The sequence below is a fragment of the Primulina tabacum genome, chromosome 1 (genome assembly GCF_025594145.1).
Source record: "Primulina tabacum isolate GXHZ01 chromosome 1, ASM2559414v2, whole genome shotgun sequence".
In the NCBI taxonomy this organism is placed as follows: domain Eukaryota; kingdom Viridiplantae; phylum Streptophyta; class Magnoliopsida; order Lamiales; family Gesneriaceae; genus Primulina; species Primulina tabacum.
The window spans coordinates 47644561-47716649 of NC_134550.1; the positions used below are offsets into that span (position 1 = coordinate 47644561).

The following is a 72089-nucleotide window of genomic DNA, read 5'->3' on the forward strand; positions in this document are numbered from 1 at the left end:
TGAACTGATCAAGTCAGTTTAAAACACAGTTAAGCAGTTAATACACAAGATATGTTTATGGATGTTCGGAGACTTCAACTGCTACTACGTCACCCCTTCTACCACCTCGGGTAGGATCCACTAGAAGACTTTGATTTATACAATACCTTGTACAAACCCATCCAGCTTAGGACTTACCCACTACTTAACTGAATTCTTAGTCTAGATTTAATGCATCACCTTCCAGCCAACACTTGTTTAACGTCTGTGTATCAAAGACTACATACACTAGTTTTATGTATTTGTGCAAGATTGTATTTGAGTGGTGGTGAATGTGTGTGTGTGTGAGAACTGATATCTGAAAACAACCCGAAAGGTGTTCTCACACACTAAGGAAAATAAGCTTCTACACTAAGCTGATATAACTTTGGAGTGTTCCGTCGACTGGGCTGATTGCAAGAAGCGTGGCCTTTCTTTTTTCTCTTGTTTTTCACCTCTCGTTCATGAGTCTGCACTGATCTTCATCTTCTATTTATAGGCGCGAAGCTTGATCGTACAGTGAGACTCAATTATTGTATCCGTTGCATTTTGAATTTGTTCCTCGAAATGTGTCTTGTACTTTCCGACAGTCATTCTGGAACGTTTAGGCTTTAAACATTGATGCAACATCTATTATTGTCCTTTGACTGGACAATTGCTTTTGTACCTTTGTGCACAGCTGGATTCCATAGAATAAGCTTGTAGTGTTCTGCAACTGATTGATTCGAATTGATGATCTGAACTGGTCATCTGAACTGCTCTTCAGTTGGGCTGGTGAAATCAGTTGACTCGTCAGTTGAACTGATTTCACTCTTTCAATTGAACTGATCAACTGGACTTTTCATCAGTTGAACTCTTCATCAGTTGGCCTGGCTTCTGAAGGTCTTCTGCTGAACCACCTTTCAGCTGGACAATCAGTTGAACTGTTTTACGATTCATCAGTTGAACTGGTTCAGTTCGATTAATCAGTTGGTACTTTCAGTTTGCGTTCTTCGATATATTCAGTTTTGGTTCGATAACTGATCAGTTCGAATCCTTATCAGTTTCAATTTCTGCGCACATAGATAAAATCAGTATAAACAAAATAACAAATTTTGTTAACATCAAAATCAAGATTGCGAACATGAAATATTCCAACAAAAGTATGATCAAGATCTTTATCTATGTTGATTGCATTAGTCTACAAATAAAGTAAAACGAAACCATGAAATATAAATTATATTAAAATAAAAACTATTTATTATAACTGAATCTATAAATTCCTTAACAAACTGTTGTCTTTCAGACATCTACTCTAACAAGATGAGATGATAAATGATGCACGATATAGTGATGATAAATTAATATAATATAATAATAACTCTAATCTTTTGCAGAACTTTAGTAAAATATTGGAAGAAATAAAAATGTATAATAAAGTAATGCATTATCATTTACACCAAACATAAAATCATATTATTAGATTGATATGTGTTGTATAGATTTTGAAGAGGTACACTAAAATTTATATCAATGAGCTTGATTATTCAACTTATATTATTTTTTTTTAAAAAAAAACATAGAAACTTTTCTATTTAAATAATATATAGAAGTTACAAAAATTTCACTTTTGAGAAATTAACGGTCGCTAATTAGCGACGGTATAAGTAAATATGTCGCTAATTAGCGACGATTTGTGTTTAAACCGTGGCTAATTAGCAACGGTATGTGAAACCGTTGCAAATTAGCGACGGTCTATCCCACAAAAACCGTCGCTAATTAGAATGTAGTTCCATAATAGCGAAGTCATTCGCATCAATTACTTCACAAAATACAAAACCTGTGAAGTTATACAACACATTTACTTCGTCATTCAATGTAAACTATGCAGTTATATATAAGCTATTACTTCTGCACTTTACGAAATAGACGAGGTAGAAGACGTTGTTTTACTTCAGCATCAATCTAATTTCGACCAAAAACTTCGCTAATTTCTTGGATACGACTTCGGTGATAATGCGAAGTAAAATGATTATCTATTACTTCACGTGCGTCTACTTCGGCAATTATATACCTATATGTGAAGTAAATCAAGGAAATTCTACTAGTGCGAGGTTCTCATAATTGCTCGATTTTAAATTGAGAATTCAATTTCAATTCATAAGATAAATAAAGCTGGGAAATTGGGGCGGAAAGAATAGTCATGGAACTCGGAAAATACACAAAAGCCCAACCACAAAGACTGTGTCACAATCAGCAATATTTTTTGGGTTCTTTCAACCATTGATTCATGCATTTAAGCCTCGTCAAAATAGAGATTAAGTGACAGATTTTCCAACTATAAACACGTATCCTTAATTTCATAGTTTTAAGGCCCAGTTTGGTAGGTAGTACTAAAGTTGGATACACTGTTAATAATTTGTTTGCTTCGGTTTTGGAACTTGTTACTGACTATTAGTTGGACAGCATTCACTATTTACGTGGGAGTGTAAATCCAGTCTTTTAATGTGGATAAAAACTATCCGACAAGCCCAGAAAGTGAAAATGACCGAAATACCCCTGACTTAAAAACTTGTTTCGGTTTTGGTTTCTGGACTGGCACTTCGATATCTTGGCACTGTGGGCTCTATCATTTACTGGAGAATTCACCAAAGCTGAAGATCTTCTCAAGGGCCTGAATTCGAGGTGCGGAGATCTTATTGTTCTCTCCCATGGTTTTTGTTGCACATAAATCTAGTATCTGTTTTGATGTGCACTTCTCTGTGTAGGATTTCTGTGATGAGCGAGAAGAAACGACAACTAATGCTGAGGGGACTCTCGGTTCGTTTCTCTTTTTTTTTTTTGTCGTCCAATTCTGCACTGCCCTGAAAATTGCAATCAGTAGTTGTTTCTTGCTAACTATCTTTTTCAATCCGACATTGACTTGATGAACGATTGTTTAGGTATCAATCTTCAGGGATGAAGAAAGGTGAGAGGGTTTGCAATTGCTCTGTGAGTCATCGGTAAGACACGATGTTGGTTTGGGGATGAAATCACTTTTGGTTTAGAAATGCAATATTAAAATGAAGGGTATTTTGGTCACTAATGCATTTATCATGATTTTATCCATCTCACTTATTTCACACCACACATGATATTATATATCTTTCAAATTATTAATCTTATCATATCAAGCATTTATCAATCAAATTATTAATCATTCAATTATCACATCCTACATACCAAGCGAACCCTTTCAAAGTAAAATTCGAATTCAAAAATAAATCAAATAGAAAAAATGGGGAGCATGATAGTTAACTCCACCCTTTCAAAGCTCCATGCACGCAATGGGATGTTTGTTGCTACTTCACCTAGACTCAATTTCCAGGTAATTCATCCACTAATTTTGAGTTATTGATGTTCGATATCTCATCTCACGTTGGTTCTGTTAAGTTATTGAAAATTGTATATATGAACTTGACAACCTTCCTCCTTAAGTCAGAATTTTGGAGTTAGGCTCAAGTACATTACTGTAACAATTGGTAATGATAATACAACATACCGTTAAATATATATATATATATATATATTATTTTTTGGTTTTGCAAATCAAGTTTTAATTCAATACACATCTTGTACTTCAATAATTAATAAAATGACAAAATACAACAATCTCATTTGTGGTGTAGTAACATAAACCTCTCCCAATTAAAGAGAGAGGTTCGTTTTTTTAATCACAAGAGGGTAGAGGAGCTGTTTCTGCAGGGAAGGCGAAGGTTTGCGATGGCTACGTATGATGAGGCTGCGGAGAAGGGCGGCGATACGGCCGAGAAAGGTGGTCAACAAGCAAAAACTCAGACTCTCTCCGGCCACAATCGATAGTGTAAGTGGGTGATAAATTTCACTTTATAATACGGGTTTTTTTTATAGTGGTATTTATCGTGACTAATATAAAAGCAATTCAAAGTTTAACGTGCAAGAAAACGTATGTGTTGGTATTTTGCTACGCAACGTATGACTCAAACCGTGGTACTTTTTGGAAGAAAACAAAAAAGCAACAATCAGTAAAGAATTTATTCATTAGAGGTTGTAAATAAAATAAAATAAAATATATTTACATTTCAAATCAATTATATATGTGTTCATTCATATTTTTCTAATTGTTAGCAATATTTTAAAATATTAATCCATTACAACTTTAAAAAAATTACGTCAAAACATTAAATAAAAAATATAGAAAACGTCAAAGAAACCCCACCAAAAAATCGTTTATTAAAAAGAAAACGTTTTGGAGTCTTGTAAGTGAAGTTAATGTGGTGAGTTGAACTGGTGACAAAATTAATGATCAGGTGACTGAGAAGACGAAGGACGTCGCCGGAAAAGTGTCGGAAACCGTCCAAGAAGCGGCGGGAAAAGTGAAGCAAACCGAGCAGGACGCGTGGGGCACCGTCAAAAACACCACCCAGAAGATCAAAGACACGGTGGTCGCCAAGGCGGAGGCAACCGCCGAAGAATCAAGAATGCAAATATTCCATATTTCCTACCCATTTTGAAAACTCGATAATTTGACCATACATTATTATTAGAATTGAATTTTTGTAATTGGTAATGAATGTTCTACCTAGAATATCAAATAGTCAATTTGTTTTATGTTACATCTTTGAATCGATTAGCAACAAATTAATTTATTTAAGGATTAAAATCATCAATTGGTTTATACAGCATTTTCTCAGATAATTTACAAAATAATTCATGTGATAAATAGAATTGATAAAAAAATTTCGTGTCACCCTTCTGACAATACCCTAAAAATGAATCTAGAAGTAACATTAATTTTCATATATGGTGAAATCCTGAACAACTGTGGGCCCACATATATATATAAAGTCAACCTTTAGATATACTTTTAACGCATTAACCAAAGTATAATTGTTTATGTAACATTGAGATACTATATTTAACTAGGGGTGATACAAAATGAATATGTCTCTTGTGATATGGTCACATAAATATTTATCTGTGAGACGAGTCAATCATACCGATATTCATAATAAAAAGTAATACTTTTAGAATAAAAGTAATATTTTTTCATGGATGACCCAAATAAGATATTCGTCTCACAAAATACGATACATGAGACCGTCTTACACAAATTTTTGCCATATAAATATATATCATACCGAATATTATGATATTAAAAAATATTTATCGATTTTGTATCGAAAATTTCAGTATACCGAGATTCTGTATATCAAAATTTTTATTATATATAATTAGCATATCAAGTATACTAAAATATTATGATATATTGATATTTTCTGATGTGATTAATGATTCAAACAAGAAGAAAATTAAAAAAAGAGTCAATTACGACATCATTTTTCTGAATAATAATAGTAAGCAATTATCTATTCCATATGATGCTTGAAGAAAAAAAAATAGTTCTTCTGTATAAATTATTTTCTGGTGTTAAATAAGTACTGTGTGAAAACTTTTTAATCTTTATTAAAATTAAATTTTTTGAGATCCATGATTTCGTAAAATTATTTAATAAATAACTTTTTGAATGTGTAATTTTTCTATATTTCATCATATCCAATACGTGATGTCAATTTATCAGTGTTCACTAATATATATATATATATCACGGGTTATTCACATGGTAATTAAATTATTTGTTGATAAAAGCTATGTGGAATAATTTTAGTTGGTAAAAATAAAATAAATTGTCGAGAGTAAAATATATATATAAATTTTTTATATAATGATTTTTTTATGAAAAGACACGAGATGATCAGAGAACAGTTTTCAATGTTTTTCTATAAAATAAAAAATCGAATTGTCACTTACGTGGTTAGAAAGATTTTTTGAAACTGTGGATCTCAAATAAAATTAGATATGGGGATTTGTATCGTTTCATACGGTTTTTAGAGTTGCAAAAAAATTACAAAAGTAAAACATTTATTGAGCAATATTGATGCTAGTTTCTTCAATAAAAAGAACTTAATTTAATATAATGCGATCAAAATTAAGCATAATACAAATAATTAGCATATATTAATAAGTTTCTCATTATAATATGTATAAAAAACATAAAATCTAACTTGAGTCAAAGTCTGAAAGATCGAATAAATGAATTGGGTCAAAATTGGACAAATTTATTTTTATTTGACATTTAATACAATTATAAAATTAATGATTTTTTATTTATTTGTCTAATAAATGTCCCGTGAAATATTACATAAATATCAATATAATTCTAAAGAAATAAATAAATAAATAAGCGTTACAGACAATTTAATTTGGAAAAAACTTGTGTGAGACGGTCTCATGGGTCGTATTTTGTGAGACAGATATCTTATATGGGTCATTCATGAAAAAATATTACTTTTTATGTTAAGATTATTACTTTTTATTGTGATTATAGGTAGGATTGACCCGTCTCACAAATAAGGATTCGTGAGATCGTCTCACAAGAGACATACTCATTTAATTTTTATGCATAATATAATAAGGTACGGTTTAGAATTATTATCCAATCACGCTTTTTAAATAAATTACAGTTCGATTAAGAGGGTTTGAAAAATATCACAAAAATTATTCTAAAATCGTGTTATTGAACAATTTTGTGAGATAAAGCCGATCTTAACCAAATTTAAAAAAAAATTATTTTTTATTTTAAAATATTATTATAATTAAAAATATAATCAAATCGACTTATATTGTGAAGTCGTTTATTGTTAAATATTTGTTCAACTGCATGTGAGAATTCAGATGCGTAATTTTCTTTTGAAAATCGAAGCTCATTTGTTCTGAAGCCCCAACACCTCATCCTGTTCACGTGAACGCATGTCGATCCCCGCGACAAATTCCATGACCGCCAATAACATTTTTACGCAGAGACCATAGACAAAGCTAGCTTATAGAGTAAAATTTTATGCTGATTCCCCACCAAAAAACTTTATAGTGATCGAGTTTTGGATTTTACCGCAGAATGTAGCAGCCGCAGCCAACGAGCTTCGCCCGCCGTTATGTCCACGAATGGGGACAAGACGAAGGAGCCACTGCCCTCACAATCGGTCCCATCTCTCTCTCTCTCTCTATTCATGCTTTCCATGTGTTCATATATTGAGACTCTTTATTTTGAAGCGATATATATGCTGGCTAGCGTACGCATTATGTACAAATATAGGTACCGCGTACGAGACTTCTTCCTTCTGTAGCTGACGGTACATTGCTTGTTTTGTACTTATATACGTGTGTGTGTGTGTATATATATATATATATATGTATGTTATGTCATGCATTTGGATACCTTCAGAATGGACAATTTAGCTGTGGTTTTCAAAAGACTGAGGCACCGCTGGAGTGCACCATTCAGGAGTGTACGTATGGATACTGGCGTACAATCCGGGGTTTGAGCGGTAAAAAAAGCAGCGGCACGAGCTTTTATTTCTTTGTTGTTTTCTGCATTTTCCTCGCTTCTAAAAATTTTCAAACTCCATTTTCATCTTTCTTAATTAAGAGCGCAACTCCACCAACAAACGATTTGAACCCATCTACAAACGACAAAAGAAGAAGAAATTAATTGAAGGAGATTGAAACTCTCGAGAACTGACCAGACCATCATGTGGGTTCTTGGTTTCAGAGGGTTTAAATTTGGTGCTGCTGTTCTACATCAATCTTCACTTCATGTTTCTCATCTTTTTTGGCTTCTATATATTTCCTCGTCTCCGTCGGAATATTTTCTTTTTTCCCGTAAATTCTCCCAACTTTAAAATGATATTGCTATGAAATCCCTAGTTTATGTGAGTTTCTCTCTTCAGTAGGGAAAAAATCCTGTATATTTGGTAAAGTGTAGATTGATAAAATGGGTCGTTTTCCTTTCGTTTTCTATTATCTATTTTCAGTATCGTATCTGATGGTGTGTGTGGTTTGGAGGAGTCCCAGATGCTTTATGTTGCAGGATTTAATTTGAAGCGGGCCCTTTGTATCTTGTTTCCTCGATCAGTTACAGAAACACTCTTCCTGCTTTATCCGTAAAAACGTATATTTTCCTGTCCACCTTTTTTCTCAAATATCTCAAAATTTATCCGAAGCTAGCTAGAATGATTAGAAATGAGTGTGTTCCTACTGGTGAACGAGATGATTTGCATGCAAATGCTGGAAATGTTGAGGTGAAAATAGAAATGATGGAGGTGGGTGATCTGGATATTGCAAACCCTAGCTGTGGTTTTGAAGCCATGGAAGAAGAACACCAGCAAGTAGTTGTGATGGAGACTGTTGGTGAAAAAGATTTATGGCTTGATAGAGATCAAGATAATTTTCTTGATGTGAATGAAGATTCCGTTTTCTATGGCGACTTCCCACCTCTACCTGATTTCCCTTGCATGTCGTCCTCCTCATCGTCGTCCTCTGTGTCGCCGGCCGCGAATCCCACCGCCGCCACTTCCTCCTCCTCCCGTGCATCCTCCTCTCCGACCGCCGAGGAAGATACGGGACAAAGGAATTTTCAGCAAATTAAAGGGGGTGATCAGGTGAAAGCCGGGCGTGCGGCTTTGTCTTCGACAGCCTCCATGGAGATCACGCCGCCGTCTGAATATGTTGGTGTAGGCAATGTTGACTGCATTGATGTGATGGAAACCTTTGGTTACATGGATTTATTAGACAATAATGATATTTGGGACCCATCTTCAGTTTTCCAAAGTGAGAACCCTCAAGAATTCACGGAAGATCAGGCGGCAGCCATGGTGCCGCTGCCGCAGGACCAAAAAATGCTGATTGAGGAAGAAAATGATGATGGATTAAGTTTTATACATGGGAACAGCGAGCTTGCTATGCTGTTTTTCGAGTGGTTGAAGCAAAACAAGGATAACATTTCTGCTGAAGATATGAGGAACATAAAGCTGAAGCGTTCCACCATTGAAAGCGCTTCTAAGCGTTTGGGCAGCACAAAAGAAGGGAAAAAGCAGCTTCTGAAACTGATACTCGAGTGGGTCGAGCAGTTCCAGCTTCAGAAAAATCGGACAAGGGAAAGTGGCCATCAATCTACATTTCCCTCCCAAGAAACTGCCCAGAACCTGGTATTTAATCCAAACTCGTACTCTTATCCAAATATGAACTACAATCCTCCGTACCCTCATCCTACAACCTGCTTTCCTACCAACCCCTGGATGCCGCCTCAAGTCGCCGGGGCTGCCACCATGGTGGCGCAATCGCCTGCTATGGAAGGGTATAGTGGCGGTGACCCTTATACGAACTATAATCATGCCGCTCCTTTAAATTATCAAGTAGCAAATGGCATTCCATATCTAGCTTCAGCTGAATACTCGTCCATGGAACAAGCTCAATCTTGGGCTCCAATGGCGCCATTCACCATGCCCCCACCGTCTCAGTTTAGTCCTTTCCCTGATAATGGTAACCTTTTTCCTCAGCCATATAATTTATATGGGAACCCGTATCTGCTCTTTGATAAAAACGGGGAGAGATTGGTGAAATTGGGATCATTGGCGACTAAAGAAGCCAGGAAAAAGAGGATGGCTCGCCAGAGATCCCTTTATTCATACCACAATCGGCGCAACAGTAACCCAAATCAGAATCATGAGCAAATAAATGATCAGCATGTTGTGGCTGATGACTGCGAAAATGGCAGTCAAGAAAGACCCGCCGAAGATTGTATGTACTGGTCGTCGGTTGCTTCTTCGGCTAATTCTTCGGTGGTGGCCACGGTTCCACCGGTTGATGTATCACAGCAACCAAACTATCCGCGACACGGTGCCTCTGATCGACGGCAGCAACAGGTTCTTATATCTGCCTCTTTAGATCATCATTTGGGTTCAAAATTGATGTTGCAAGTTAAAAATCTCGTTTAATTTGATTCACTGTTGGTTTTATGATCTGAAGGGATGGAAGACGGAGAAGAACTTGAAGTTTTTACTGCAGAAAGTGTTGAAGCAAAGTGATGTCGGTAATCTTGGAAGGATTGTATTGCCAAAAGTAATGAATTTTTTATATATATATATTTTGTTGTATTCAACAAATTATATAGTTAATTTGGTTCATAGTTTTTTAGAATTTAGACTTGTAAAACTTTGATGAAAGTTTAAATGTGGTAAAATTAATTATCAGAAAGAAGCCGAAAGCCATCTTCCAGAACTAGATTCAAGAGACGGAATTCCCATTGCCATGGAAGATATTGGAACTTCTCGCGTTTGGAATATGCGATATAGGTATGTATGTATATATCTTACTATTATAATGACATGCGATTCCCTTTAAAAATTTGTGAACTATTCATGTGATTTTGTTCCGATCACCTTTTATCCAGTTAACGATGATTTAATTTATGGGTACCAGGTTTTGGCCAAATAACAAAAGCAGAATGTACCTTCTGGAGAACACGGGTAATTTAAGCATTTTCGAATGTCATCTACACTTGGATAAAATCTGAGTCTATGTTACTCGATGATCAAAGAAAACCGGAACAATTTATTCGTAATATTTGTATGTTTCATGTTTTTTTAGGTGAATTTGTGAGGATGAATGGACTTCAAGAGGGAGATTTTATAGTGATTTACTCCGACATGAAATGTGGCAAATTTGTGAGACTTTCTTCCTTGTAATATCACATTTATCGTTGTTAAAGGATACTGATCTGGTGCAATATTGTATAGATGATCCGAGGAGTAAAAGTGCGACAACCCGGGACGAAATTGGAGGGCAAGAAGCTGGCGACAAGGAAGAATGCTCGAGGCTTACCGATTTCCAGAACCAGCCCTAATTCACTAGCACCTATCAAGCAATCCGTTTGATGTAAAGAAACGAGCCCGAGTAACCCGAAAAGCCTCGGTGCGATGTACATTTGTTGAAGAACACTCCGTTGTGCTTGGTTTTTTGGTGTCTCGTAGCTTGGTTTAATCTTTGGACGTCAAATGCCAAATTAATTAAACCGTGTGCTCGAATGTAGTTAAAGAAGGTGTTCTAACGTTTGGATGCTACCTTTTTGGTGTTTTTTTTAATTTGTTGTATTATTCCATACTAGCTATTATCAATTCATAATGTGGTCATTATTAATTATTTCTAATATTTTTATGGTGTTAATAATTTGATTGGAAGCCCGGTTCCAAATTAATCCTTATTCGAAAGTTGCAATAAATTTAGTTGCTGAAAACATTCCTAGATACAAATCTTATGCGGGTCGAATCAAATTTATTTACAAATGTGGGTTAGATTCTTGGCTACAGAGAGCGATTTTTTCTTCGTAGATCGAATTAGACTGAAATCGATTCAATCACTTGTACAGTAATTCAAATTTGACCCCCTGTGAATTAAAGAAAGGAGGAGATCAACCAAAAAAAGAAATGTTAGGATTATTATTTTATCTTTATGAGATTTGATCGAATCTCGTACTTATCGGAACCTCTTATTTATCGATGAGAATATATCCACATTACCTAGCCGCATTAGGGCCTGGGCTTGCCAACCACCTGATCCAGATGTAACAATTTTAGAGTGCATCAATAGTATCTTCATTTTTTGATCTAAAAGAAGCATGAAATTTAGACTAAGAAAACCTGGTAGGATTCCGAGCCCTTCTCTTTGTGCTCTTTGTTATAAGGTGTGTTTCCTTGATCTCACGTGGCATATCAGATGGTATAGACGTGGATCTGAGTGAAACGTAAATGGACGGCCGGATTATCTGACGAATAGGTTCCCGAGGTAATCGTACGTGTCCCGAGAAAATCTGGTCCCTTTGTTTGATGTTAATCGAACGGCTGTCATGAGCTTCCCTGCAGTATAAATAGAAGAACAATTTTCCTCATTTTCACATTTAATCTCTCCGAGTTGTTAATCTGTCAAAAATTTGAGAGCTTTCCTCACCAGCGCGACTCACTCCCAATCACTAAACCTCCGACCCCCCGCCCCCTCCCTCGGTAAGTTCATTCACTTTGAGTAAGTCTAAGTTTTAAGATCTCTTCCCCGATGAGTGATGCGCAAGAATTAGTGAATTACCTAGATGAGACCCTGTACGAAGCGGATGAGCCCGGACCCTCTAGAATCGAGCAGGGCCTTCCGAGCCCTTAGAAACCCATAGAGAGGAGAGTCCCGAACCCTATCCCCCTGAGACCCGACAGAAAAATCGAAAAGATTGAGGCAATTGAAAGTCGATGAAGCCCGATTGAGAGAAGAAGGTCGACCCCTGATATGAGTTCTTTGCTTCCCAGTTAGATCCCGACCTCGTGCCAGCTATTAAAGAGGGGGTCCGGCATTCCCCTTAGGTATAAAGTACGTATCCTTGTTCGGACAGATCGAGCCCATCTACCTCCGAGGAATACCACACTTTTTATGTAGACCAGGCAGAAATAGGTATTAGTTTCCATGTGCCTAAATTTATCCAAACCACCTGTAAATACTTCCAGATATGTCCAAGCCAGCTGAGCTCGAACTATTTTAGCTCCCTCATAGCTTTGAGAGTTTTCTTTTCAATTTTTCAAGTTCCCGTAGGTATTGGGAACCTTCTTTAAGTTTATTTAGATAAAGAAGGCTGCCCGAGTTGTTTTTGCTTGCCATACACCCTAAGTACAAATTTTTTAAAGAGAAGCCAGACTCTCATAAGGGATGGAACAATAGGTATTTTTTTGTTAAGTCCTCCAAACCATGGCCCTGTGACATGGACTGGATCATGAACTTCACCCTCCTCACGGAATTAGCCGATTTGACCCATGACTTCACAAATTTTTTAGCAACCATGAGCATTAAATGTTTTAACATTGAGAGTCTGGTGGAGGATGACTTACTATGTAATACAATTTTTCCCGGGAAAAAAAGTGGGGCTGAGGACATAGGTAGGTCCTCCGACTCCTTTATTTTTGTTATCTTTTTTTTTGAGCAATTACCCTCATTTATTTTGTATGCAGACGATCGTATGATGAAGAGCGAAATGAAGGCTAAAATGACCAAGTTGAATAGGAAGAGGGCCGAGCCCTCTAATGAGGATACTGCGATCGAGCCCACCCCTCAACCGTCCAAGAAGCTGTCCAAGAAGAAAGAGGGGTCGGACTCGAGCCCCCAACCTTTGAGCCATAAGGGTCCCAACCGTCTGTCCTTTCTTAGGATAAGGGCAAAACGGGTGAGGCTTCTTCTCGGCCCGAGCTAGTGATACTGGAAGGGTCTGGGCATCCCCGTAGTCCAGACGTATCATTTTTGGTCCAAACCTGATGCGCCTGGGGCTCTGGGTCTTGTCTAGAACTTAGTCTTGTCCGTGGACTTGGGGATCCTTGACTCGGCCTCGGACTCCCTGGTGGAAGAATCAATGGCCCTCGGGCTTATGCAAGTAACTTGGTGTTGCGTGTTTTCTTAAATGCTCGCAAGTGCACGACGTCAAGTTATAGTAAAATGAATTTTTAAGTACGAGTGTCGATCCCACGAGGAGTGTAAACTAAAATTATATCAATGTTTGTAATTAAAATAGTCTCAACTTTATTTAGAAAAATCAAAAGAATGTTTGGTTTATGTACATGACTTGATTGCAAGAAATTAATTAAACTAATCACTGAATGGAGAAATATCAATGAGAGAAAATATCTAGAGGAATAATTTCACTAAGTTTCTACAATAATTCTTCTGGTTGTATTTAAATTCCTGAATTCCTATTATTTAATGACCAAGAACACTTACGTATTTTATTTCTCCTTTCCCAAGCGACGAATAAATTGTACCAATCAAACTTCGATTCAGTTATTCCTAATAAAATCTACGTTTAACTGGTAAAGGCAAACAATGTTCTTACCTAAGCCTCGCTAAAGTTATATGCCTTCCGAATGATATAAACATTCAACGATGCATCTCTAATGATCTATAATCCTAGTCCCTCTCCCGAGTTGTAGAATTAATCAGACTAGCATACAATTTATGGCCAGTAAATTGCAGTGAAATAATAAATTGAGAACGCAATTAAAAAAAATGGAATTCAATCATAAAAATATCCACGTTAAATCATCGTATAGACAAAGCTACGTCAACCTCTAGAATGAAATTTAGTTCATCACGAAATCCACGAGAACACAAGACATATTCATAGTTCTAGACATCGCTACACTATAAAATAAAGAAGCGAAGGAAAAGATAACAAATCCGAAGTGTCGTCTCCGTCCCCAGATCCGTCGTTCTTCGTATTTGTGATTGTTCTTCGCGCTCCGAATCTTCGTCTCGTATTTGCTTGTGCGTTTCCTCTCCCTAGGCGGCTGTTTTCTCGTGTGTTTCTCCAAATGACAGCTCTCCCGTTTTTCTGACCTAACTCGCGCATTATATACGATTCTGGACACTCGGCGCGCGCGGTGGCGCATGATCTCGCGCGGCTGCGCGTGATGTTCTGTCGTGTGGCTTGCTGCTGCGCGCGCACGGTCGCGCGAGTTGTGGTGCTGCCGCGCGTGCCTCTCGGGACTTTATGTTCTTCGGTGCGCGCGCGGTCGCGTATGATGTCGCGCGGTGGCGCGCGAGCTACTGGTTCTCGCATGTATTGGTGTGCGCGCGCCTGCGCATGATGTGGCGCGGCCGCGCGCAAGTCTCTGGCCGATTCTGTCATGTAAGTGCGCACGGCTGTGCGTGATCGCGAAAGGTTCTGTCCGACAGTGTGTTGGTTGTGCACTTGTTTTCTTGGCTCACTTGGCTTCGTGTCCGCTTTTTCTCCATTCCTGAAAAGACAATCAAAACAAACCAAAAACGTATAATTCTGTTCGAAATAAGCATAATTCAAGATGGAATTTAATATAAATTTAGTGCAAATCTTGCACTTATCAAACCCTCCAAACTTGAACTTTTGCTAGTCCCGAGCAAAATAGAATAAAAGCTAATAAATAAGGAAAAAATTACGCACACTACCAAAGTCATGGATATGCGAAAAGTGATATTGACCTCCGACTTATCTACTTTCATATAATTCACGATTTCCCAAGAGTCACGTGTGTGTGTAATATGTCAATGTTCGTTTACCCCATCGAATGCTCAAATAGAGTCGTAATGCCCATTCGCCTTACAGAGTCAAGAAATCATCAGTTCAGTTCAACTCACACTCCATTAAAATATAAATTCACATTCACAGATCACATAGGACTTTATCGGTGATTATTTGGCTCGAAAGATGGTCAACACAATAATGCCAAAGATGAAATCACACAATGAGATGTTTGCACGCAAGTGATTAAAGTCTATACTCATTGACAATGTTTTTCAGGTATCCATAGGCTTGACTTAAACAACTTTTCTCCACTAGTATATTGGATAAATGTGACAAGGTTAATAGGTCTTATAGGCTTGTAACGTTAGGCCACGGCTCACGGCTACAATAAAGGATATGGAAATCAAAATTTGAGAGAAATAATCAAATCTTCATCATTTTCACTATCATTTCATTCACCATCACTTTATTGCTTTCTTCTCATTCATATCCTTCATCTCCCATATATTTTCTTTTTCACCACTTTTGATTCACACATTTTTTTTTCTCTTTTCAACTCCATTTAGCACATTTAACTTTTTCTTTTCTTTTCAAGGAGTATTTGAATCATTACAACACCCATGAACTTATTTCTCTCAAAATTAGGTAAGACAATAAGTGTATAAGCTTCATTAGGTAGTCGTTGTGGGATGTAGAATAGATACAAGTGGGGGCTAATTGTATGTCATTGACATACACCACTTGATTTTTAATAGGCTCAAAATGGGACACTAGGGATATTTCATGTTCATTTGGTAGGCTCGAAAGCTCATAAAAGGCTCCAAAGATCGCCTAAATCATTCCTATGTCACATATTATCCGTATTTCGCCTCGAAAAGTGTTCAAGCAAGTTCTAGATTTCCGTCAATCCATTAGTCAACTCATACAAACCAGTCACATGCAATTTTCAATAAAAATGATATATGAAATAGGTGCACGAAGAAAATTTAAACATCTCAATTAATTTGAAGCTCAAAGGGCTACAATTGACAATAAGCAAAGAACACAGGCCCAAGGATATTGTGAAAAATTGCCCAGCTCATTCCTATGATTGAAAAAGTGTCAATCAATGTCATGCAAGAATTACCAAGAATCAGATCTCCCTCATCTGTTTAGCATCACAGGCATGCAACTTGTCTCTAAGCAACGATAGTATCAACAAACACGACAGTGCAAAATAATTGTGACTCCTAAGTTATCATGAACACATATATATTTCAGGATCGCAATTTATTTTTCATCATCGGTCACACATTTTACTTATCTATGACTCTACCTAACAAATCTAGCATGCGATAAATAAAAAAATCAAACTAACTACTGAGCAATAAAACAAAAAATTTGCAGAAAAATTCTAACAAGCAATTTTACCTCCCCCCAAACTTAAAGTATGCATTGTCCTCAATGTATAAAAATAAAGAACATGACAACACATACCTCGCTCCCGAGTGTCAGAACTCGGGGCTCGAGTCATCGTTCCCGGTATCTTCAGCATCATCGTCCATGGGTTGTGGCGGTGATAGATTTGGTGGTGGGTACTATGGTGGCCACGCTGGATATGATGGAAAGGGAGTATCCTCGGGTCCAGTAGGTAGAAAACGCTGGGCGAGCACCGATGTGAAGTTCATCATATAAGACATGAAAGTATTAATAGTGTGTCGGTGCTCGGCCAGCTCTTGGCGCTGAGCCCGCATCTCATGTTCCATTCGGAACATCCTGTCTCGCAAACTGGATCGAGGGATCGATGGTGGTGGCGGCGGCTGGCGTTCTCTGGCTCTCTGATTATAAGCTTCCCTAGCCTCTTGTCTTTCCAATTCGCTTTCAAAGCGCAGGCGGTGTGGAGTATATACCGTGATTGGGCCCTTTGCTTTCAAAACATGTTCATCTGCGCCCCATTGCACACCGACATGAAGACATAGGGCAGTGATAGTATGTGCACAAGGGAGGCTGACGGTAATGAGTCCCGTACCAGCACGCATGATAAAACTGTGAATGAGCTTCCCAAGATCGACGGTCTTCCCAGTCATTATGGCGTAAATCAACGCCACTTTATCCTTTGTATTTCTGTCTGATGTGAGGAGGGCATGATTCGTGATAGAATAAAAGATGCCCAACTGCGTGGGTCACTGCGTAAGTCAGATTTCTTCAAAGTGACTGGGTAGCCTTGATTCAAGCGCCACTCTGCACCCTCGATGCATAAGCTCCTGATAATCGCATCGTAATCCACATTGCCAGTAATCAAAGCAGTATATTTGTCATTTTCAAAACTCGGCATGATTGTAAATAGCATTAATGGTTGCCGAATCGAAATAGACCAGTTGCCCTCTTACCAAAACTCCGTATTCCTCGTGCTTGATTCTCAGATTAGCATAGAATTCTCGGACTACGGTTATAACTGCATCTGGCGGTTACTGTGCTATATCTACCCACCCCCTTCGCTCAACCTCTTCAATTATTGCACATTCAGGGTACGTCAGATCTAGCCCTCTTTCTTGAATAATTGACCTAGACATGGTGCTCTCGTAAACTCGGAATGCTTCCTCGTTCCAAAATTTATGAGCATCGTAGGAACGAGAAGAGGAAGCCCCATCCTTCGATCTTTTTCTAGGCGGCATGATTATCAACAGTATTCACACTTACAATCAACAAATATAGAAACAATTCCACCAACAATTGCTTGATCTCTTAAAATTATCTCCAAACGATAAACGTAAAGGAAATGGTAACCTTGAGTGTAGAAGATTAACCGTAGATGACTCTCGGCGGTAGGAGGTGGCGGCGGCGGCTGTTGGTGGTGGGAGAAGATGAGTTGTGTGAAGGTTGTTTGTGAGAGAAGGAGTTGGATTGAAGGAGTTATGGAGTAGTTTTGAGGATGGAGGTTTGTGGGTTGAGTGAATTTGGAGAGGATTTGTGAAGGGGAAGAATTTTGGAGAGGATTTGTTGGGGATGGCGGCTGTTTCTCAGTGAGGAGTTGTGTGTGTGTGAAATTGTGAGATAGGGTTTTAAAGGGGGAGCTGCACGCGGTGCGCGCGGTCGCGCGAGAAGTGGCGCGGCCGCACGCAAGTCTCTAGTTTCCTGCCAATAATTGAGCGCGCGTGGTCGCGCGTAAAGTGGCGCGGCCGCGCGCGCGCCTCTGGTTTCCACGATAATGAGGTGCGCGCTATCGCGCGAGAATTGGCGCGGCGGCGCGCGTGCTTCTGTGCTTGCCCACTGGTCCTGAGCACGCTGCTGCGCGAGATGCGTCTGTCCACCTTTTTTTTTTTCACACCTGCAAAAATTAAAGCAATTCAAATCAATACGCAAATGAAAATAATTAAAAGCAACAAATAAAACATTAAAATGAAATAAAGTAAACAAAATGAATGCGAAAAATCATTGTGGGTTGCCTCCCACACAGCACTTGGTTTAACGTCGTCAGCCCGACTGTCACCAGTCTGATCAGTTTGGTTCGCTCAACTTGACGCTGTCGATATTCCTTACTTTAGTCCCATAGTACGGCTTAACCCGCTGTCCATTCACCTTGAAGGTTCTCCCATCACTGCACTTTAGCTCGATAGCCCCATAAGGAGACACCGTTTCCACAACAAATGGCCCTGACGAACGCGACTTTAGCTTACCAGGGAACAACTTCAGACGAGAGTTGAACAATAGTACTTGTTGTCCTGGTTTGAGCTCCCTTCGGACAATGATTTTGTCATACCACTTCTTAGTTTGCTCCTTGTAGATCTTGGCATTCTCATATGCGTCATTTCGAAATTCATCCATCTCGCTCAACTGCAGTTTTCTAACGTCGCCAGAAGCTTTCAAATCAAAATTTAATTTCTTCACAGCCCAAAATGCTCTATGCTCCAACTCCAACGGCAGATGACATGCTTTCCCAAATACTAGCCTATAGGGAGACATCCCAATAGGCGTCTTGAATGCAGATAGATAAGCCCATAATGCATCATCCAACTTCATAGCCCAATCCCTCCGGTTGGTGTTGACAGTCTTTTCTAGTATTTGCTTAATTTCCCGGTTGGATACTTCAGCTTGTCCATTCGACTGAGGATGATATGCTAGTGCCACTTTGTGCTTCACATTGTATTTAGCCAAAAGTGAGTTGAAAATTCTATAGCAAAAATGCGTACCTTCGTCACTTATGATGGCTCTCGGTGTTCCAAACCTGGTGAAGATGTTCTTATGCACAAATTTCGCTACAACATGAGAGTCATTAGTATTGGTGGCGATTGCTTCCACCCATTTCGACACATAATCAACAGCTAATAAAATATAAGAATTACCAAAAGAAGGGGGAAAGAGTTCCATGAAATCTATGCCCCAAACATCAAAAAGTTCCACTTCCAAGACATTTGTCAGTGGTAATTCATGACGCCTAGATATGTTTCCTAACCTCTGACATCTATCACATGACTTTACTAAGGTATAAATATCCTTAAAAAAACTAGGCCAATAAAAACCAGATTGCAATACCTTAGCTGTTGTTCGTGATGCTCCAAAATGTCCACCATATGGTGAAGAATGACACTTCTCCAAAATTTGTTGAGCTTCGATACCCTCCACGCATCTCCTAATCACTTTGTCAGCACACCTCAACGAGATCTAGAAAGTTAGTACTTGTGTGGCCCTCAATAGTTCATTGATACAACTAGCAGTGAGTTGACATCTCAATGTGATTCAGGACTAAACATGTCCTTAAATGAGCATACCCCAATCACTTCATTCTTACTTATCAACTCCTTGATAATAAGAACGTCAGAACTCAAGTCTGATAGTACCCAACCAATTATGTTAAACGCCTAGCAGCATCGCTTACATGATTCCTTAGGTATCAAATGATAGTGCCTGCAAGAACCATTTCATTATGGTTAGCGTACAGTACGATCCCTTCAACTCATATATCCAGACCGATTCGACAACTATTAGTATATCGAGAGTTGTCAAAGAATCGATACTATGTGTCATGTCGTAGTCGCATCGATGGTATAATCTAAGAAACCCCTTTCTTAGTTATCACCATCACTCTGATCAGAGATTTCAAACTACATACACATGAGATAACATAGGATATCCATACTCGAAGGTAAGCGGTGAATCCCCGACTACAATGAATAGACTCATATATGTTTCGACAGAACACCCAACCTTGCCACCTGATGACCCCATATGAGTCGGTAAACAAGTTAAAGTGCAATGCTACCATATAGAGTCACAATGTTGTCCCGGGTCATAAGGACTAATGGTGTACAACCATAAACTAGGACGTTTCCCTAAGATACTCTTGGAACTCAGCACTCAAGTATTCACTACCTCGATCCGATCGAAGTGACTTGATGCTTCGTTTCAACTGTTTCTCTACTTCACTTCTGAATTCTTTGAACCTTTCAAAGGCTTTAGATTTGTATTTCATCAAATACACCTATACATACCTCGAAAAATCATCGGTAAATGTGATGAAGTAGGCATGGCCCATGCTTAGTGGTGATGCTAAGGGGACCGCACACATCAGTATGGATCAAATCCAATAATCATTTGGCTCGCTCCACGTGGCCCTTCAAGGGAATTTTGGTCATCTTTCCTTTTAGATAGCATTCACAAGTCGCGAGATAATTAATATCAGACATATCAAACATGCCTACTCCCAATAGATTGTTTATTCTTCTTAGGGACATATGTCCTAATCAAGCATGCCATAATTGTTCCGAATTTAAAGTATCTTGTTTTTGCTTATTTGTTGTTGTTATTGCTTGGACATTATTTAGTGAAATATCTTTCAATTTTTTTAAGTTGTAGAGATCGTTTACAAGTTCTCTCGTACCGATCAAACGTTCATTTTGTAAATGTTGCAAACACATTTGCTAAATAAACAAGAATATCCATCTTTATCAAGCATAGAAATGGAAAAAATATTTTTCACCAACTCAGGTACAAACAAAACATCTCTCAAAATTAACTTAAAATCATTGTTCAACTATAAGTAAACATCTCATACAGCCTTGGCAGCAACTCTTGCTCTATTGCTCATTCTCAAGAAGGTCTCACCTTCCTTAAGTCTTTAAATTCTTCCCATCACCTGTAAATCATTACAGAGATGTGAGACATAGCCGGTATATAATACCCAAGAAGTAGAGTTAATTGAAATGTTTTCTTCAATACAGAACATATCATTTCCAGAACTTTTCTGGGCAATATATTCTCTGCAGTTACGCCTCCAATGTCCAGGTCTTTTGCAGTGATGACCTACATCAACCGTCTTGTCATCCTTAACTGGTATGGCTGCCACAGAGGTACTCGGAGATTGCCTCTTCAAGGGCACGTTCTTCTTGGGACGTTGGATTGAACGCTTCTTTCCCTTCCCATGTGGACCAATCTTCGTACCAGATGAAGAACCCAAATAAAGAACCGAATTCTCTTTCTTGATGGTGGACTCAAACGTAACAATCATATTCACCAACTCCTCAAGGGTAGGTTCTAGCTTGTTCATGTTGAAATTCACCACAAAAGGATCAAATGAGCTAGGCAGTGACAAGAGCAACACGTCAGTGGTCAATTTCGATGGAAAAACAAGATCCATTCCAATGAGCTTGTCCACAAGCCCAATCATCTTTAGGCCATGCTCATGGACCGAAGCCCCATCTCGCATGCGTAAAGTGATTAGCTCCTTGACGGTCGCATGTCTAAGAGGTCGTTTTTGCTCACCAAAGAGCTCTTTGAGATGCATATGAATGTCAACAGCATTCTTTGCATCCTCAAAATGCCTCTGTAACTCATCATTCATAGAAGCATGCTTATAACACTTGGCTCGCAAGTCATGGTCACACAAATCCTTGTAAGTCTGCAATTCCTCAGAAGTGCAGCTGGTAGGAGCCTCAGCAGGGGGCGACTCAGTGAGTGTATATGCTCTGCTTTCCGAATTCAAGACTATTTTTAGGTTTCTTAGCCAATTGAGGTAATTAGGTCCGAATAAAATATGTTTGTCGAGTATAGCAGATAACGGGTTGCGTATCGAAGACATTGTCAAATTTATACTGAAAAGTAAGAACAGATAAATGTTAATGATTATTTTAAAATATTTAGTAAGATATAAAGTATGGACTTTCACTTCATAAATTTTCACTCCCACTGTTTTGACATCTTTCACTATCCTCTAGTGAAAACGGGAAACTTCTTTCCTCAGTAGGTACGTAAGGTCTATATAGAAAATTATGATCTCGAATAATATCAGCTAATCATAATTTCTAAAATGTAGTTTCCAATTGCATCAACATGCAACCCTCTATGTAAACTTTTGTCTCACATTTGAATAGGACCCAATAATATGACGTCGATCATCTTTACGTGTCAAGCCTTACCCGTCGATGTTGAACCTCAATGGACGGTCGCCATGAGTTCCCTCAATAATATGAGCCGAAATCATGGGAGTTCCACGTAGTTCACGTCACCATGTCAATGGATGTCACAGCATTATTCTTGTTGGCAAATAAATACGATTATTTTAAATGTTAATTTGTAATTTCGAGCTTTTAAAAAAAATATTTCAGCACTTTTAAAACGGTAGACATTTCAATTGATATCAGAGCAAGGGTCCTGTATAGAGTTGTGCCACCGCTAGCTTCTACAGCTCAGTCTTCAAGCCTCAAGTCTGTAAGCTTTTATGATTTAAATGTTTTAATGTTTTTAATGTTATCACGTGCATGTTTACATGATATATGCTTTACGGTACATGTTTATCAGTCTTTCAGATTAGATGCTTTAAAATTTTTATGCATGTTATGACATGAATTGATAAATTATACGATTTTCATGCACGCTGGCTTTGTGGTGGAATTGGACATGAAGAAAATTTTGCTATTGGACATTAGGAGAGGTTGGAAATGATTTGACTAAATTAATTTCGGTTTGTAGTACTGATGTTCTACTCGTGAGTCATAAGTTAAACTTGAAAATTATGAATGCCTTTGGACTTATAGATTTTCTAAGAAATTACTGATGGTGCGTGGTTGCTAGCCGAGGTAATTTTGAGGACTCCTTGTAAGGATTAATGATTCGGGACTACGACTACCTTTGGAAGTATAAAAACATAGAATTTATTTAGGATGCATGCTCTACCTAGTTGGATTTAAGGATTGAGTCGCACGAATTGATTACTTTAAGGACCTAATTGTAATGACCAATAATTTGAGGACCCAAGTGCAAATATAAAATTCTAAGCGACTATTTTCGAATTTACCGAATCTTGGGGTTAAATTCTGAGTTTTGAGAATTTTAAGATTTAATGAGGCAAAAAAAAAAATCGAAAATTTTTGGGGACCAGGAATGCAAATTTCGTATGATTGTAGGGCCAAAATGGTAATTTTTTAGAACTTTAAGGGCCAAATTGCAAATTCCGAAATTTTTGAGGATTAAATTCGAACTTGGAGGAACACTTGGATTAAATCAGTAATTTTTCAAGGTTATGGGAATTGATTTTGGGTTTAATAAGCTTTAAAAAAATTTATTGAATTTTATGATACGGAGAACCTATATAATGGAATTAGGAACACCAAGGACATATGGGTAATTGTGGAATTTTCGATATTAAGGACAAATGGGATAATATTCGAGGAAAGTAAGAATTAATTTTACAATTTTTAAGAAATTTGGGAACTTATTTGCAGTAAGTGAGAATTGAATGATTTAAATGACAAGAATTATTTGATGATTTAGGTTTGAATGTATATCTAGAACCTTGAAACGATTGGGTTATAATGTTATAAGGAGGAGTAATCGAGGGCATTGTAGGATGAATCAAAGTTGGGTTTGAAAATCTAAGTGTTAATGGAATAGGGCTGTGCCAAATTAAGAATTTAGAGTGTCAACAATTTAAGATAAAGTTGAGCAATTAATTAAGTTATAAGATTCGACAGTAAGTTAACTTATATTTGGGAGCCTAAAGTTAGGTGTAGCTTAAGTTTTAATCATGATCTTAAGAGTTAAAATTATACCTTTGTTGGAATTTAATTTTTCTAGAAAATTTGGGTATGATTGATGGTTAGGTTACTCGAAAGACGCGTGTAAGAATTGAAGTAGACACCTTGTCTTGAGGAATTTTTGAAAGTCATTAAGAAACTTGAGAATAAATGAATATGTGTGTTGGAATTATGTTATCCAATACTATTTGGGTTGTGTAAGCTTGAATTTTAAGTTTATGAAATAGGTGTTCATACGAAAATTTTGGGTGAAATAAAAAACCAAAAGAAACAAGTTGGGATCAACATAATTTACCAATGAACGAGTATTAAGATTCTTATCGAATAAAAAATCTAAAATCTTGATATAAGAATTCTAAAACTCTATGGGTTATAAGTGAAGTTGATTATTAGAGTTAGTCTAATGATAACATGGGTTAACTTATTAAGTTTTACAATCTAGTATTAATTAAGGATTGAGGATACGTAAGGATGCGACATTGGTTCCAATGAAGAAATTTCAAGGGTCTTAGGCCTCAACTATATTATAATTGGGAAGAGAATAGTTTAAGCATGTAATTTATGTTGGAAAGGTTTTATTATTTAGGTGGAAAATCGGTATTGTAAATTTTTGGTTCTATGGATTAATGTACTCGAATTTAAGATTTGCAACAATTTTATATTTAGGGCATGCTTGTAAATAGTTAAGTTACGTAAATTTGGTGCCGTAAGATAAATATTCGATTCAAGGAACTTAGGCTAATATTATTATGGGGTTGAGATAAGGTTTAACTTTTTAAGTGTATTACCAAGGATAGAAGTCGATCAGTAAATTTTGGTGCTAAGGTTACTTAAGTCGAATTGTATAAATGATAATGTAATAGGTTGATGAACATTATGGATATTGTATAAGAAAAGTAAAGTGCGATAAGTTTGGATATACATTTCTAGTATGAGGAACTGCGAGAAAGTCAAAATTTAAGGACATAGAAAAATAGAACTAAGTCACCATAAGCTGTTTTAAGTTGCGATCCGCAAACGAGAATTTTGACAGGCAAATTTATTAAGGATTGATGAGACGTAAGGACAGTTTAACACTTATTTTATCAGAGTAGTGCAGCGGAAGAGTGTATTATTGGGATACTAGAATTAAGAGTCTAAACTTTTGTGTATCGAGATAAGTGAATTTCGAGGACGAAATTCAATTTAAAGGGGGGTAGATTGTAACGTCCCGAAAATCTGAAGGTCCACGGAAACCACATACATGCAAGTTATTAAATTTCTTTGGTATTTTGTTAAATTGTTTTAAAGTATTAAATGCATGTTTATTTCATTAAATTGGGTTTAACTATTTTTATGCATTTTATGGATAATTATTGCATGATAGAATTTATTTCATGAAAATTTTAAAGATCAATGCATTAAAGATTTTTAAGTTTCTTTTCGCGCTCGAACGAGGAACGGAGACCGGAGAATTTTCTGGAAAACTATTTTATTACATGATTAATTTTTATTAATTATTATAAGATGTTTTAAAGGTATTTTTCAAGAAATGGGATTTTATTGGGTATTTTTCTCGCATGATTTTATTTTTAACGGTACGCAAATTTTATCGAATCAGTGGACTCTTTGAGAGTTCGGTTAATATTTTCAAAATTTTTCCAACAAGAAATATTTTTTGGGAGTGCGTTTGGATTTAATGAGCCTAATTTTAAACTTGTTGGCTTAAAACCCTTTTCAAACCTTAATTATTATATTAAGGCCCATTAATCATTTAATTAACTAACTAATTATTATAAAGTAAACTTTAAACCGGCACGCTTTGTATCTCCATTTCTGCATCAAATACGTCATATATGTATGTGGATGTGTTTATCTCGATCTCTCGTGTGCTTATGTTGTCCATCGAAGATTTGACATGAAACTTGCATGGTTTGATTAAATGCTCGCGTTTCTGAATATTTGTGCAAGGGGCTGTTTATGTCATGTTCTTGAAGTTCACGGACTGTTCTCGTGGCTTAGTGCAGTAGGTATCCAAGTAGATGCTATGGCCGAGAGATTGGTTGAGAGATTGGCTTGTTTTGCTTGTGGTTCGGTGATAGGATGGGGCCGGCAGTGCAGGGGCCACTCCAAGGCCTGGACCAGACCCTGCTGGGGCTGCTCGCATAGTCGGCCGATCGTGTGGAGGCGACACTAGTTCGGGTAGTGCGTTGATGGTTCGAGTGTGCGTGTCCAAGGTCAGGTGCATGGGGCTGTTTCCGTGGCTCAAGCAGTTCCAATAGGGTCTAGTAAGGTGCTAGGAGTGAGCCATGGGTGTGTGGTTTAGGAAGAAGCTCGATCATGGGAAGGATAGATCGATCGAGATGCTTTCTTGGCAAGACCCGATAATCTTCGGGAGATGGGTGTGTAGCAGATTATTCCTTGGATTGGCTTGGTTTAGGAGGTTCTTTAGGGCCTTAAGGATGAGTCATAAGGGCTGACATGTGGTGGTAGGAGAGTGGACCGAAGGATTGAAGGGGTGGAGCCATGTGTTGGATGAATGATGGTGCAAGTGGGAGTGGCCGAGATTTTAATTCACTTGCTGGACCATAAGCCGTAGGTTTAAGGGCATGAGGATAAGATTTTGAACCATTATAGTGTTTTTAAAATATGATAAAAAGTTGGGAAAATTTCAGTTAAGTTACGAGTCGATTCGGGTTAAAATCGGGACCCCGGTTCAAGTTTTAAAACGAATCGGTTAAGTTGTAGAATGAGCTCGAGTTTACGTCTAAGAATACTTATAAAAATGTTTCGGGACATTTTTAGGAGTTTGGTAAGCTTCGGGTCAATTTTAGAGGTCCAGGGTTGAAACGATAATTTTTGGGTTTCCAGGGGTAAAATTGTCATTTTGCACCCGGGGTGAGATTTTGATCAAGGCAGCGTCCTGAGCAAATTCATGATATTTTAAATGTTCATACATCATGTTTACGATTTTTACGCAATTATGATAAATACGGTGTATGCTTGATTTAAAGGAAAAATTACGTGTATGCATGCTTTTATTAAGTGATGAATATGATGACACGTTTTGAACGAAGTGATTTAGTTGTGACTAACACGATTACACGATGATATGATGGGAAATATCGTGAGGGGAAAAAGCCTCAGAGGGAGCCCGTTTACGGGAGAAGGCCCCAGAGGGAGCCCGACGATCGTATTTCCATTGACATGATATGATAGTCCCGGGTTCAGTTGACGGGTGAGAGTGTCGCTGATGTCCCCCGCCGCCCGGTACCGCGGTTACACCTAGATGGATCCATCGACTGACATGATGATACGAAAGTCACAGCTAATGAACATAATTCAAATTAAGATTTTTAACACGTATATGCTGATACGATGATACATGCTATTACCATGTTTTGACAGGTCACAGTTACGCATACGATATGATAACATGATGAGACATGTTTTGACACGTTACGATTTTACGCGACACGCTTATGTTCATGTTTTTAAGCTCATTAAATGTATGTTGATTATGCTATTTTTCACTGTTGTGTGCTACGTATATGTACTTGTTATTACTGGTACAAGTGTGTTGAGTCTTTATACTCACTAGACGTGTGTGATGCAGGTGAGCATTTTGATCAGGGGACCGGAGGTGCCGAAGACTGAGTAGGCAGGCGAGATGTGCGGTGACACGACCTGAGGACCATTATTTTTTCAAATATTGATTCATGTGTTTTGAGAGGAGTCACACTTTTTTATATGTTGATGATATTACGATTTTTACACGTTTACATTTATGTTTACGTTGATTTTGGATGACGTTAGTTATTTTTAAACTGCATTATTCTTGTTGGCAAATAAATACGATTATTTTAAATGTTAATTTATAATTTCAAGCTTTTAAAAAAAATTATTTCCGCACTTTTAAAACGGTAGACGTTTCAATTTATAATATACCATGCATATTTTATAAACAGTAAACTTAACAAGGATGATCAATCGCCCCAACACAAATGGTCTGTGTGAGCCAAACTTGGGCCTAAGTCCAATCCTAAGGAATGCATGGGATGCAAATGCATAATTACATAAGCTTTCAATATTTACATGTCTTCGATCTTCATAATCATCAAAGTCCACCATCTTTCAATCTTGATCTTCCACCATACTAATATTTACAAATAAATATCCATGGAAAATAGGGATAAATCTCATGAGGTGGGAGCGGACTATAAACCTAGCGCACTTATAAATTGATAATTATTACAATTATTCAACACAAAATATCATAGCATACACCTAGCAAATTGGGCTTGGGCTTTTGATCATCATTCATGCATAATATCACATATCATACACCATCAATTAATTATCACAATAATCGATTGATCCAATATTATATATCTTGATCCAATCACTAACCGCCACGATTATAAATTAAATCAAACAAGTAAACAAACTCTTTGTTCACTTTTTAATTAATTTATTTATAATCGAATTTCTCGCAAATCACAATTTACTATAAATAATTAAAGTCCAACTTCAATTATTTATTTTATAAGAAAATATATACACATTTTGTAGATTTAAACTTAAGGATCCAAAAAATGAAAGGGATCGATTTTATGGTGCCCGAATTCGCAACAAAAGCAACAAAATTTTCGAAAATGATATTTTCTAACATAAAATTTTCGAGCACATCATGTACTAGTGTGTAACATATACAAAACACAAAATGACATTCATAGGATGTTAAGATATTTACCTATCAATCTCAAAGATTAATGTAATGGCTTCAACCAAGTTGTAAACAACTTGGCTTTTCAAAGGATGACCTTCTACAAGCTCTCCTCATTTTCTTCAAAAATTAGGCCCACCACCAACTAGAAAGATCCACTCATATTTTGCACTAGAAAAATATGGGGATTTTTCTTTGAGAAGTGTAGGAAATCTTCAACAATTGAAGAACAAAAATTGAGAGAAAATGAAGAGAGGAATTTCGGCCAACTTGAGGGAGGGAAAGAGGTTGGAAGACTTTTCTTGGTCCTTGAAAAAGTTGAGTTAAGCATGTGCATGCCATGCCTTGGTTATTCAAAAAGTTGTATCCCAACTTTTCACCTCCCATGCATGCATTTTTGAGTGGGCTTGTAACAATTACAAGGCTCATGGAATACTTGAACTAATTTAATTACTTGAACTTTTCACCTCCCATGCATGCCTTGGCTCTACAAGGCCCAATGTTATTTAATTAATTCAACACTTGAACTAATTTAATTATTTGGACTCTACTAGGCCCACTAGTGTTTAATTAATTCAACACTTGAATTAATTTAACTTAGTCCATAATAATATTTATGAAAATCACAATTTTCAAATACATTATTCACTTGGCCTACTTTTAATCTAGGAATACTTCCACATATTAAAAGTTATATTTCTCTCATAGAAGTCATACTTCTAATTTTTTCCTTACGCTTATAAACTCATTTATAAGCCGTTCAACACATTGAACTATTTTACTTCTCAACGGGATCTAGAAAGCTAGTACTTGTGTGGCCCTCAATGGTTCATTGATACAACTAGTCGCGGGTTCACATCTCCATGTGATTCGGACTAAACATGTCCTTATATGAGCATACCCTAATTGCTCCATTCTTACTTATCAACTCCTTGATAAAAAGAACGTCAGAACTCAAGTCTGATAGTACCCAACCAACCATGTTAAACGCCTAGCAGCATCGCTTACATGATTCCCTAGGTATCAAATGATAGTGCCTGCAAGAACCATTCAATTATGGTTAGCGTACAGTACGGTCCCTTCAACTCATATATCCCGACCGATTCGACAACCATTGGTATATCGAGAGTTGTCAATGAATCGATACTATGTGTCATGTCGTAGTTGCATCGATGGTGTAATCTATGAAACCCATTTCATAATTACCACCATACTCTGATCAGAGATTTCATACTACATACACATAGGATATCCATACCCGAAGGTAAGCGGTGAATCCCCGACTACAATGCATCGATTCCTATATGTTTCGACAGAACACCCAACCTTGCCACATGATGACCCCTTGAGAGTCGGTAAACAAGTCAAAGTGTAATTCTAGCAAATAGAGTCTCAATATTGTCCCGGGTCATAAAGACTAATGGTGTACAACCATAAACTAGCACGTTTCCACTCGATAAGTGAGAACCACTTGGAAAGTCCTTTATGGAGGGTTGTTCAGTGCACTCTACCAGGAGCACCTATCTGCATGCTCGGACATCACAATGTCCCCTACCAATGAAACATGGTACTCACATCGCAGATACTAGTCTCGAACTCGAGTGGCCTATATCCTTCTTAGCGGCGGCTGAATCGACTAGGAACTGTTTAGAATATACAGTATTCCAAATATGAGTTTCATGATACTCATCATATGAGCATCTCATATTCTTTCTACTATTTGTATATTCGAGGGTTTTATCTATGCAACTAGCATGGGTATACAGATAAAGATGTGCCAAAATAATAATTTCAAATATTATTAAAATAAAGATTGTTTATACATAGAGTTTCATTGTGAACACTCGGCCAACACTTGATTCGACGGGCACCTACTCTAACAATCTCCCACTTGCACTAGAGCCAACTACTCATATGCTTCAAACCCATTGATTCGCGATGCTTCTCGAATAATGGTCCAGGTAAAGGCTTAGTTAGTGGATCAGCAACATTATCTGCGGAGCCGACTTTGTCAATCTTGACATCTCCTCTTTCCACGATCTCTCTGAGGATGTGGTACTTTCTCAATACGTGTTTGGACTTCTGATGAGACCTCGGCTCCTTTGCTTGAGCAATGGCTCCAGTGTTGTCACACAACACCGGGACAGGAGCAACTCCATTAGGAATGACGTCCAACTCTTGGACGAAATTTCTTATCCAAACAGCCTCATTTGCTGCATCTGATGCAGCAATGTATTCGGTCTCAGTGGTGGAATCCGCAGTACTGTCTTGCTTGGAACACTTCCAAGAGACAGCAGCACCATTGAGCATGAATACGAACCCAGAGGTTGACTTCGAGTCATCGATATCGCTTTGGAAGCTAGAGTCGGTATAGCCTTATAATTTCAGTTCTCCACCCCCATAGACCAAGAACAACTTATTGGTCCTTCTCAAATACTTGAGGATGTCTTTCACAGCTTTCCAGTGTGGAAGACCAGGGTTGGATTGATATCTACTCACTACACTTAGTGCAAAAGCCACGTCAGGACGTGTAGATATCATCTCATACATGATGCTACCAATCGCAGATGCATAAGGAATGCTTGTCATCGCCGCTATCTCTGCATCAGTCTTTGGATAGGGACACGCCATGAAACATTGGTAGATGTCCTCTCTTGGACTCATCCATCGAGAACCGCTTCACGATGGTATCAATGTATGTGGACTGGGTGAGACCAAGCAATCTTTTTTATCTATCTCTATAGATCTGTATTCCCAATACAAAAGATGCTTCACCCAAGTCCTGCATCGAGAACTTACTCGCTAACCCCATATCTTAGTTGATTGTAACATCCCTACATCATTCCCAATGAGTAGAATTTCATCAACATAAAGCACAAGGAATGTCACAGCACTCCCACTGACCTTCTTATACACACAGGGTTCCTCAAGATTCTTAGCAAAACCAAACTCTTTGATTGTTCTATCGAATCTGAGGTTCCAACTCCTAGATGCCTGCTTTAGACCATAAATAGATCTTTGAAGTTTGCATACCATATGCTCATTTCCGACAGATGTAAACCCTTCAGGTTGAGACATGTAAATCTCTTCCTTAATATCCCCATTAAGAAAGGCTGTCTTGACATCCATCTGCCATATCTCATAGTCATACCATGCAGCTATGGCTAGCAATATCCTTATGGACTTGAACATTGCAACTGGAGAAAAGGTTTCCTCAAAGTCAACTCCTTGTCTTTGAGTATATCCTTTTGCCACCAATCGCGCCTTGAAGGTCAATACCTTCCCATCCGTCCCAAGTTTCCTCTTGTAAATCCATTTACACCCTATGGGAACAATTCCCTCAGGTGGATCCACGAGATTCCACACTTGGTTCGAATGCATGGAATTCATCTCAGATTCCATCGCTTCAAGCCACTTGGATGAATCGGCATCAGATAACGCTTCCTTGAAGGTCCTTGGATCACATCCATGGATAGGTTCATCATGGCCCTCTTCAAGAAGCAGACCATACCTCATAGGTGGTCTCGAGACTCTCTCGGATCTTCTAGGAGCTTGTATCTCCTCTCTTGGCTCTTCGGGTGTGGGTTCTATAATGGTGGGTGTCTCTCGAACCTCTTCGAGTTCTATCATCTCCCCTTTTCTATCCAATAGAAATTCATTTTCCAAAAAGGTTGCATTCCTAGAAACAAACACCTTTGTTTCTTGGAGATGATAGAAGTAATATCCAACAGAATTCTTTGGATATCCCACAAAGTAACATAAAATGGATCGACTATCCAATTTATCTCCCACTACCTGCTTCACATAAGCAGGGCACCCCCATATTCTAAGATAAGAATATTTGGGTGGCTTACCTATCCATATCTCATATGGTGTCTTGTCAACTGCCTTTGAATGGACATTGTTCAACAACAATGCCGCTGTCTCAAGCGCATATCCCCAAAAGGATGGCGGCAACTCCGTGAACCCCATCATAGACCAAACCATGTCCATCAAAGTCCGGTTACGACGCTCTGAAACACCATTCAACTGCGGTGTAGCGGGCGGAGTCCACTGCGAGAGAATCACATTCTCCCTAAGATACTCTTGGAACTCGGCACTCAAGTACTCACCACCTCGATCCGATCGAAGTGTCTTGATGCTTCGTCCCAACTGTTTCTCTACTTCACTTCTGAATTCTTTGAACCTTTCAAAGGCTTCAGACTTGTATTTCATCAAATACACATACCCATACCTCGAAAAGTCATCGGTAAAGGTGATGAAGTAGGCATGTCCATGCTTAGTGGTGATGCTAAGCGGACCGCACACATCGGTATGGATCAAATCCAATAACCCTTTGGCTCGCTCCACATGGCCCTTAAAGGGAATTTTGGTCATCTTTCCTTTCAGACAGGATTCACAAGTCGTGAGAGCATTAATATCAGACATATCAAACATGCCCACTCCCACTAACTTGTTCATCCTTCTTAGGGAAATATGTCCTAATCGAGCATGCCATAATTGTGCCGAATTTAGAGTATCTTGTTTTCTCTTGTTTGTTGTTGTTATTGCTTGGACATTGTTCAGTGGAATATCTTTCAATTTTAAGTTATAGAGATCGTTTTCAAGTTCTCCAGTACCAGTTAAACATTTATTCTTGTAAATGTTGCAAACACCTTTGCTAAATAAACAAGAATATCCATCTTTATCTAGCATAGAAATGGAAACAATGTTTTTCACCAAATCAGGTACAAACAAAACATATCTTAAAATTAACTTAAAATCATTGTTCAACAATAAGTAAACATCTCCTACGGCCTTGGCAGCAACTCTTGCTCCATTGCCCATTCTCAAGAAGGTCTCACCTTCACTAAGCCTTCTACTTCTTCCCATCACTTGTAACTCATTACAGAGATGTGAGTCACAACCGGTATCCAATACCCAAGAAGTAGAGTTAATTGAAATGTTTACTTCAATATAGAACATACCGTTTCCAGAACTCTTCTGGGCAAGATATTCCCTGCAATTACGCCTCCAATGTCCAGGCTTCTTGCAGTGATGACAAACATCAACAGTCTTGTCAGCCTTTACTGGTGTGGCTGCCACAACGGGATTCGGAGCTTGCCTCTTCAAGGGCACGTTCTTCTTGGGACGTTGGAAAGAACGTTTCTTTCCCTTCCCAGGTGGACCAGTCTTCGTTCCAGATGAAGAATCCACATAAAGAACCGACTTCTCATCATTCATGGAAGCCTGCATATAACACTCGGCTTTCAAGTCATGGTCACACCATTCCTTGTAAGTCTGCAATTCCTCAGGAGTGCAGTCAGTCGGAGCCTCAACAGGGCGCGACTTATTCAGTGTATATGCTATCCTTTCCGAATTCAAGACGATTTTCAAGTTTCTTAGCCAAGTGAGGTAATTAGGTCCAGTTAATATGTGTTTTTCGAGTATTGCAGATAATGGATTGCGGATCGAAGACATTGTCAATTTGTACTGAAAAGTAAAACAGATAAATGTTGATGACTATTTTAAAATATTTAGTAAGATATAAAGTATGGACTTTTACTTTATAAATGTTTACTCCCACTGTTTTGACATCTTTCACTACCCTCTAGTGAAAACGGGAAACTCCTTTCCTCAGTAGGTACGTAAGGTCCAATTAGCGAATTATGATCCTGAATAATATTAGCCAATCACAATTCCTAAAAGGTAGTTTCCAATTGCATCTCCATGCAACCCTCTACGTAAACTTTTGTCTCACATTTGATTAGGACCCAATAATATAACGTCGTTCATCTTCACGTGTCAAGCCTTACCCATCGATGTTGAACCTTAATGGACGATCGCCATGAGTTTCCTCACTAATATGAGCCGAAATCATGGGAGTTCCACTGTAGTTCACATCACCATGTCAATGGATGTTACAGCTTTCCGGCACCCAGGGCCCCCCCAATAATATGAGCCGAGCCCCGAGTACGGGTAGCGTCCATCATGCACCCATTGTCGATGGAAGACATGAAATTATAAACAAATTTATAATTCCCCTTTTCGGGCTTGATATTAATTTTGAATCTTATTCAAAATGAGGGTTTTTTAATTTTGAAAGGTCTCATCATTATTTTTATTTAAAAGCTCGCCATGTTTGATCGTATGTTTGCCGGATTCATGCAACTTTGCTATTATCATAATAATAACGCACATACTCATTATTTATAACATATCATGCATATATTATAAACAGTAAACAAACAAGGATGATCAATCGTCCCAATACTAATGGCCCGTGTGAGCTAAACACGGGCCTAGGTCCAATCCTAGGGAAATGCATGGGATGCAAATGCAACTATTACATTAGCTTCCAATATTTACATGTCTTCGATCTTCATAATCATCATGGCCACCATCTTCCAATCTTGATCATCCACTATACTAATATTTACAAATAAATATCCATGGCAAATAGGGATACATCTCATGGGGGTGGGAACGGGTCATAAACCAAGCCCACTTGAAATTTGATAATTATTACAATCATTCAACACAAAATATCCTAGCATACACCTAGCAAATTGGGCTTGGGCTTTTGATCTTCCTTCATGCATAATATCACATATCATACACCATCAATTAATTATCATAATAATTAATTGATCCAATATTATATATCTTGATCCAATCACTAACCGCCACGATTATAAACTAAATTAACAAAGTATACAAACACCTTTTTCTACTTTTCAATTAATTTATTTATAACCGAATTTCTTGTAAATCACAATTTACTATAAATAATTAAAGTCCAACTTCAATTATTTATTTTATGAGAAAATATTTGCAACTTTTGTAAATTTAAACTTAAGGGCCCAAAAAAATTCATTTTCACCAAAACCATTTTGGCCCATTTAAATTCACAAATATGTTAGACATCTAATGGCCCAACAACTCAAGGCCCATGACACTTTGATATTTCAAAACACCTTTTGAAAACCCTAGCCGTCATCGCCGTCGCCTGGAGCTCCGTCGCTGGATTCCGGCCAACATGCAAAAAAATTTTTTTTATTTAAAAGATAGGGGCTGTTCGGGCATCCCCTCGGGCTGCCCTTGCTGCCCATTTCGGGCAGCCCCTCGGGCAGCCCATGCTGCCCGAAATGGGCAGCAACTTGCTGTCCAAAACCCGCCCCAATTCGGCCTTGCATTCGTTGCAACAAATCATCTCATGCGGTTAGAAATCGACCTCAATATAATATCATGTATATGCTACAAAAACTAGTACCCTTAGCTCATGATACCACTTGAAAAGGATCGATTTTATGGTGCCCGAATTCGCAACGGAAGCAACAAAATTTTCGAAAATGACATTTTCTAACATAAAATTTTCGAGCACCTCATGTACTAGTGTGTAACATATACAAAACACAAAATGACATTCATAGGGTGTTAAGATATTTACCTATCAATCTCAAAGATTGATGTAATGGCTCCAACCAAGTTGTAAACAACTTGGCTCTTCAAAGAATGACCTTCTACAAGCTCTCCTCCTTTTCTTCAAAAATTAGGCCCACCACCAACTAGGAAGATCCACTCATATTTTGCACTAGAAAAATATGAGGATTTTTCTTTGAGAAGTGTAGGAAATCTTCAACAATTGAAGAACAAAAATTGAGAGAAAATGAAGAGAGGAATTTCGGCCAACTTGAGGGAGGGAAAGAGGTTGGAAGACTTTTCTTGGTCCTTGAAAAAGTTGAGTTAATCATGTGCATGCCATGCCTTGGTTATTCAAAAAGTTGTATCCCAACTCTTCACCTCCCATGCATGCATTTTTGAGTGGGCTTGTAACAATTACAAGGCCCATGGACTTTAATTTAATTGTCTCAAACATATTTGAGCCCAATTAAACTTTACTTGATTTTACTCAAGTCCACTAGTTAAATAATTATTTTCAATTAGGCTCTACAAGGCCCAATGTTATTTAATTAATTCAACACTTGAACTAATTTAATTATTTGGACTCTACTAGGCCCACTAGTGTTTAATTAATTCAACACTTGAATTAATTTAATTTAGTCCATAATAATGTTTATGAAAATCATAATTTTCAAATACATTATTCACTTGGCCTACTTTTAATCTAGGAATACTTCCACAAATTAAAAGTTATATTTCTCTCATAGAAGTCATACTTCTAATTTTTTCCTTACGCTTATAAACTCATTTATAAGCCGTTCAACACATTGAACTATTTTACTTCTTAACGGGATCTGCAAAGCTAGTACTTCTGTGGTCCCTCAATGGTTCATTGATACAACTAGCCGCGGGTTCACATCTCCATGTGATTCGGACTAAACATGTCCTTATATGAGCATACCCTAATTGCTCCATTCTTACTTATCAACTCCTTGATAACAAGAACGTCAGAACTCAAGTCTGATAGTACCCAACCAACCATGTTAAACGCCTAGCAGCATCGCTTACATGTTTCCCTAGGTATCAAATGATAGTGCCTGCAAGAACCATTCAATTATGGTTAGCGTACAGTACGGTCCCTTCAACTCATATATACCGACCAATTCGACAACCATTGGTATATCGAGAGTTGTCAATGAATTGATACTATGTGTCATGTCGTAGTTGCATTGATGGTGTAATCTATGAAACCCATTTCATAATTACCACCATACTCTGATCAGAGATTTCATACTACATACACATAGGATATCCATACCCGAAGGTAAGCGATGAATCCCCGACTACAATGCATCGACTCCTATATGTTTCGATAGAACACCCAACCTTGCCACCTGATGACCCCTTGAGAGTCGGTAAACAAGTCAAAGTGTAATTCTAGCACATAGAGTCTCAATATTGTCCCGGGTCATAAAGACTAATGGTGTACAACCATAAACTAGCACGTTTCCACTCGATAAGTGAGAACCACTTGGAAAGTCCTTTATGGAGGGTTGTTCAGTGAACTCTACCAGGAGCACCTATCTGCATGCTCGGACATCACAATGTCCCATACCAATGAAACATGGTACTCACATCGCAGATACTAGTCTCGAACTCGAGCGGTCTATATCCTTCTTAGCGGCGGCTGAATCGACTAGGAACTGTTTAGAATATACAGTATTCCAAATATGAGTTTCATGATACTCATCATATGAGCATCTCATATTCTTTCTACTATTTGTATATTCAAGGGCTTTATCTATACAACTAGCATGGGTATACAGATAAAGATGTGTCCAAAATAATAATTTCAAATATTATTAAAATAAAGATTGTTTATACATAGAGTTTCATTGTGAACACTCAGCCAACACTTGGCTCGACGGGCACCTACTCTAACAAAAAAGACATTTTTCACAAAAAAAATTTGGCCCATTTAAATTTCACAAAATATGTCAATCATCTTATGGTCCAACAACTTAAGGCCCATGACACTTTGATATTCCAAAACACTTTTGAAAACCATAGCCGTCATCGTCGTTGCAGGAGCTCCGTCACCGGATTTCAACCAAAACAAAAAAAAATATTTTGTTGGGGGGTTTTTTCTGCGCGAAATGGGCAGCAACCATGCACCGAAGTACCCCCAAAAATCGGTCCTTGATTCGTTGTGTCGATTTCTCATGCGGTTAGAAATAAGTTCTCAATATAATATCATGTATTTGCTACACAAAAAGTGACCTAAGATCTGATACCACTTGAAAGGGAATCGTTTACGAGTGCCCGGAATGCGCAAAGGAAGTTTTAAAATATCATTTTCAAGAGCAAATCCAAGCACCCCTCACTAGTATGCAGCAAATACAAAAACACAAACATAGATAGGGTGTATAAGTGTTTTACCTATCAATATCAAAGATCGATGATGACTCCACTAAGATGATAAACAACTTAGCTCTTCAATGGGTAAACAACTCTACAAGCTTCCCTTGAGCACTCCTTGCTCAAAATCAAGCCCACCACCAACAAGCTAGAACCATCTTACATTTGCACTAGAAAATGTAAGGCATTGTTCTTTGAGAAGTTTGCTATCAAATCATCAAAATGAATAAGCAATTTTTGAAGAAAATTAGGAGCAAATTTCGGCCATGGAGGAGAGGGAGAGAAGGGAATGTCTTTTCTTGGTTGTATAAAAAGTGTTGTGTATTCCAAAGGCATGCTAGCCTTTAATTTGAAAATTTTGACTCCCAACCTTTCACCTCAATTGCATGTTATTTGGGTTTGTAACAATTACAAAGTCCATTGGCTATTATTTTAATATCTCAAACACATTTGATATCAATTAAATCTTACTTGAATTTATTCAAGCTCACTAGTTAAATAATTATTTCTATTTGGGCTCTACAAGACTCAATGTTATTTAATTAATTCAACACTTGAATTATTTTAATTATTTGGACTCTACTAGGTCCACTAGTGTTTAATTAATTCAACTCTTGAATTAATTTAATTTAGTCCATAAAAATGTTTATGAAAATCACATTTTTCAAATACAATATTTATTTGGCCAACTTTTAACCTAGGAACACTTCCACAAATTAAAAGTTACATTCTCATATAGAAGTCATTCTTCTAATTTTCCTTGTGCTTATAAACTCCTTTATATGCCGTTCAACACATTGAACTAATTTCCTTCTCAACGGGATCTAGAAAGCTAGTACTTGTGTGGCCCTCAATAGTTCATTGATACAACTAGCAGTGGGTTCACATCTCAATGTAATTCAGGACTAAACGTGTCCTTATATGAACATACCCAAATTGCTCTATTCTTACTTATCAACTCCTTGATAATAAGAATGTCAGAACTCAAGTCTGATAGTACCCAACCAATCATGTTAAACGCCTAGTAGCATCGCTTACATGATTCCCTAGGTATCAAATGATAGTGCCTGCAAGAACCATTCCATTATGGTTAGCGTACAGTACGGTCCCTTCAACTCATATATCCTGACCGATTCGACAACTATTGGTATATCGATAGTTGTCAAAGAATCGATACTATGTATCATGTCGTCGTTGCATCGATGGTGTAATCTAATAAACTTATTTCTTAATTACCACCATCATTCTGATCAGAGATTTCAAACTACATACACATGAGATCACATAGGATATCCATACCCGAAGGTAAGCGGTGAATCCCCGACTACAATGCATAGACTCCTATATGTTTCGACAGAACACCCAATGTCACACCCTTACTCTATACTTGACATGATTACCATAATAAAAATAGGATTTGAATGTTATATCTACATTATGAACCAATTCAAACAAGGGGAATCACTTTGACGGTTTTTAAAATTTTTGGCATGATGTCCCTACATTTTGTAAAATCCAAAAACTCAAGCAATACCATATATACACACTTATAAACATATTCTCATATATAAACATACATTGTATCATCCTAGATATCTCAAACATACACTGTATCGTTATACATATAATCATAAACGTCGTGAAATGTTTTTCAAACCCTGCCCTGACATACAATCCACTATAATACATATGCGGAAGCTATACAATAAGACGTCCAGGTTCTTGTCGAGGTAAGGCACGTTACAAACATCCATTGGCAAACCGGCATTATATGTATCTTCATTACCTGATCCTGTAATACATGAGCTACATGAGTTTATAAAACTCAATAAGTTGGCACTTATATATATTAAAAATTCGTAGAAGGAACATACATATCAAGTCGTGAACAACAATGAATTTTAAACCATGTCATATCATAGCATATATTCATGTTCATTTTTGTATTTGAGCCTCATTAGTTGACCTGTACTACCGTGCTTGCTTTATTATATAGCTACTACTGTGTTAAACGTCAGGGAGCAACCTTTGGCAACCCCACGCCCCATGAACATATATTGGCCAATAGGTTTGGTGGACTTAAAACCACCCATGATATCAACAAGCTCTATATAATGTAAAATCAGTCCTTTTCCTTTCAGGTTCATGTTCATGACATAGCACCCATCTTCAATATTTATGAGTTCCTTTCATATTTAATACATAACAATGGAATATGGTGCTATGTTTTCATCAATAACCATACTAACAATGTACATAGAGCAATAATCAATGGAAGGCATTTGAAATCATAATATCACTCATGTATTACTTCAAGAACATGCCAACTTACAGTCCAAACGTAAGAACACTGGTTTGAGATGATGTTTCTCGTTCCGATACTGTCAAATATATCAATAGTTCAGTTACTATGTCTATACTAGGTGAAATTTACTCATCTACATGTATAACAACCAAAAGAGATGAAAACTTACGACTCTTGGATGCTCTTGTGATGGAGAAATAACTTCTAACCTCAAAATAATGAAGAAGTAGAAGAAAAGAGCTTTTGGGAGGAAGGGTTCATGATTTGCTTCGAGTTCTTGCTGCTAAAGGAGTTGAGGAACTGATATAGATGGCTAGAAATTCGAAGTTTATCCTTTAATATACTCACCGGTGCTCGGGCGGTAATATATTACCACTTGGGTGCCAAACATTCTGCCCATAAGATGAAATTTTCGTGCACCGACGCTCGGGCAGTCATTTTCTACTGCTCGGGCGCCACATGTTCTGCCTCTATGCACTGCTTCATCAACGATCGCTCCAGAAACAGCTCTTTCCTTCATAATTTGAAAAAGTGGTAAACATGAAAGTTGTAGCCCTATGTCTTGGCTTGAATCTCCAACTGGTTTTATGTCATTTACAGGTAAAAAGTTATGCTTATTCTCCTAACATATGTCAGTGAGGGAATGACGGTATACACGACACACTTCGGGGCACTTTTGGCTTATCTTTCACAATGATTTGGACAAAACTCAAAGCATGAAAGTTGTAGCATTGTATCTTAGCTTTTTAATGATTATGGCCTCACACAATTTGGATCAATATTCAAATGATTATGCTAAAACTCCTAAGAACTACCATATTTTCATCTCATTTCCTACCAACTTCATTACACTAATTCTACCTACACATCTTACTATCACTATTTAAACACATATTCATTCTCAATACACCATGGACAATCTAAAAGTCATATTCAATCTTAATATCAATACCTCAATCAACATGTAAAACATAATGAGCTAAATAACTACATATTAAATGATATAAACGGATTATTATCATTTGTACGAGTAACCGGGCATTACATCCAACCTTGCCATCTGATGAACCCATATGAGTCGGTAAACAAGTCAAAGTGCAATGCTAGCATATAGAGTCACAATGTTGTCCCGGGTCATAAGGACTAATATTTTACAACCATAAATTAGGACGTTTCCACTCGATAAGTGAGAATCATTTGGAAAGTTCTTTATGGAGGGTTGTTCAGTGCACTCTACAAGGAGCACCTATCTGCATGCTCAGACATCACAATGTCCCCTACCAATGAAACATGGTACTCACATCACAGATACTAGTCTCAAACTCGAGCGGCCTTTATCCTTCTTAGAAGCGGCTGAATCGACTAGGAACTGTTTAGAATATAAATTATTCCAAATATAAGTTTCATGATACTCATCATATGATCATCTCATATTCTTTCTACTATTTGTATATTCAGGGACTTTATCTATACAACTAGCATGGGTATACAGATAAAGATGTGCCAAAACAATAATTTCAAATATTATTAAAATAAAGATTGTTTATACATAGATTTTCAATGGGAACCCTCAGCCAACACTTGGCTAGACGGGCACCTACTCTAACACAAACATGATGATTAGCTCCATGCCCATTGCTAGAGAGTGTTCAGAACAGCCTCACGAGGGATGATCAGCGGATTGATCTTTTGGTGGATAAGGCTCAGAAGCACAAGGAAGAGGCCGAGTGATATGAATCTGGCCATCAGGCCGGGCGTGGCGTGCTAATGGCTGGTGATGAACAAGATTTGAGGACAAATTATTTTCTCCAAGGGTTCGTAATGCGTGGAAGTGAGTTGGGAGCCATAAGATTGTTGTTCAAGTGTTAAATTATAAGGAGGACAGAAGCTTAGGTGCTAGGGCAGGCAATTCTTACCGCCCCAGCACGCCAAGTACTACTCAAGACTGCCCACTCCAGAACACTCGGCGCTAGGGCGACCAAAACTTACTGCCCGAGCGCGACCACCTGCGGGAAATATTTTTATTTCCTAAATTAGAGTCCAAACTTTTTAGGTAACTAGATTTTTTTTGGATTTGTTAAATAATATATACACAAAAATTGATCATTGTAAACAATTAAGATTGAGTTTTAATATATTTTGTGAGTTTTTCTCTCAAATTCAAAGCTTGGGTTTATATACACCTTTGTTTGTTCCTCAAATTAATTTTTCAAAGTTTAACACTTTGTTGTATTTGTCGATTGTTTTTCACTCGGGTTGTCAAAGACGAGTTCTTTGAAGGTTCATTTGAGATCAATTGTTAACTTCGTGAATATTTTTTGCTAGGCTTTTCTTAGCTTAAAGGTGAATATCATAACAATTACTTGTTTAAAAATATCAAGACAACACAAAGTTTCTTTGTTTCATCGAATCGAGGGTGTGACTCCGTTTTTGAGCGCATTTGATTTTCGTGATTGAAGAATCGCATAATTTACTCCCCTTCTTCAAAAATATTTGCTCTCAAATATTGACTACCTACACAAAAATGAAGCAAATTAGTAATCACAAAGATTATATTACGAACATGTTTAACTTTAAACTCAATTTTGTAGATGCTATCGCCCACGTGCGCCATCAACACTTGGAACCCTAACTCCATGGTTGCCTTCACTATCAACTCATCAACTTCAACATACATCAATTGTAAGGACCTCGTATCGTATTATCGTAAATCATATGTTGATTATCGATAATTCATGAAATTGTTATGCTATTAAGTGTATGATGTATATCAGGACAATGGAGAGAAAATAGGTGGTAATAATGAAAGATTGTATTAGAAATTGATTTGTAGTTGAATGATGTGCTGAACCGCAATAGAAAAGTGACATATTTTACAGTTTTCAGCATAATTATGTGAGTATTAGTCCAAATGAAATGAAACCAATTTCATTGGAAATATAATACATAGTACTAAAACTTTCATGTCTTGAGTTTTGTCCAAATCCATTTAAAAATAGGGGCAAAATCATCCCGAAGTGTAACATGTTCATTGCAGTTTCTACACTGTCACATTTTGGGAGAATGATCATAACTCTCGCGTCCGATATCCAAATTGAGTCAAGTTGGTAGAAAATGAAAGCCAAGACATAGATCTACAACTTTCATGTTGACCACTTTTTCTCATGTGGAACTTAGAATGTTGGACAGAACACCTCGCGCTCGAGCGCGACATTTTACCGCCCGAGCGCGGCACAATTCGCATTCAGGGACAGAACGTATCGCGCTCGAGCGCGAGATATTACCACCCGAGCGCGAAACCGTCATTGGCGAGGTGATAAGAATAATTTTGTTGTACGTTTTATTCATTCTTCTTACCGCAGCTTCGATAGAATACGACAGAAACTGGATTTCTATCGTACGAAATCACCTCGACACGCTATCAGAACTTGAAACAAATTATATAATCGGAATCCTCGCGTCGAGAACATTCTTTTGATGTATGTTTCTTCTAGTTGCAACACCTCTATTTATTGAAATGCTGGAATAGCATATATTTGAAGTCGAGATTCATACATGTGGTAGAATAACCGATTGGATTATCGATGTATAAAATAAATATTTTGTTAGCACACATTATTTGCTACATACATCGATACATGACATGCACGTTGAGCTATGATCTTTGGATATCATGATATGATTGGATTTGATTCTGGGGTTTTTGAATACGATGCTATGTTTGGCATTATGTGGCCCTTAAAATATAGTCATTTGTAGCCCCGATGATTGATTGAGATTTGGGATTTGATGGCACTTTGTCCACGCTATCATATGAGTATCCCTAATTGAGGCCGGTGTGCCAGCTCGAGCATTGATTTGATAGTGATTTGATTAATTCTGATATATGCTCAGTGGATGTGCATTTGACCTGATATCTCCACGACATACATGCATTGCATACCATATATCATTGTGTAGATATATGTTGTATATATGATGATTGTTCCATACGGAGCTTTGCTCACCCCAAATGAGGGCTGTTGTTGTCTTTGTGTGTGGACAATTGCAGGTGCTTCAAGTTATCAGGAGACCAAAGATGGTACTTTTGGAGGGAGTCACGGTTGATTTGAGGTTTAGTAGTCTATTCCAGTATATATGTATATGTATCTATATTCCGGGGCATGTTCCGAGGATATGAGTTGTTTGTATGTAGTTGGTTTTGATTATGTGTGGGCATATTTTATGATGTGAGATGAAATACTATTTTTAATATTCAAATAATATATTTTGGGCTCATTGTAAAAAAAATTTAAACTCGCTTTCTGCTGTAATTAATTAACCCTAATCAAATTGCATTGTAATAACAATTAGGAGTTAAGGGCCCATAGCATATGGTATCAGAGCATAGCTGGGAATGCTCGATCGAGTCTTGTGTACACGTAATAGAAACAAATGAATTGTGCATATGTGTTTGATTTATTTGTATTACTTGCTCTTACTTGAATTAGTTTGAGTAAGTTATTGATGAGATTAATGATTTGAGATGATGTTGATGTATCATTGATATGTATTTATGATATTTATACTATATTTTGTAGATGGATCCCACAAATGAAACTGTGATTAGTAGTACTGAGAGGATGGTTGGACAATTCGAAGAAATTTCCATGGATTTAGTGATGGCTTGATTCCAGGATTTGAAACCACCGAGGTTCTTTGGCACCGAGAGTGCAGAAAGAGCAGATGCCTGGTTGAAGGATATCGAGCACTTGTTTAATATTGTTGAATATTCTGAGGCTCAACGAATGAAACTTGATCTCTATCAAAAGGACCGAGTAAAATCTTGATGGGAAGCCGCTGAGATTGGACTGAAAGAGGCCGGGATTGAAGTCACATGGGATGTCTTCAAGGCCCAATTTTTATATCAGTATTCTCCTCCTTCATATTATACTGCCCAAGAGAATGAATTCAATAGCCTGCAGCAGGGAACTATGACTGTTGCAGAATATGCTTCAAAGTTTTCTACTTTGTTGAAATATGCGCCTCATGTAGCGGCAAATGCAAAAGCAAAATATAACAGGTTTGTGAATGTGGTGCATCATTCTATATATACTTTTGTCATTTCAGGTTTGCCTATGAGCTATGCAGAGGCAGTTGAACGAGCAAAGGCAGCCGAAGCTGGACTAAGGCGAGGAGGTCCTCAATACGCTCCTTCACCTCCAGTGTCGGCTCAGCAGCCTACCTTGCTTCTGAAAGATAGAAAGTTCAAAAAGATTGGTTCTACTGCTTCTTCATCTTCTTCTAGTTCCAGTGGATCCCAACGAGGGAGTCCCGTTATTTCTATTTATTGTAGCCATTGTGGAGGCAAACATACTATTGAGCAGTGTCGGGGTATGTAAGGTACTTGTTATCAGTGTGGACAGGAAGGCCATTTCTTTCGAGTATATCCAAATAGGGGTACGACTTCTTCCCAACCCCAGCCAGGATTTAGAGGTGGATCGAGTATGATGATACATGATGTTCCTAGTCCCTCTTTTCAGCAATCGAATGTTCCACGATATCGAGGACCTGGTAGCCAGACTGTCCAAGGCCCTCCTCAAGTTAGAGTGTATGTTATGACCGAGGATCAGGCGAAAGAAGCTCCTGGTGGTGTTATTGCATGTATCTGCATGCTTTGTGATTATCATGCACGTGTTTTATTTGATACATGAGCATCTCACTCATTCATATCTCATGCATTTGTTGCATCCCATGATATTATGTGTACCCCATTGTATGATACTTTGTCGATAGCCACGCCAGCAGGAAAGATTATTCTGTCTGAGCAAGTTGTGCATAATTGTGTATTGATATACGAGGATATTGTGATGTTCTTGAATTTGATTGTCCTCTCAATGCACGACTTTGATTGTATTGTTGGCATGAATATCTTGACAACCAATCGAGCTACTGTCAATTGTTTTCATGGAGTGGTTTGATTTCGACCTATTGATGGACCCAAGTGGAATTTTTATGGCAAGGTTCCCAAGCTAAAATTCCATTGCTATCTTCTTTGGAAATGTCCCGGCTTTTGTTTAGCGGGGATGAGGGTTATCTTGTCTATGCAATTGATGTATCTAAAAAAGAGACATCTTTATCTGATATTCATGTCGCGAAAGAGTTCCCGGATGTATTTCTCGATGAGATTCCTGATTTTCCGCATCATCGAGAAGTCGAATTTAGTATTGATCTGGTACCGGGGATTGCGCCTATTTCTAAAGCTCCTTATCACATGGCACCATTGGAATTGAAAGAATTGAAAGAACAATTACATGATCTTCTCGATAAGGGATATATTCGACCGAGTGTATCACCTTGGGGAGCTCCAGTTTTATTTGTTCGAAAGAAAGATGATACTATGCAAATGTGTATTGATTATAGGCAACTGAATCGGACTACTGTGAAAAATAAATATCCACTTCCTCGTATTGATGACTTATTTGATCAGCTTCAGGGTACTTCTATACAATCTAAGATTGATCTTTGTTCTGGTTATCATCAAATACGAGTTCGAGAAGAAGATGTGCCTAAGACTGCTTTTCGTACCAGGTATGGCCACTATGAGTTCTTGGTTATGTTTTTCGGTCTCACTAATGCTCCTGTTGTATTTATGGATCTAATTACTCGTGTCTTTCGAGATTTTCTTGATCGATTCGTTATTGTATTTATTGATGATATTCTTGTATATTCGAAATCGAAAAAAGAGCATGCTGAACATTTGAGACTAGTACTTCAAACTCTTCGCAATGGGCATTAATATGCTAAATTGTCCAAATGTGAATTCTGCATGGACAAAGTAGCATTTTTGGACCACGTCATTTAGAGACATGGCATATCTGTTGACCCTGCTAATGTTGAAGCTGTATTTAATTGGCCGAGACCTACGAATGTTCCTGAGATCCGTAGCTTCATGGGTTTAGCTGGTTATTATCGTCGTTTTATTGAATGATTTTCGAAAATAGCTAAACCTATTACTCAAGTGACACAGAAAAATCAGATATTCATTTGGTCATTTGAGTGTGAAGCTAGTTTTCTTGAATTGAAGACGAGATTGAACACAGCACCTGCGCTTACTATTCTCTCAGGTACCGGAGGATTTGTAGTGTGTACAGATGCATCGGTAAAGGTTTGGGCCGTGTTCTGATGCAACATGGCAAGGTGGTTGCTTATATATCTCGTCAAGTAAAATCTCATGAAACTCGTTACTCTGTTCATGATCTGGAATTGGCCGCCATTGTGTTTGCTCTGAAGATTTGGCGCCATTATTTGTATGGAGAAAAGTTTGTTATTTATTCGGATCATAAAAGTCTTAAATATCTCTTTTCTCAATCTGATTTGAATATGAGGCAAGCAGGTGGATGGATCTCTTGAAAGATTTTGATTGTGAGATTCGATACCACCCTGGATCGGTGAACGTTACTGCGGATGCCCTTAGTCGGAAAGTTCATGATTCTGTTTTAGCTTATGTTAATGTCGCCAAAGTACACAAGGATATATGTATTTCTGGTTGGACTTTTCACTCGAATTGGAATTCTGTCACCATCTTCGCATTGCAAATTAAGCCTAATTTGATATCAAAAATACGAAAGGCCCAACGAAGCGATGCTCAGATTCAAAAGTCTAAAGAACTTGTATCTGCAGGACATCCTTCTGGATTTCAGATTTCTTCCGATAGTTCATTACGACTTAACGGTCGGTTGGTAGTTCTTGATAATTCTGATTTGAAATATGCCCTTTTTCGTGAAGCATATCGTAGCAAATACAATATTCACTATGGAGGTTGAAAAATATATTTGACATTGAGACCTCAATTATAGTGGAGACGTATGAAGAAGGACACTGCTGAATTTATTTCGAAATGTCTTGTTTGCCAATAAGTGAAAGCTGAGAGAATGAAAACGGGAGGATTACTCCATAGTCTTGAAATTCCAAAATGGAATTGGGAACATATTGCGATGGACTTTTTAACTCGTTTACCTCGTTCGCCCAAGGGCTGCGATGCTATTTGGGTTATTATCGACCGACTTTCGAAATCTGTACATTTTATTCCGTATGAGCGGATTTATCCTTATAAGAAAATGGTTCGTTTATACATCGAGAATATTGTGAGACTGCACGGTGTGCCATTATCGATTGTATCTGATCGTGATCCCATATTTGCTTTTAAATTTTGGGGTAGTTTCAAAGAAGCTATGGGTACACGTTTGGCTATGAGTACAACTTATCATCCTCAAGCTGATGGCCAGACCGTGAAATGTCTGCTTATTCGTTTTCTTAAAAAGTACTAGAAATTTTTTTTAAAAAACCTCTCACAAGTTTCGGCCATCACATATACATATGCATAAAAATAATTTTGCACCATTTTAAAATAAAACCTCCAACTAGTATTTAAAAATCCAAAGGAAATAGTCAAAACATGAAATCGTAAAACGTTTTACTAAACCTAAAAAGCAATAAATGTTAAAAGTGTAGCCCATACTAAATGTAATGCCTGAGAAACATGGAAAATTGACAAGTGGCTCCAGCATGCATATGTAATATATAAATCATTCCTTCTCCTCCAGAAAGCAGCAAGAACCGAGGCAAGAGTTAAGGGAAATTCTTCAAATTCCATCGTGGCCTGAAACTTTGAGTCTATGAGATCTGGTTATCTGATTTTTAATCCGACTTCAGTACTGTGATCCTCTTTTCAACAGCTACAACTGGACGTAAGTTTTATTACATTTCATTATGATTTGAAAATATGATATTACAGGAATCTGATATAATTGAGTTATGGTGTTCTTGATATGCTAGACATCGTAGAATCGAAGTCAGATCGAAGAACAGATTGATTATGGAATTGTTATGAATTTCTGATTATATCGATTGAAATTGGACAGATTTGAACTATGAATTGATTACAGACTATATTGGATATGGGTTATGATTTGTAATTAATATCTGTTGAGGTTGTATTGACGGGAATATTCAGATTGTTCCGTTATGCCGATGATTTGAATTAAATTCAGATTAATCAGATTTCGTATTGTATTGGGAATGGAATGTTGATATTATTATTCTCGATATGTCATTTCAGATTTACAGAGACAGTCTTGAGTTCAGAACTGATATTGTTTCAGACCGGGACTACAAACGAAATATATAAGTCAATGTGGTATTGGGAGATCGACTCAAGTAGGATATACTTGGGTTTCCATAAATCACATACTTATTGTTGTTATATGCATTGATTTGATTTTATATGTTGTTCTATTGATTTATAGGAAGCATGTATTAGAAGAGTAATAGACGAGTGATCTTGTGACAGAAGTGCTTGATAGTGGTGGGATCGCCACGGGCACATTGCACGATGTCACAAGATAGTGTATTGGCGATAGTGCCACAGTCTGTGACGGATAGGTCAAGACACCGGATGTTTGGTTATATCGACGTGAATAGAATCGGAGTTTCTTCTATTACTGTTGGTCGATATAGGAATACCAACGTCTGGAAACCGGGATCCCTAGACTAGGATTGAGTCTAGTCTGAGTCGTAGAGTCACGAGTATGATTGATAGTTTGACATTAATTATGTTTCAGATTTTGATATATATCTCATATCATCTTCATGCTTTATATTGATGATATGATTGCATGTCCGTTGATTTATACTGGGATTATATTCTCACCGGAATTATCCGGCTGTTGTCGTGTTTGTATGTGTGCATGACAACAGGTGGGACAGGATCAGGGTCGAGGAGATGACGAGAGATCATGATTAGATTGGAGACCACGGACTTTGATGTTGCTGTAGATAGGGTTGAACACTTGATAGTTAGTTGTTGAACCTTAGTTGTATTGAATGTATGCTGTACAGGACTTATACCTTATTTTATACTGATATGTATACTAGTATGATTTCCATTACGTTCCGCATTTTAAAAAAAAAAATTAGACCCTGTTTATTTTAATTGATTAAATTGTCCTAAAGATGAATAAGAGTATGATTAGCATCCGGGTCCCCACAACAGGTGGTATCAGAACGATAGATCCTTTAGACTGAGATAGAAGAAGCTAGTGAGCGGGGTAGATTGAGTTATCTTTCCTTGCTTTTGATATGCTAGCATGCGTTACTGCTTTAATACATGTTACTTGGTTTATCTGAATTGATATGTAATGTGTATAAATGAGTATGAATCAGCACCGATTCTGAATCAGCAGTAAGATGATCGGAGGAGGACTGAAACAAAATTATTGTTTGGGATTACTAATCTTTTTGATAATCAGATATGCCTCCCAGAAGAATACCAGAACAGGGTAGTACTTCAAATCCTCCGATGGATGTCACAGTAACTCCGATGGAAACACTTCTGAAGATATTTCAGTCATTCCATCCACCGACTCTGAAGGGTACTGAGACTGCAGTGGATTGTGAGAGTTGGCTAGATGACATAGAGATGCTGTTTGACTCATTGGACTATACAGATGAGCGAAGAGTGAAACTGATAGGGCACCAGTTGCATGACGTTGCAAAGAACTGGTGGATTACAACGAAGAAGGCATTGGAGCATAGAGGTACGACTATTACCTGGAATGTGTTTAAGACCGAATTTTATCAGCGGTTCTTTCCAGTTTCATACAGGAAGGACAAGGGGGCCGAGTTTGCGAATCTGAGACAAGGGCAGTTGAACATTGAGGAATATGTGTCTAAATTCTCTACACTACTGAGATTTGCTCCACATGTGGCCGAGAATGAAGAAGCGGTGGCTGATCAGTTCATCAATGGCTTGAATCCGGAGATATTTACATTGGTGAACACTGAGCGACCAAACAACTTTGTTGACGCCCTGAATAGAGCAAAGGGAGCAGCAGCGGGTCTGATGAGACAGAGAGGAGCTTCATATGTTGCCCCTGCACCGATACCACAGCAACTCCCTCCCAGATTCGAGAGTGGTAGCAGCAGTGGTGGAAAGAAGGACTATCTAAAAGCCAGAGGAAGACAGTTTAAGAAGTCTGGCAGCAGTTCTTCCAGTTCCAGTGGCTCGAGACAGACTGGTCAGAGCCAAAGTTATACAAGACCATATTGCAGCACTTGTGGAGGGAAGCATTCCACAGAGCAGTGCAGAGGAGTGTTTGGCTCTTGTCGTATATGTCGACAGCAGGGACATTTTGCCCGAGTATGTCCCCAGAGAGGTGCACAGGGATCCCAGGCAGCAGAGTCATCTGGATCAGTGGCTCAGACCGGGAGACGACCATCTGCTGTCCATTCTTTCCAGCCAGCACCGTCTACCCAGTCACAGCAGAGGCCAGGAGGAAGCCAGACAGTGAGCCAGCCTCCGAGACAGCAGGCCAGAGTTTTTGCTTTGACTGAGGAGCAGGCACAGGATGCACCTGATGATGTCGTTGCAGGTAACTGTTCTATTTCTGGTTACCCTGCTTATGTATTGATTGATACTGGTGCATCACATACATTTATTTCTGAGAGATTTGCATTGATGCATGCATTACCTGTTGAGTCCCTATCTACTGTAGTATCTGTTTCTTCTCCTTTGGGAAAAGGTCTTGTATCAGTGACTTCTGTTAGATCTTGTATACTATGATATGACGGGCATGAGATTGAGTTAGACTGTATTGTGCTTGGGTTGTCTGATTTTGACTGTATTATCGGAATTGATATGTTGACCAAGTACAGAGCTACAGTTGATTGTTTCCACAAGATTGTGAGATTCAGACCTGAGATGACTGAAGAGTGAAATTTTACGGTAAGGGTTCTCGAGCCAGAATTTCTTTGATATCTGTATTATCTATGACTCGATTATTGCAGAAAGGAGCGGAAGGATTCCTTGTATATTCAGTTGATTTACTGAAGTCGAGTCCATCATTGGCGGACTTGCCAGTGGTGTGTGAGTTTGCTGATGTCTTCCCAGACGAGATTCTTGGATTGCCTCCGATTCGAGAGATAAACTTCAGCATTGAGTTGATGCCAGGTACAATTCCGATTTCTAGAGCTCCGTACAGAATGGCACCGATTGAACTGAAAGAGTTGAAGGATCAGTTGGAGGATTTATTGGCCAAGGGATACATCCGACCGAGTGTATCTCCTTGGGGTGCTCCCGTGTTGTTTGTGAGGAAGAAAGACGGTTCAATGAGACTCTGCATTGATTAACGGCAACTGAACAAAGCAACGGTAAAGAATAAATATCTGTTGCCCTGTATAGATGATTTGTTTGACCAGTTGCAGGGTTCTTCTATTTATTCCAAGATCGATCTGAGATCTGGATATCATCAGCTGAGAGTCAGGGATTCTGATATCTCGAAGATAGCATTCAGAACCAGGTATGGACACTATGAATTTATTGTCATGCCATTTGGTTTGACGAATGCACCGGTTGTATTTATGGGGTTGATGAACCGTGTCTTTCAAAGATATCTTGATGAGTTTGTTATCATATTCATTGATGATATATTGATTTATTCAAATAATATGATGGAACATGCTGAGCATTTGAGAACCGTGTTGCGAATTTTGAGGACTGAGAAGTTATATGCTAAACTGTCGAAATGCGAGTTTTGGTTGAAACAGGTAGTATTTCTGGGTCACATTATATCCGGAGACGGTATTTCTGTTGATCCCAGTAAGGTTGAGGCAGTGATTTCTTGGCCGAGACCGACATCAGTGCCCGAGATTCGCAGTTTCATGGGTTTGGCAGAATATTATCGTCGATTCATCAAAGATTTTTCCAGTATTGCCAAGCCGATTACACAGTTGACTCAGAAGAATGCACCGTTTGTTTGGTCTGAAGACTGTGAATCCAGTTTTCTAGAATTGAAAAAGAGGTTGACCAGTGCTCCGGTGTTGACTATTCCGTCAGATACTGGTGATTTTGTTGTATATTGTGATGCTTCTCACAGAGGTTTGGGTTGTGTGTTGATGCAGCGAGGCCATGTCATTGCCTATGCTTCGAGACAGTTGAAGCCACACGAGACTCGCTACCCAATTCATGATCTTGAATTGGCATCCATTGTATTCGCACTGAAAATATGGCGACATTACCTCTATGGTGAGAAGTTTGAGATTTATTCTGATCACAAAAGTTTGAAATATCTGTTTTCACAATCAGAACTGAATATGAGACAACGAAGATGGCTGGATTTACTGAAAGACTTTGATTGTGAAATCAAATACTATCCGAGGAAGTCCAATGCAGCAGCTGATGCATTGAGTCGAAAGGTATGTGCTTTATTCTTATCGACAATAGGTGTTTCAAATTTGATTGAAGACTGCTGTTTGTCTGGATTGGTATTTGAGACAGATTGTAGACCGTTGAGATTATATGCTATTCAAGCTGAACTAGAGCTAATTTTGAAGATTAAAGCGGCTCAGAAAGTTGATCAGAAAGTTCAGAAATCGATTGAGATGGTCAGATCAGGTCATCAATCAGAGTTTCAGGTACGTGAGGATGTACTGTATGTGAATAATCGTCTTGTTGTGCCGAATGTTTCAGAGTTGAAACAGCAGATATTGACTGAAGCGCACAGCAGTCGATTCTGTATCCATCCTGGTGGCAGAAAGATGTATAATGACTTGAAGACACAGTTTTGGTGGAAGCAAATGAAATCTGATGTCACAGAATTTGTGTCAAAATGTCTGAATTGCCAACAGGTAAAGGCTGAAAGAAAGAAACCAGGAGGTCTACTGCACAGTTTATCGATTCCTGAATGGAAATGGGATCACATTTTCATGGATTTTGTGACGCAGTTACCGAGATCCTCCCGAGGTGGCGATGCGATTTGGGTCGTGATTGATAGATTGACCAAATCAGCATGTTTTATTCCGTACCAGATGACATACAGGTATGACCAGATGGCTGAGATTTATGTTTGAGAGGTGGTCAGATTGCACGGAGTGCCGAAGTCGATTGTATCAGACCGTGATCCTCGGTTCACTTCGCACTTCTGGCAGAGTTTACAGCAGGCTCTAGGTACGAAGTTGCATCTGAGTACCGCATATCATCCACAGACTGACGGACAGTCAGAGCGGACGATCCAGACATTGAAGGATATGCTGAGAGCTGTAGTGCTTGATTTTAGCACTGGATGGCAAGATGCATTGCCACTTTGTGAATTTTCGCACAACAACAGCTATCAGACAAGTATTGAGATGGCTCCATTTGAAGCATTGTACGGAAAGAAGTGCAGATCCCCTCTGTATTGGGATGATATCTCTGAGGTTCCTGAGATTGGACCTGATATGATCAGAGAGATGACAGAAAAGGTAAAGCTGATTCAGAAGAGAATGAAGACAGCTCAGGACAGACAGGCCAATTATGCCAATATTCGACGAAGACCGTTGGTATTTGAGGTTGGAGACCGAGTATTCCTAAAGATTTCACCTTTCAGAGGAGTTGTCAGATTTGGCAAGAAAGGGAAGCTGTCTCCACGTTTTATTGGGCCGTATGAGATTCTCGAGAAGATAGGAGATCGTGCCTATCGACTTGCATTACCGCCTTCTCTATCAGGAATACATGATGTCTTTCATGTATCTATGTTACGGAAATATCTCCCCGATGATTCCCATATTATCCAGCCAGACGAGGCTGAGCTTGATGAGTCTCTGAGTTATATTGAGAAATCGGTTCAGATTATTGATCGTAAAGAAAAGCAACTCAGAACGAAGACCATCCCACTTGTGAAAGTCCAGTGGACTCGTCATGGCATTGAAGAAGCTACTTGGGAGACTGAATCAGACATGAGACAGGAATTCCCAGAACTATTTCTCTGATGTAAGTATTTATTTCAGCTTCTGTTATTTCTGCCTGTTTATTATATTTGATTTGATTGTGATATGATATGATTGCCTGAGATTTCGGGGACGAAATCATGTCTTAGAGGGGGAGAAATGTAATGCCTGAGAAACATGGAAAATTGAAAAGTGGCTCCAGCATGCATATGTAATATATAAATCATTCCTTCTCCTCCAGAAAGCAGCAAGAACCGAGGCAAGAGTTAAGGAAAATCTTCAAATTCCATCGTGACCTGAAACTTTGATTCTAAGAGATCTGGTTATCTGATTTTTAATCCGACTTCAGTACTGTGATCCTCTTTTCAACAGCTACAACTGGAAGTAAGTTTTATTACATTTCATTATGATTTGAAAATATGATATTACAGGAATCTGATATAATTGAGTTATGGTGTTCTTGATATGCTAGACATCGTAGAATCGAAGTCAGATCGAAGAACGGATTGATTATGGAATTGTTATGAATTTCTGATTATATCGATTGAAATTGGACAGATTTGAACTATGAATTGATTACAGACTATATTGGATATGGGTTATGATTTGTAATTAATATCTGTTGAGGTTGTATTGACGGGAATATTCAGATTGTTCCGTTATGCCGATGATTTGAATTAAATTCAGATTAATCAGATTTCGTATTGTATTGGGAATGGAATGTTGATATTATTATTCTCGATATGTCATTTCATATTTACAGAGACAGTCTTGAGTTCAGAACTGATATTGTTTCAGACCGGGACTACAAACGAAATGTATAAGTCAATGTGGTATTGGGAGATCGACTCAAGTAGGATATACTTGGGTTTCCCTAAATCACATACTTATTGTTGTTATATGCATTGATTTGATTTTATATGTTGCTCTATTGATTTATAGGAATCATGTATTAGATGAGTATTAGACGAGTGATCTTGTGACAGAAGTGTCTGATAGTGGTGGGATCGCCACGGGCACATTGCACGATGTCACAAGATAGTGTATTGGCGATAGTGCCACAGTCTGTGAAGGATAGGTCAAGACACCGGATGTTTGGTTATATCGACGTGAATAGAATCGGAGTTTCTTCTATTACTGTTGGTCGATATAGGAATACCAACGTCTGGAAACCGGGATCCCTAGACTAGGATTGAGTCTAGTCTGAGTCGTAGAGTCACGAGTATGATTGATAGTTTGACATTAATTATGTTTCAGATTTTGATATATATCTCATATCATCTTCATGCTTTATATTGATGATATGATTGCATGTCCGTTGATTTATACTGGGATTATATTCTCACCGGAATTATCCGGCTGTTGTCGTGTTTGTATGTGTGCATGACAACAGGTGGGACAGGATCAGGGTCGAGGAGATGACGAGAGATCATGATTAGAGTGGAGACCACGGACTTTTATGTTGCTGTAGATAGGGTTGAACACTTGATAGTTAGTTGTTGAACCTTAGTTGTATTGAATGTATGTTGTACAGGACTTGTACCTTATTTTATACTGATATGTATACTAGTATGATTTCCATTACGTTCCGCATTTTAAAAAAAAATTAGACCCTGTTTATTTTAATTGATTAAATTGTCCTAATGATGAATAAGAGTATGATTAGCGTCCGGGTCCCCACACTAAATCTCTCAAAAATCTCTCAAGGCATAAATAAAATGTCGTAAAATCATAAAATTAAATGCGGAAAGTAGAAGCATTGGTCCTCGAGTTATGTGCATCGATAGTCCAGCAAGGTCACCCATCAAGACCTCCAATATCATAGTTATTAATATCACCTGCATCATACACACCTAGTGAGTCTAAAGACTCAACACATCATATTCTTGATAACAAGTAATATGTAATACAGTTCACATACCACAGTGAAAAATACTTGTACTTAAAATATCGTTTTCATAATAATGCATAAACTTTAAACATAAACATTTTCATAAACATAATCATATAAACATATTCATATTCATATTCATATCAATATTCGTATCCATATTCATATTCATGTTCATGTTCATGTTCAAGTTCATGTTTGTTGAATTCAGATCGTGATTGTGACTCGTATTCTTAATCGTATTGGGCGATGGATCCATCTACATAAAACCACAGTACCTAGGCGGCGGGGACATCAACAACACTCTCACCGATCAACTGAGTCCATGGCCAACATATCAACATATTCGTATTCGTATCAATGAAAACACGATCGTCGGGCTCCCACTGGGATCATAACCTCTCACGATATTTCCAACATGTCATCGTATTTAGTCACAATCCCTTCACGTCCTTCAACATGTCGTAATTCCATCACTTAATAAAAATATGTATATAATATCATTTTTCTTTTAAACCAAGCATTCAACATATCTTTTAAATATCCAAATTAAACCATAATAATTCATGAACATTTAAAAATCATATTTCAACATATAAAAATTCATAATCATGTGAAATAATCATATTAGCATATAAAACATCAATTAGAGCACTGCCATGACGTTTACTAATTTTCAGGTGTAAAAGGATCGTTTTACCCCTGAACGTGACATTTTTCGTTTTTGACTTTTTTTTATTTCTTTGAGTCTAACATGTCCCAAATAATTATTTAAGCTTAAATTAAAATTCACATAACTTTATTTAGTTTAAAAACTAGACTTTTTAATTAATTCGTAATTAGACGTTTTGAAGGTGTTTTAATTCCGAAAAATTCCAAATTTTAATATAAAATTTCTAAATTCAAATTTTAGTCTTTTTATATTATTTTAGCCCTCATGAACCATGACTCGACCCCCGTGAGCCGTGTTTCAATTAAATTAGCAATTAAAAACCCTAACTTGGCCCTTATTAGTTAGCACCGAGCCATGTCTCGAATCCTCCGAGCCACCCTCGAGCCATCAAGAACCAAACCCTGACCAACCCATTAGAGTACCCTACTGGACCCTTGGATCCCTTAGAAACCTACCCAAACTAGGAAACCGAAGTCCCCCAAGCCCCACCATGTGCTGGCCGAGAACTTCAATTGCGTGACCCTTGCGTTTTTTGGTGCCTAGGATCCTAGCCGACCGAGCCACCCCAGAACCAACATATTGTGCACTCACCTAGGACCCTAAGGACGCACCCTAGCCCAGCCTAAGCCCCCTTGGCCGAGCCCACAACTCTTGCACAAGCGCTGAACCTGCGCTCCTTCCTTAGCAGCTCTCGAGTAGGAGTACTTGCCTACAAGGACTCCTCCCAACCCACTTAGCTCGAGTCATAGCATGGCTAGGACTCTACCCTGGACTCACCCACGAACATGGCTAGCCCCTGGTCCCAGCCAAACCAAGCCCAGCCCTCCAAACATAAAAACTGAACCCCTATGATAATTTAGTGCAGAAAAGCGTTTCCCCTCTTGTTTGGTCCTGGTGCAGCGTGTGTGCGCCTGGTTTGGAGTCCAAACTCATGTGAAAGCATGTTGGTTTAATCCTATATCATGGCAGCCCCTTACTCCATACAAATATATGATTTTGGAATCAAAAATTCAAGTTTTGAAACACATGCACCTGAAATTTCAAAAATAAACACATGCCACTTGCTCTTCATACAAAACATGCATAAAATCATAATATGGTGTAATGATGTTTGAAGGAAAGAATAGGCGTGCCTTTGCGTTTCCAACGCATGATTATTCGTTGACGATTTGCGAAGAACAGAGCAAAAACCTTGGCTAGGCTATTCCTTGCAAAACTCTCGACCTTTTCCTTGCTTTTGTTGTGTGTGTGTGTCGTGTGTGATTCGTGGACAATTTCAGAACATGAGGCGTGTGATTTTTGTGTCCAAGTGTAGGGTTTGATGTGGTTTTAACATATTATATACTAATTATCCTTTAATTAGGCTTAAGCCCTCAAATTAGGCCCGTGCTTGATTAGAAATTAATTAAAATATTATCATAGTTTTGTTTAAATAAATTTGTGACCTTATTAGCCGGGTTGCCAAAAAGTTCGTATTTTTGTTGAAAAATCAATAACGATAAAATTTACGTCCCGACGTATAAAATCACCTCAAAACTCCTTATTTTCAAAAATATGAATAACCATCAACCATGTTTTAAACAATTAAAAATAATTATTTAAATAAAAACATTTTACGTTTTTCAGCCCTCGGTCTCCGTTCTTCGATCGCAACTTGAATAATCCTTAAAAATACAGTTTTATGCATAATGATAATAAAATACTATTTAACATATAAGCATGCTAATCAATTAATCAATTAAAATCAATTAATTACTCATTTTTCATATTTCCTAAATTTGCACGAAGTTGGATTACGTCGTCTTAATTTTGGACCTTACAGACCGAGCGTACGATTCAAACGTTAGAAGATATGTTACGTGCTGTTGTGATGTATTTCAGAATAGGATGACGAGATGCCTTACCATTGGTGGAATTTTTTTATAATAATATCTTCCAAACGAGTATTGGTATGGCACCGTTTGAAGCTTTGTATGGGAGACGATGTAGGTCACCATTATTCTGGAATAAAATTAGTGAAAGACAAATGACTGGACCTGAAATGCTATAAGAAATGAATGATAAGGTTCAGTTAATTTGACAGCGAATGAAAGTTGTGTTGGATCGTCAAACGAGTTATGCGAATAAACGAAGACGACCCTTAAATTCAAGAAAGATGATAAAGTGTTTTTGAAAATATCTCCCTTTAGAGGCACTGTTCGATTCGGCATGCGAGAGAAATTATCTCCTCGATATGTTGGTCCATACGAGATCCTTGATCGAGTTGGGGATCTTGCTTATCAGTTGGCATTGCCACCAGCTTTATCTGTCATTCACGATTTATTTCATGTTTCTAAGTTGAGAAAGTATGAACCAGATCCATCACATGTGCTTCGACCTGATGAGGTTGAGCTTGATCCTTCTCTTTCATATGTTGAACAACCTGTTTGCATTATGGATCAGAAGGAAAAGATATTGCATAATAAATCAATTCCACTAGTTCGAGTACAATGGACACGACATGGTGTGGAAGAGTCAACGTGAGAATTGGAAAGCAATATGCGAGAATCATATTCGCACTTGTTTGATTCTATTCCATTTGTTCCATTGTATTCAATGTATAATGATCCATTTACTGATTTTAGTTTTGATATGTACTATAACTGGTGACGTACTATATGTTTGCCAATATTATGAATATATGGACACTTGAGATTTCGAGGACGAAATCTTTTAAGTGGGGGAGAAATGTAAGGACCTCATATCGTATTATCGTAAATCTTATGTCGATTATCAATAATTCATGAATTTGTTATGCTATTAAGTGTATGATGTATATCAGGAAAATGGAGGGAAATTAGGAGGTAATAATGAAAGATTGTATTAGAAATTGATTTGTAGTTGAATGATGTGCTGAACCGCAATAGAAAAGTGTCATATTTTACGGCTTTCAGCATAATTATCTGAGTATTAGTCCAAATGAAATGAAACTAATTTCATTGGAAAGCTAATACATAGTATTAAAACTTTCTTGTTTTGATTTTTGTCCAAATCCATTTGAAAATATGGGCAAAATCATCCCGAAATGTAACGTGTGCATTGTTGTTTATGTACTGACACATTTTGGGAGAATGAGCATAACTCTCGCGTCCAATATAAAAATTGAGTGAGGTTGGTAGCAAATGAAATACAAGAAATAGATCTACAACTTTCATGTTGACCACTTTTGCTCATGTGGAACCTAGAATGTTGGACAGAACGTATCGTGCTCGAGCGCGAGATGTTACCGCCCGAGCGCGAAACCGTCATTGACGAGATGATAAGAATAAAGTTGTTGTACATTATTTATTCATTCTTCTTACCGCAGCTTCGAGAAAATACGAGAGAAACTGGATTTCTATCGTACGAAATCACCTCGACACGCTATCAGAACTTGAAACAAATTATATATTCGGAATCCTCGCGTCAAGAACATTCTTTTGAGGTAAGTTTCTTCTAGTTTCAACACCTCTATTTATTGAAATTCTGGAATAGCATATATTTGAAGTAGAGATTCATACATATGGTAGAATAACCAACAAGAAACTAAGTTTTGAAGTCGAATTGAATTATGTTATGATTTCGATTTGATATTAAATTTTCAAAGTTTCAAAAGATATTTGAAACTTATATTGTTGAATTTGTATGAAATTATTGATTGAAATGAATGTGTTATTGATGTAGATAGAGTTTCTATACTGAAATCTTCAAGCTACATCGACTGGAAACGAAGAATTGAGGTATATTGCGACCGGATAACATACGACATGTATCTGTATCATATGATATATGTTTGATTGATTTTATTGATAATATGTGTCTATATGCCTTATTTGTTGAGTTGACGTGACATACATGACATTATGATTGGATTATCGATGTATAAAATAAATATTTTGTTAACACACATTATTTGCTACATACATCGATACATGACATGCACGTTGAGCTATGATCCTTGGATACCCTGATATGATTGGATTTGATTTTGGGGTTTATGAACACGATGCTATGTTTGGCATTATGTGGCCCTTAAAGCATAGTCAATTGTGGCCTCGATGATTGATTGAGATTTTGAATTTGATGGCGCTCTGTCGACGCTATCATACGAGTATCCCTAATTGAGGCCGGTATGCCAGCTCGAGCATTGATTTGATAGCGATTCGATTGATTCCGATATATGCTCAGTGGATGGACATTTGACCTGATATTCCCACGACATACATGCATTGCATATAATCTATCAATGTATAGATATCTGTTGTATATATGATGATTGTTCCATACGGAGCTTTGCTCACATCAAAGGGGGGCTATTGTTGTCTTTGTGTGTGGACAATTGCTGGTAATTCAGGTTATCAGAAGACCAGAAATAGTACTTCTAGAGGGAGTCACAGTTGATTTGAGGTTTAGTGGTCTATCCCAGTATATGTGTATATGTATCTATATACCGGGGCATGTCCCGAGGATATGGGTTGTTTGTATGTAGTTGGTTTTGATTATATGTGGGCATATTTTATGATGTGAGATGAAATACTATTTTTAATATTCAAATAATATATTTTGGGCTCATTGTGAAGAAAATTTAAACTCGTTTATGTTGTAATTAGTTAATCTTAATCAAATTACATTGTAATAACAATTAGGAGTTAATGGCCCACACCAATCTTCCTTCCATTTCCTCCCGCCTAGCCAACACTTGCTCCACCGTGGCAATAATCAATTTTGTTAGCTCGGCCACAGTGAGGCTCTGGTTACCATCATTGCTTCAATTTCCTTCGCTTCCATAGGCAATATATTCAGTATTCACCATCTTATCTCTTTTCTTCAAATTTCCACAGACTTCAGCAATTGATGATACCAAAATTTTACAGCAGGTTCGATCTGGAGAGCAGATCTTCAAATCTTCAGAGCAAAGTGGGTCGGGTAGGGGCTCTGAGTTCTGCATAGACAGGCAGAAATAGTCAGGGGCGCGCCGAAGAGTTTTTCGACTTAACTCCTCTGATGCTTAAGTCAGTCCGGGAAGGAAAACTTGAAAACTTAATAGATATATAACAATGCTAAGTGAGCAAGAGAATGTGTCTGAAATCCTAACAAATACTTTGTATTTGTAGAGGCACGATGTGCTAGTTACCTTATAGATGTAGAGTCCTTGTTGAGATAGAACTCTACCGGAAATAGGAAACCTCAGCTGACAGGATTCCTTAACCATATCGGCTGGGACTTTGACTTGCAGCTAGAACCTTTTCCTTATCTGTATAAGATTTGATCGAACCATGTATTTATCGGGACCTCTTATTTATCGACGAGAATGTCTCCACATTCCCAAGCGCATTAGGGGTCGGGGAGCCTATGTGGGTTCAAACTCTTGGGCTTGGAGACCTTACTATATACTTGGGCTCGGTAGCCTGGCCTTTGCCCAATAATGAGGCCCGACTCTTGTAGGGCTAGGATCAGTTTTGAGATTAACTTGGATCCGTCCAGACGTGATAATTTTATAGACGTCAATCTCCATGTATATATATTTTGTAAATTTTAAATTTATGTATATTAACAAATTATGCATTTTTAAAATAAAAATGGTACAAAACGTTTCTTTATTACTGATTTTGTTAATAAAAAAGTACGTGTATAGTGTACCAGCACTATTAAGAACTTAAATTGTATCTGGCTAATTTTTTATTTTTTATTTTTTAAAGTGTATAAACTCCAATATCTTAATGCAATTAGAGGTTCAATTGGATCAAGCGAATTTCTATTATTACAGCACTAATTAATATTCTCACACAATATATCCAAAACAACCATTTAAGATTTGTACAATATCCTGAAATATTACATTTGGAAAACACAATCCAAACAGTAGGTTTCTAAATAACTTGAGGAAGCATTTCACGACTGCAAATATTATGTAATAAATATTAATAAGAGCATCCAATCCACCCGTCTATAATTCAGTTATTGGGCAAAAAACAAGCTAAGTACATTTTAAAACCAAATGCATAGTGATGCATGCAGAACTCATTGTTTCCTAACACCAAATTTAGCCATGGAAGAAGCTGAATTCAGCAATGAAGATGCTGAAAAGCTTGAATTGTTACTCTGAAAATACAGACTCTTCACCTTACACGACGGTCCTTCACCGGATACCGTATTTTCTTCTGCATTACTAACTTTTGATCCTTTTATCGGAATATGATCGAGCTGTTTACAGATTTCATCTCTTTCATGTCTTATTTCTTTAAGCATTGCAGCTATATCCTTCATCGTGGGACGATCTTCGGGAGAAGGATGCACGCAAAGCATCGCGACTCCTAAAGTTTGCATCATTTCTTGAATTTCGGGGTCTGGTCTGGGGTGTAAACTGGGGTCTAGCACCTCCGTTCCACCTCTTTTTTGCCTCACCCAATCTACAATGTGAAGGCCTTCTGGTATTGTGGGATCAATGGGTTGTTTACCTGTTAAGACTTCAAGAACGACGACTCCATAGCTGTAGACGTCGCTCCTCTCTGTGATCTTCATCCTGTATCCGTATTCTGCACAACCAAGAAAACAGAAATTGTTGAACAACAGATCAACGTGATGCATCCGAATTCGGGATTTGCAAGAGATGTGGATATGAATTGAATAGGAAAAAATTTAAGTCTAAAACTTGAACGAACCTGGAGCGATATAACCATAGGAACCAGCAACTGTATTAGAAGAACGAACAAAATTACCATCATCAACTAGCTTAGCAAGCCCGAAATCAGCAATATAAGGCTCAAAATCAAGACCTATCAAAATGTTATTCGCCTTGATATCTCTGTGCACGATGGGGGGAACACAATCGTGGTGCAAATAAGCTAAACCTTGAGCTGCACCCAATATAATCCGATACCTCACATCCCAATCCAAGCATGCTACACTCTTTTCATGGAGGAGACTTCCTAGGCTTCCATTCGGCATGTAATCATACATAAGCAACCTCGTATTCTGATTCCAACAGCAACCCAAGAACTTGACGATGTTCTTGTGTCGGATTGACCCAAGTGTCTTCACCTCGGTTGAGAAGGAATCCCGAACCGAATTACCATCCAACCGATCATTTTGACAGTTGTAACCGGCTTGTACAGCCGTTGGCCATAACTTCTTTACTGCAATGACTTCACCGTTGTCAAGTTCTGCTCGGTAGACAATTCCCGAGCATCCCTTACCGATTGTGTTGGATTCGACAAGACAACCTAAAACTTGCTCCACCGAGAAAGTAAGTTTTTGAAATGGTGTAAATTTCCAAGAAACAGAATCAGGTCCTCCCAATTCTGAATCAGTATTCTTGCTGATTCTTCTCACCCTTAAAACTGCTGCTATTCCAAGAATCGCCAAAGCTGCGGTAACAACAGACAGCAATGCAATAGCCAGTTTTAGCTGCCAAGAACGCCTAATACTGCGGTCACCAGGCAGTCCCATTCCTTGTGCATTGTTTAGGAAACATGAGTCATGCCCCCGAGTACACAGGACCTTGATTTCCTGTCAGTTCAGTTGAAGATAACTGCCGAAATAGCTTATTATCTGGGAGTAAACCTGTGAAATTGTTATAAGAGATATTCAGTGAAACGAGGTTTACGAGCCCTGAAAGAGACATCAAATCTCCTCCAAGCATATTGTGGGAGAGATCAAGTACTGAAAGCTTGTTCAAAGCAACAATCTGAGGAGGGATTTCCCCTGTCAAGCTATTCCAGCTAAGATTCAAAGCGATTTCAAGAGCTTCGATTTCAAATATTTCAACCGGGATGCTTCCAAACAGCTGGTTCTGGCTTAAGTCAAGCAACTGAAGCCTTGAACAGCGGCCGAGGGTTGAAGGGATTAGCCCTGAAAATGAATTGCTGCCAAGCGAAAGCCTGTTGAGAGAAAAGAGTTCTCCAAAACTCCCTGGAATTGGTCCAGAAAACTGATTCGTTGAAACATCCAACACCTCAAGTTTACTCAGCGTAGACATAGAACCAGGCACATTTCCAGTGAGTGAATTTCCGGCCAGATTCAGCATTTGAAGTTCTCCACAATTGCCGATCTCATCAGGCATTGATCCAGTTAAATGATTGCTGGAGAGATCTAAAAAACTCAGATTTGTTAGAAATCCAATTTCTTTTGGTATCGATCCGGTGATTTTGTTGCCAGAGAGTCTCAATCTTGTGAGAGATTTGCAGTCACCTATCTCCGGTGGTAAAGAACCAGATATATCGTTGAAAATCAAGAGAAGCTTGGTAAGATTTCTTAGCTGAAAAAGGCTCGGGGGAATGCTTCCTGTCAAAGCATTGCGCGACAAATCTAGGGCCTGTAGGCTTTGGCAGCCGGACAATGTTGCAGGAATGCTTCCCTCAAGCTTGTTATCCCAGGCAAAGAAAACTTGAAGCTGAGTCAAAGATCCAAGTTCTGAGGGAATGGAGCCAGAAATCTGATTGCTGTCGATTTGAAACTGTATCAAGCTGGTGGCATTGGAAATAACAGCAGGGATTGTCCCCGAAACATTGTTGCTACTAAGCATTAATTCTTCAAGCGCCGTCAATTTCCCAAAAGTCTCCGGTATGCTTCCTGTCAAGAAGTTCAACGAAACATCAAGGATCACCAAGTTTCTGCAGTCACCAATCTCTTCTGGAATAGCGCCCGCGAAACTATTCTGCCATAGCAACAGTTTCTCCAATTTCTGAAGTTTTCCTAGTTCCTTCGGAAGTGAGCCTGACAGGCTGTTCTCGTACAAATACAAGTCCACAAGCTCCGAGCAATTGCCTAACTCAGGGGGGATTTCCCCTGAAAGCATCGTCGTGTAAAGAGACAGAACCTGAAGCTTCTTCAACTTACCCAGTGAAGCCGGAATGGCGCCAGAAATTTTAGTATCAGCTAAACCCAAAACTTGCAGATTTTGGTTATTTCCAAGCTCATCGGGGATTACTCCATTGATATCTTGATTCCCTCCAGCCCTCAAGATTTCTAAACCTGCCAGGTTTCCAAGCTCAACAGGAATGCTCCCGCTTAGCCTGTTGTCAAATAATAGAAGACTTGTCAGGCTACTGCAATTCCCTAGCTCAGGTGGAATCTTTCCAGTTAACTGATTAGAATTCAATGTCAACTCCTCCAGGTTTTTAAGGTTCCCGAGAGTTGAAGGAATGCTCCCCACAAGACTGTTTGAACTGACATCGATTGCTTTAAGAGAGAGACAGTCTCCAATATCAACTGGGATTGTTCCAGTAAGATTAGCCCCGGAAACGGTGACCCTTTCGAGAAATCGGAGGGACGAAAGATTTGAAGGAAAAGGAATAGCGAGCTGAATGGACTGAATATTTATTCCCGTGACAAAATTATCAGAAGAACAAGTAATGTAAGACCATTTACAAGGGTCAGAATCTCGTGAGTTCCAATTTGACAGAGCAGAAGAAGTCACTGAAGAAGAATGAATCCAAGAAAATAAAACAGAAACTTCACTTTTTGAAGCGGTGACGGGGTTTTGTGCAAGAACTTGGAGCAAGAAAAGGAGGAAATAGAAGAAATAGCAACGGTACTTGCGGTGAAGATGGAAGAATTTCGGGGCGTCGTTCAAGAATTGCCTCGGCATTGGCATCAAATTTGCAGATTTTGAGGCTCAAATTCTAGATGAGTTGCATCGGGCGTCTCTAAAACTCTCTCGATACACTCTTAGTATGTTTTCTTGAGGACACGCTCACACTCCTGCAACTAGCTTTGCAGGCAAGCGAGACAGTATTAATTAAAAAGGAATATGATATTAAATATTTAAAGCACTATATATATATATATATATATATATATATATAGCGAGACATTATTAATTAAAATGGAATATAATATTAAATATTTAAAGCACTATATATATATATATACTACTGTATCGACGCACGCATTGCGTGTTTGTATAATATTTTTTATAATTCATTTGATTTATATTTAAATGAGGATCAAAATAAAATTATAAGAAATAATGAGGGAATACACTGTAATTTTGATATATAAATTAAAAAATAAAAGAATAAAAAAATGATCTCAGTAAGAATTGAACCTATAACCTAAATTTCAAATAACAATGATTCTATCCACTGAACTATATATAACTTACATTAAAATTTTAACATTTTATTAATATATATAATTAATAAAACAGATCATGACACCAAAGTTAATTACTCTAAGTGCCTCAAACTTAATAAAGTAGTATAGATATATAAATTTATTTCTTTACTTTAGACTCAAAAATTGAATACAATTATATAAAAAAAATTACTTGGGTTTAAACTTATTAGGAGAAATTAATGAAATTTTCCGATGAAAATAGAAGTTATGGAATTTAACTCCCCACATTTTAAAGTTTAAATCCAATATCCTACTTTATTTTATATACGGAAAACCCCAAGTTAGCAAATTAGTTTTGCCTACATTTTACCTTGACCAACTTAATTTGTAACAAAATAAATTTAATCAAAGTATGGTCATCAACTACTTATTTGTAATATAAACACATAAATAGCAAAACATTTAGAAATTATTTCTATAAATAAAACATGGTGAGTTTCCAATTGTACCATCAATTTGTTAATCTCAAAAACATTTTTTGTTTTTCCTTTTATAATATTAGGATTTATGATAAATTACGGATGATAAATCTCTATATATATATATAGCACAATTATTTATAACTATGATATTTTATAGAATATGAGTCGAACATTGAATAAAAAAATATATATGACCAACCAATATATCTATCATTTGCACCAAATAATGTTTAAGTAAAGGCAAAAACTTGCATGAGACGGTCTTACGGATCGTATTTTATGATACGAATATCTTATTTGGACCATCCATAAAAAATATTACTTTTTATAATAAGAATATTACTTTTTATTGTGAATATTGATAGGGTGGACCCGTCTCATAGATAAAAATTCGTGAAATCATCTCACAAAAGGCCAACACTAATATAAATAAGTAGTTGTTAGAATGTAAAAACATCAAATCTTGATATTCTTTTCTAAACAATTAAATGTGTAGAATATCAAATATTTTATACACTTTTTATTTAGCATAATGTGTATGGGTCATTTTGTTCCTCGGGATTCTGCGTGGCCCGGGGTTTCTGCAACCTTTGTAAATTTGAAATTAAAAAAATAAAAATTAATAAGAAAAGCATGTGTAATTGCATTGATTTCCACAATTCAATCAGTATGCTCAATGGTTTTGTTTCGGTAACTGAACCACAACTAAAGCTCCGATTTTATTTTATTTTATTTGTACAACCACATTTATGAGATTCTTTGCTTAACCCATTCAACACAGTTTAGCTCCAGGATATCATGAATCGATTTTGTGAGACGTATTTAGATTATTTATATCTAAAATACTATTTATTATTGTAAATATAAGTAGAGTTGACTCATCTCACAGATAAAATCATCTCACAATATACCTATACTAAACAATTAGACCATAATTTTAGGAGTAAATATTACTAACATAATAGAAAAATAAAATTTTTGCATGAAAGTCTTATCCATCATATTATTAACTAAATATCACAGTACTCTTTTTACTATTAAATCAAATATATATATAGTAGGTCTCTTGTGAGACGGTCTCATGAATATTTATCTATGAGACAGGCAACCTACCGATATTCACAATAAAAAGTAATTCTTTTAACATAAAAAGTAATATTTTTTCATGGATGACCCAAATAAAAGATCTGTCTCACAAAATACGACCCGTGAGACCGTCTCACACAAATTTTCGTCATGTGTGTGTTTGTGTGTGTGAAGATATTCAACATACCTTGAATTTTCAATGTTATTTAATTAGACAATAGAGTAGGTCTCTTGAGAGATGATCTCACGAATCTTTATCTGTGAGACGAGTCAACTCTACCGATATTCACAATAAAAAGTAATATTCTTAGCATAAAAAGTAATATTTTTTCATGGATGACCCAAATAAGATATCCGTCTCCCAAAATACGATCTGTGAGACTATTTCACACAAGTTTTTGCCTAACTTCGGTATAATCTCAGTAAATCAATAAGTTATAACAACTAAATTTTATTTAGAAAAAACTAATTAGTCCATGTTATATTAGTTTCTTATTTTATAAAGTTTATATTAATAATTTAATTAGTTAAATACGAAGCTCTATATTTATATATGATATAAATAAATATAAAACTCCAGAAAATTAGGGTAATTATTATAGAAAAGATATTATAAATGATTATTGATATTGTTACCTATTCAAGTTCTGTAAATCTACTCTATAAATAGAGGTCTCCAATGAATAAAGTACACAAAAAAATCATTCTCTCTTCTCTATATTCTCTACTATTCACAACACGTTATCAGCACGAGTGCTCTTCAAGGTAAAATTTATAAATAACTTATTCTTATTCTTGTATGAATGCTCTTGAAGAAGCACAATATTTAGATTTAATATTGATGCTCCCGAAGCAGCACAAATTATAGATTTATATTGATGCTCCTGAAGAAGCACAACTTTTAATTTTATGTTGATGCTCCTGAAGTAGCACAACACAACTTTATGTTGAAGATATTGATAGATCTATGAATAAAATATAGATGAATAAGATTTATTAATATTCCCGAAGAATCTTGATCTAAAATCATAAAGATCTATCAATATCTATGAATAATATTGATATAAAATATAATGTTATCATATTCCTGAAAATTTAAATAACTATCATATGTTTCGACAATATTCTTGAAGAATATTGATTATAAATGTATTGTTGTTTTGATTTAAGTTTTTTTCATATCTTAAATTGCTTATTTAAGATTTATATTATTTGGATTTTAATGATTTAAATAGTCGCTAAAATATTGTGTGAATACTAGTATTTACTAGTTTTATGATAATTTTTGAGTCAATCACAACACTATTTTTGATATCAATTGGACCAAAAATAATAATAATAATAATAATAATAATAATAATAATAATAATAATAATTCTTCACAACCGCAGCAGTGGTGTGAGAAATTCTAGGTGTGGGAGTAATTTTTTTTTAAGACATAAATTTTATTATAATTTCTTTAAGTCCAAAGTGTTGGATTTTTTTCTTTTCAAGAAATATATGGCTTGTTTACGAAGTTGGGCAGGATTCTGTGATATTTGTTTTACGTATTTAGAATAATTGTGCATAAACGAGTTTTATTTTTTTTCTTTAGTTTATAATGCTACAATTTGTAATTAGTGCAATTTGTAATAGATTCATAAATTATTAATTGAGCACATCTTAATGTACACCTGCATCGATGTTAGTTTAACAAATAGAATAACAAAATTTCAAAATTACATAGTAAAAGTAGTAACATGCATAATTTGTTATAATATTTATTTTCAATAATAGTAATGCAATTTTACTCTATTTATGTCATGATTCTAATTATATAATTTTTTTTTAAGTTGCAATGACGAACATCACCAAACTTGAATTTGAAGCACTTGACTTGACTGGAAAAAATTATTTATCATGGATTTTGAATGCCGAGGTCCACCTTATCTCTATGAATTTAGGAGATACAATAAAAGAAGGAAATGAAATGTCCCAGCAGGACCGTGCAAAGACACTTATTTTTCTCCGTCATCACCTCAATGATGGGTTGAAAGTCGAATATCTCACTGTGAAAGAGCCACGAGAGCTTTGGAAAAATCTAAAAGAAAGATTTGACCATCAACGAACTGTAATTCTCCCAAGAGCCCGATATGAATGGATGCACCTACGGTTACAAGATTTTAAGTCCGTAAGTGACTATAACTCTGCATTATTCAAGACTAGTTCCACACTGATACTTTGTGGAGAAAAAGTCACTGATCAAGGCATGTTAGAAAAAACATTATCCACTTTTCATGCATCAAACGTGCTCCTGCAGCAGCAATATCGTGAACGTGGATTTCAAAGGTACTCTGAACTCATCTCATGCTTACTAGTTGCTGAACAAAACAATGAGCTGCTCATGA

General features: G+C 37.4%; 2 protein-coding genes and 1 long non-coding RNA gene across 3 annotated transcripts; 2 read left to right on the forward strand and 1 right to left on the reverse strand.

Annotated features, from left to right (window-relative positions):
- The first annotated feature begins 6949 nt into the window (after positions 1-6949).
- LOC142519092 (B3 domain-containing transcription factor ABI3-like) lies at positions 6950-11090 on the forward strand. The gene is made up of 6 exons (XM_075622000.1): positions 6950-9776; positions 9880-9972; positions 10105-10205; positions 10333-10379; positions 10501-10577; positions 10650-11090. The coding sequence occupies exons 1-6, from the start codon at positions 8085-8087 to the stop codon at positions 10785-10787; spliced, it is 2148 nt and encodes a 715-aa protein (XP_075478115.1). The 5' UTR covers positions 6950-8084; the 3' UTR covers positions 10788-11090.
- A 732-nt stretch (positions 11091-11822) lies between these two features.
- Positions 11823-13492, forward strand: LOC142519099 (uncharacterized). Its single transcript, XR_012813706.1, has 2 exons — positions 11823-11909; positions 12894-13492. It is a non-coding gene; the product is annotated as an uncharacterized LOC142519099 (long non-coding RNA).
- A 50529-nt stretch (positions 13493-64021) lies between these two features.
- LOC142545283 (uncharacterized) lies at positions 64022-67798 on the reverse strand. Its single transcript, XM_075652375.1, is given in 3 exon segments — positions 64022-64611; positions 64738-65578; positions 65580-67798. Coding segments are annotated over 3 exon segments (3447 nt in total). The 5' UTR covers positions 67671-67798; the 3' UTR covers positions 64022-64096.
- Positions 67799-72089: the final 4291 nt, after the last annotated feature.

Coding starts and splice junctions, on each gene's coding strand:
- LOC142519092 (XM_075622000.1), top strand. CDS start 8,085: ATGATTAGAAATGAGTGTGTTCCTACTGGTGAACGAGATGATTTGCAT. Junction 9,777..9,879: donor CTGATCGACGGCAGCAACAG/GTTCTTATATCT, acceptor TATGATCTGAAG/GGATGGAAGACGGAGAAGAA. Junction 9,973..10,104: donor GAAGGATTGTATTGCCAAAA/GTAATGAATTTT, acceptor ATTAATTATCAG/AAAGAAGCCGAAAGCCATCT.